The following is a 70423-nucleotide window of genomic DNA, read 5'->3' as shown; positions in this document are numbered from 1 at the left end:
TGGGCAGGCTCTTTGTACTTTTAAAAAATATTTAAACATTTATTTATTTGGCTTTGCCAGGTCTTCACTGCGGTACGCGGGATCTGTATTGCAGCCTGTCAACTCTTAGTTGTGGCTTGTGGGATTTAGTTCTCTGACCAGGGATCAAACCCGGGCCCCTTGCATTGACAACATAGAGTCTTAGCCACTGGACCACCAGGGAAGTTCCTCTTTGTACTTTTAAAATGTTTGTCAAGCTGCCCGTCCCCTGCTACGTTCCTCATCCTCATACTGAGCTCATTCTAGCTCCTGTTTCTGGGTTGTACGCACAGTAAATAGGGTCCTGGAAAAAAACAGTCACGTGTCATTTTATGATCTTTTTTAAAGTGTAGATAATCTAACATGAGCAAGGGGAAGAATGAGCCAAATATGTAAAATTGAACATTAAAATGGAGACATAGCCAGTGATACAGACAAGACAAAATAGAATTCTGTAAGGAAACTGTGCTCAACCACACGCAAATTTAGTTGAAAATCAGCTAAAATTGATAGTTTTCTGTGTGCTGGTCTTAGTCGTGTCTGACTCTTTGCAACCATCCCATGGACTGTAGCCCACCAGGCTCCTCTGTCCTTGGGGATTCTCCAGGCAAGAATACTGGAGTGGGTTGCCATGCCCTCCTCCAGGGGAGCTTCCCAACCAAGGGATCGAACCCAGGTTACTCTCATTGTATGTGGATTCTTTACCTTCTGAGCCACCAGATAAGCCCAAAAATGCTAGAGTGGGTAGCCTATTCTTTCTCCAAGGGATCTTCCCAACCCAGGGATTGAACCCAGGTCTCCCACACTGCAAGTGGACTCTATGCCATCTAAGCCACCGGGGAAGCTCAGATAGTTTTCTGAGAAAATGCAAATCATCAGCTTGACCCCAGAAGAACTAGAAAAACCTCAACAGACCAATAATCATGAAAGAAACTGAATTTTCATAAACTCCACTCCAAAACACCCAGGTTTAAACAGCTCTTAATTTCTATCAAACCTTTAAGGAAGAGAGTATTCCAGTGTGCCTGATCATAGAGAGGAAACACTCCATAGTAGTCTATGAAGCCAGCACAACACAGACAGAAACAGCCCACACAGGAAAAGAGAAAAAATACCAGAAAAAAATCTCATCTATGAATATTGGTGTAAAATTCACATATTAATAGAAACAAATAGAATCACACAACATTATGCTTAGAAAATGAATATACCATGAGCAAGTGGGGCTATCTTCCAGAGATATAGATCCAATATTAGGAAAACTATTAACATCATTGGACAAAGTAATAGTTCAAAAGAGATGAGAAAATAATATAAACAGCTACATAAATGTTAAAATACCTAAAAGGCATTTGATAAAATTCAAGATATGTCCCTGATTTTAACTTGCATTTAATAGGAATAGATGGATATTGCTTAACATTTTATGTGTTTGTGTATGTATGTGTATATGTGCGTACAGAGACATACGTACAAGGAAAAAGTGACCACCATTACCTTCATTCTTTAACACTTCTCCAGAAGTGCAAGCCAATACAAAATTTGAAAATATGGGTTATGAATGGAGAACAGTTTATCAGTTTAAATTGTAGTTGATAAGATTGGCCATCTGGAGAAAAAAAAGAACAAGACAGTCCACTGAAAAACTATTAGAAATAATCAAGGAATATACTAAGATGGGACTTCCCAGGTGGCACAGTGGTAAAGAATCCGACTGACAATGCAGGAGACGCAAGAGATGAAGGTTCAATCCCTGGGTCAGGACGATCCCCTATAGTAGGAAAGGGCAACCCGCTCTAGTATTCCTGCCTGGAAAATTCCATAGACGGAAAAGCCTGGCAGGCTACAGTCCATGGGGTGTCGGACATGGCTGAGCGACTGAGTGTACACACTCACACACACACACTAAGATGACTGCTAATCAGTGTTCAGAACAAAAACGCATAGCTTTCCTGTATATAATTTTAGCCCGTTTTGCAATATAGTGAAAGAAAATATAATATCAGTAAACGTGCTAAAAATCACTAGAAGTGAGCCTAACCAGAGGGGAGAAGAACAGCTCTTATTACTGCTGCTCACTCTTGGTTCTCAGCACTTAGAACAGGGCCTCACACATAATTACAGATACTTGTTGAGTGATGCAACTGGCTCATAGATCGAGGAAACAGAAAATACCTGTTAAGACCCAGATGCATTTACTATGTGGTGATGATAATAGCAGTCACCAACGTATAGAGTTCCCATGTGCCAGGCACTGTTCCGTGGCCCTCGCCACAACCTAAACACAGTCTATCGTGGAGAATGTTCTGTGTGCACTTGTGAAGAACACGTATCCTGCTTCTCTTAGGAGGAGTGTTCTGCATATGTCCACTGGGTTTAGTTGGTCTGTAGTGTTGGATATATCCAGGTCCTCTGTTTCCTTATTGATCTTCTGTCTGGTTGTTCTACTCACTATCGAAAGAGGTTCATTGAAATCTCCTCCTGTTATTGCATTGCTGTTTCTTTTTTCCATTCTGTTCATGTTTGCTTCATATATTTGGGTGCTCTGGAGAAGGCAATGGCACCCCACTCCAGCACTCTTGCCTGGAAAATCCCATGGACGGAGGGGCCTGGTGGGCTGCAGTCCATGGGGTCGCTAAGTCGGACATGACTGAGCAACTTCACTTCCACTTTTCACTTTCATGTATTGGAGAAGGAAATGGCAACCCATTCCAGTGTTCTTGCCTGGAGAATCCCAGGGACGGGGGAGCCTGGTGGGTTGCTGTCTATGGGGTCGCACAGAGTTGGACCCGACTGAAGCGACTTAGCAGCAGCAGCAGCAGCAGCAGTAGCTGTTAAGTGCATATATATTTATAACTGTTATTTCTTCCTGGGGAACTGACTTTTATCATTGTGTAATATCCTTCTTTGTCTCTTGTGACAGATTTTTACCTAAAGTCTATTTTATCCAATGTAAATGTGGCCACCCCGGTCTCTTTTGTTTACCATTTGCGTGGAATATCTTTTCTATCCTTTCACTTGCAAGCCATGTATGTCTTTACAGCAAAAGTTAGTTTCCTGTAGAGAGCATATAGCTTCATCTGTCTACATCCTTTTGCTCAAATGATTCGTTGAACCCTCACAGTAACCCTATGCAGATGTTGCTACTGTTGCCCCTAATGTTTCCCAAGGTTAGAAACGTTTATTTATTTGGAATTACAATGAAATCATATCAAATAATGTGTCAGAAAGCTGATAAGTATCATACATATCCAAAAATCTACTTTTCTTATTAAATGGAGTTACTAATTGAGAAGTCGGAGAAGGCAATGGCAACCCACTCCAGAACTCTTGCCTGGAAAATCCCACGGACGGAGGAGCCTGGTAGGCTGCAGTCCATGGGGTTGCTAAGAGTCGGACACGACTGAGCGACTTCACTTTAGTGAACTGCCTGAAAAACTCCACATTTCCCTACACTTTCCCCTGTGTAATTCAGTTAACCTCACTTTTAGAGGAAACTGAGGCTCATAAAGTTTTAGGTAACTTCCCCTAGATCCAGTGAAGGTGGAATTTGAATCAACATTTGATTCTTTGCTGTCCATCCTAATATAGTTAAACTGATATTTTGAATCTGGAAGAGGGAGGATGGGTAGGGGGAGAAAATGAATTATTCAAACATGACTTTGAGATAACCAGCCCCTTGGGGAAAGAAATAAAGCTGGGCCCACCACACTCTTAACACCAAAATAAAATCTAGAAAGAAAATTTAAAAGAAGGAAAGAGTAAAAGAATGATTAAAAAGAAAAAGAACCCTAATAATACCAGTGGAAAACATGAGTATATATTTTTAGGATCCTCTAGTAGAAAATATTTTGGGCTATAGAAATATCTGAAATTTCTGTAAGCAGTGTTGCCAAAAATAGAGTAAAAAAAAAAAGACAAGTGACAATTTGTAATGCACATAACGAAAAGTTAATTGTCTTAATTTAGAAAAATCTCTTAAAAATCAGTGAGTTAATTTAGAAGAACATAGTGCACAGAAAAATAAATGCAAAGGCCACCAAGCAACCTGGAAGCAATGCCTGCCTTTTCTGATATTTAAAGAACTACACTCTGAAACAAGATGTCATTTTCAACTCACATATTGGCAAAGTTTAAAATTTTGATGGCTGGCCAGTGCAGACTGGTTCATCTTCTTTGAAGGACAATCTGGCAAGACCTGAATTTTAAATCCACCTAACCTTTAACTCCTTACCCCCGGGGATTTATCCTACAGCTAACCTCACATGTATGCACTAACATATATCATCAAAGATGTTCGCTACAGCTTTGTCTGTGCAGCAAAAACATAGAAGCAACCTAAACATCCGCCAACAAGGATAGATTCGTATAAATCACAGTGCGTCCTTCAGTGGGAGGTTACGACAGCTACAGGAGTGAAAGATCTGTCTCCTGGTATGCAGAGATGTGTGATGCGTAATAACTAAGAAAGAAACATAAGTACTGGGAATATGGTCCCAGTTGGGTTTAAAATAAAGATGTAGGCATAGATATATATTTGTCAGTATTTATGGGAAAATTCTTGAAGAAAATGTTTATTTTGGGGAGTGGAACAGAGGTCTGGGACAGCAGGGAGACTTTTCATTCTGTGTTATTTTGAATGGTTTGATTTCTTTCCCCTTACATAAGTATGTTATTTTCAGAATTCAAAAAGTGAATTTAAGGAAAAAAACCAATGATACAAGGAGAATACTATTTAAAATGCTTCTGTGAACTTCCTTTTAAAATTCATTTCTCAGTGGGTTCACCTTTTTTTTTTTTTAACACTGATAATTTTACACCTGGAAGGGCCCAAGAGATCATCTCTAACCTGCATTTTTGTCCACAAGGAAAAGAGACCCAGAGAGGGTTTCAGCAAGTTGCCCAGGGCCCCTGGCTGGTTGGCTGCAGGGACTGGGCTCCTATGATCTTGCTTTTAGGAAAGGGACCAACGACCCCCTCACGCATATGATCAAAGATTCATCCTAGGACTTGTCAACCCTTTCCCAGCACACATAGTCCAGTGAGTCCTTGTTCTTTGGCATCCATGTGGCGAACCTGCTAAAATGCACGTTTCCAGGCACCTTCCTGGAGATTCTGATTCAACAGGCTAGGATAGGGCCCTTAAACCTGCAGCTGAGCAGGACCCCACCCCAGGCGATTCTGATCGTATTCAGAGTCACCTGGTGGTTACAGCCCCCTCCGGTCTCCCCAGCTCAGCCCTGCAGACAGTGTGTCTGTCTGTGTGTCTACACTGAAGCCTGCACCCCACTGAGGGAAAGTGGGGTGCTCTACCTCACCAGGGGCAAGTAGCAGCCACAGATGCCAGGACTTGCGGTACAGTGTCCTTCTCGGGCCCCCAGCTTCCTCCCGGCTTCTGTTGATCTTGGATGAAGGATGGCTCCCTGGCTTACCTACCCCAGGGCTGGGGATCTGGATGCAGAGTAGAGGGGCAGACTGGGGCTTATGGCTGCATATATGGGGCGCCCCTCACCTCGTCAGAGTTCCCATGAGGCAGACCTGGCGGGGAGGCGCTGACAAGCTTGGTGGACCTGGGAGGGCCTGGCCTGCTTGGGCTGAGGGAGGAGCCTCAGGGAGGCTCAGGGAGGATGGGGATCCATGCCCACCTGCACTGAGAGCACTTCTTTGTCCCAGTGCCACAGAGCCTTGGAGGAGCCCCCTTTGTGGTCGGGAATTAAGCAGAGACGCAGCCGGGACGCTTGGAAGCACCTGAGGATCGATTAAGAGGAGGACGAGCCGGTGACAGTTCATCTCGGAAGCCCCCTGACCTCACCTGCTGCTGCAGGTAAGCGCTTTTGCTCTCATCCCACCCAGCAGGGCTCAGTCCCCACTGCCAGCTCCTTCCTCAAGCTTGTGGCCCGCGGCTCTCTGCTTATCGCTTGAGCAAAGGCCCTCTCCAGCCCTCCCACACCCACAACCTAACAGGAGAGGCCAGGGGGACAGTGTCCCAGGTTGACCCCGGCTCCTGAGACCCAGGAAGGGGTTCAGAGCCTGTGTGGCTCTGGCTAGGATGTCCCCTGGCTGAACTGCCAGCTGGGTCCCAAGTGGCTCTTGCCCAGCTGACCCCAGTGTGGGGACAGGGTACACAACTCTTCTGAGCACTCACTGCCTCTTGATAATTTTTCCTTGGGAGAAGATTAAGACAGATTGTATCTTCACAGACTGTTGGAGCTGTAAGGACTCTTGATATATTCCCACCTCAATTTCTTTTAACTTCTCAAGCCTTGCTTGTATCAACAGTGTCATTTAAAATGTAGCCGATCATCTCAGAGGCATCAAGGGTAAATCACGTCAAAACAGCACAGGAAGCCCTGGGTCTCAGGCAGCCCTTCCTGGGTGCAGCTGCCTGCCCCCTGCCTGGCCAGAGCCACCCCGTGCCCTACATCCTTCCCTCTCCTTCCATCTACCTGGTGACTCCCAGAAATTCATCCTCTTTTGTGAAAGGAGCACTGGTGGTGATCACACATCCAAAGCTAGAAGGCATTAACACTAGGTCAGCACCAAAGTGAGGCTTTTTTCCTCCATTTAAGTAAATAAAAGTGTTAGTCCCTGAGTCATGTCCAACTCTTTGCAACCCCATGGACTGTAACCCACCAGGCTCCTCTGTCCATGGAATGCTCCAGGCAAGAATCCTGGAACAGGTTGCCATTTCCTTCCCCAGAGGATCTTCCTGACCCAGGGATCAAATCCAGTTTGCCTGCATGGCAGACAGATTTTTTACTGTCTGTGCCACCATTTAAGTAAATAAGGTAATAAATAAAACCAGGAAAGGATTGGATAGACAAGGGAGGTTATAACTGTGATATTATTTCTCTGTGGGAGTCTCTAAAATCTCTTTTCCATGAAAGAAGTTATCCTGTCTGGGCTGTTGTCCAAGAACATTGTGATTGTCGCTGTTATCAATAACAGTGATCTTTGCTACAGTTTTTTTCCATGCAGATCAAAGTGCTTGATGTTCACATCTCCCTTATGATTTCCTGGTCTGGCCATGTGAGAGCTCTCCAAGGCAAGGAGTCTTAACCGCAGGCAGTGTTTCACTTCCCTCCCTCCAGCCCTGCCCACTGCCCAGCCCAGATCACTGCAAGAGGCAGCAACGAATACTAGTAAAGAAGGCAGGCTTGGGAGCTAGGTGGGTTCAGTGCCTAACTCCACCACCTACAAGGCTGATAAGATCACTATACATCAGTCTTCCCGTCTGTAGAATGGGAATAACAATGTACCCTAGGGTTACTAAGAAGATTAAAGTTAGTATTTGTAAAGCTTGAAACAACCTCAAGTTCTCAGTAAGTGCTCAACACGTTAGCTGGAATCATTACAAAGGCCGGTTCTCCCCCAGCCACACTTTGCTGCTGCCAGATTCACCTCCTAATCCACCGTGTAGGTGTCTCACTCACCTGCTCTAGAATCATCCATGGTTCCCCATGGTCTATTTAGTGACTATGCTCTACTCTGTCCTTTAGAGCCTCAAAGGCAGAAAGCCTCTCTTTTCCTTGTACATAAGGACTCAATGATGTTTACTGAGAGGGAGGGTTTCTCCCCTCAAGGTGGGTTAACTGTGTTCCTGGGGTGGAAATGCACAGCTAGGAGGTTGAGCCAAGCTCTTCCACCTCCCCAGTGATGGCCCAGCTGTGAGCAGCCCTGGATGTTGGACGTTGGGTCTGCACACAAGGGTAGGTTTGGTGTCCCTGGTGTCTGCTGGGCCGCCAAGGCAGGGAGCCCTGTCCTCGACTCCAGCTCCTGTGGTGCACGCAGAAGTGAGGAGCGGGCACCTGGCCACAGGCTAGAGCAGGCAGTGCCTGCAATTATAACTCTCACTCCCTGATGAGCTCAGGCCGGGTGGCAGATGTGACATCATTGTCCTCCTTCATTGTTGGGAAGTGGCCAAAACCTCAGCTCCTGATAGCTCAGGTGGGAAGCCCGAGGCCAGCAGAGACCTCTGTGGTCTGACGACGCCTTGGACAGAGAACTCAGCAAGCCCCCCTCGCTGCATCTCAGCTGCTTCTCTCGCAGAAGAGAGCCTGTGTGCCATAGAGGAGCAAGCACTGGCTTGGAGGAGGACAGACCTGTGTTCAAACCGGGGCTCCCTCAGCTGGTGGGAAGAACTTGGGCTTAACAGTTAGCCTCTCTGAGCCTCTATTTTCCCATCTGTAGAATGGGAAGATAATACCCATTCCATAGCGTTAATGGGAGGCCCAAATGGAACAAAATGCATAGAGCTCCTCTACAGTGCATGCTGGGGTGGGCACTCGTTAGTAACTGCAAAATAATTTGCAGTTATTCCAATGAGCCCATCAGAGTTCTTCCAGGCAGCTGGGTGGGGCTGCTTCAGGCCTGCAAGCCTCTTCCTTCCCTTGACTGAAATTTTCCTTTTCTGGTCCCTACTCCAAGACGAAGGGAAGTGTTTTGGCAGAGGAAGGGAGAAGGAACAGTCCAAATCTTCCCAGATTTCTGGCAAGGGTGAGAGCCACAGCAGGGAAGAAGCAGAATTCTGTCTGATTTTCTCAGAGATTTTTCCGCTTGAGTGCTGCCAAGCTCAGGAAGCCAGGAGCAAAGTGACAGGGAGGAGACAAAGCAGACCACGCTGGTTCATGCAGGGTGGAATTTTTCTCTTGATTCATTCCACACACAGGTGGATTTGTTGGGATTCCGGGCACTATGCCAGGCACTGGAATATTGAGCAGTAAGTAAAACAGACATTGACCTTTTCCTCATGGGGCCTTCATTCCAACGAGGGTGGAGCAGATGATAAACAGCATAAACCACGGATGAAGGATGTTAGAAGGCAATGAATGTGACGGAAACACAGAGAAGGAAAAGGGGGAGTGCCAGAGTTGGTAAATAAGATCATCAGGACAGCTGAGTTCAGTTCAGTTGCTCAGTCGTGTCCGACTCTTTGCCACCCCATGGACTGCAGCACGCCAGGCCTCCCTGTCCATCTCCAACTCCCAGAGTTTACTCAAACTCATGTTCATCGAGTCACTGATGCCATCCAACCATTTCATCCTCTGTCACCCCCTTCTCCCTCCTTCAATCTTTCCCAGCATCGGGGTCTTTTCAAAGAAGTTGGTTCTTTGCATCACATGGCCACAGTACTGGAGTTTCAGCTTCAGCATCAGTCCTTCCAGTGAATATTCAGGACTGATTTCCTTTAGGATGGACTGCTTGGATCATCAGGACAGGCCTCACCAAAACAGTGACATTTGAGACACCAGTTGTCTGCTCCCCTTGGGAACCCCCTGAGAAGTCAGTGGACTCAGAATCAGGGCCGGGTGCCTTTCAGGAGCTACTAGCATAGAAGCACAATCTAGACTCCCTTCTAGTCTCAGCCCAGATAGTGCCATGCTCTTCCTCTGGAACCTTCAATAGCTCCCTGCTGCCTACAATATTATGTGCGAATCATTCAGCCTGAAATTCAGGACCTCATGGTCCCCCACCTGCCCGTTATACCAGATCCTTCTCACCCAGCCTCTGCAGTCAAGTCAATCTAACCTGCCATTTCTGGAATATTCCACTCTATGCTTCCTTTCTCTACTCATTTGCCCCCTTTGCCCAAACAGTAGACTGCCCCCACTGTCTTCTGCCAGCCGAGAAATCCCACCTGTCCCTGTCTGAAGCCTTCCCTGACCCCCTGGGGCCCTGGTCTCTCAGCCCGATCCCCTTGGCTTGTGCCTTTCCCACTGCGTGGCCCTTGCTCTGCCTTGAATGTGGGCCTTGGTTGAACTGTCTGATCTCTCCTGTGCCAAGCACAGTCTGTGGTTCTTTCACCTCCAGCAGGTGGAGGGCTCCGTGAACACTGGCTGGGTGGAGGGTGCCCAAACTCAAAGGCCCCCAGCAACACTGAGACAAGCCCAGGGAAGCCTTTGCCCGCTCAGAGAAAGAAGACAGAAATGGGAGGCCAGCAGGAAAGGAGAAAAGGAACTAACCGCGTGGATGAGATTTGCTGGAGAAGTCGTGGAAGAGGAGAGAGAGAAATCCCCACCGTGTGTCTTCCAGACAGACAGACTGTCACAAAGACACAAGGTCAGGTCTCTTCCCCAGAAGAAAATCTCTCTTCTCCATTGAGTGTCCCAAGCCAGTGCTCTTCTTGCGTCTGATTAGAACACCTCTTGCTCCAGCTGAACTTCATACCCTCTGGTTCCATCCTCTGCATTCAGGTCCCTATTTGAGCACTCTTTCAGCCTGGCTCAGAGTGGCCTTCCTTACCCTCCCCGCCAAGAGGTGAGAGCAAGGTTGTAATGAGGCTGGCTGGCGACCCCTATAACCACACAGAGGCTGCCTGGGGGCCAGGGGCTGAGGGGCCACCCTGTCATGGAGGTTGTGCCGGCCAGTCACCCCTCAGCCTCTCTTCGGGGCTAAGCTTCATCACAAGCAGATCTGTAAATAGAGCGCCCCAGCCCTGTAGCCCTGTGGTTCTCGGGCCCCTGTGTCCCCACTCTGGCCCCAGGCCAGGGGAAACCATGTGAGCCAGACCCACAGCCTCTGCCATCTGGCTCCCAGCTTCGCTGGAGCAGCTGTGCTCACAGAGCACCTTCCCTCTGCCTCTCTCCAGCTCCCCACTGTCCCTCCCTGATGCTGCCCGAGGGAATGGTTTCCAGCTGGGGGGAAGCCTCTGCGCCCGCCTCCCTCTCCGCGTGGGTGCACACGCAGTCCCCTCCTGGAATGCCCCACCCTGGCCTCCACATCACAACTCGTCTTCAGGATCCATCCCCACGTAGGCTCAAGGTTGGGAACATGGCTACTGGAAGCAGACTGAGCTCAAATCTCCCTTCAGCAACAATAGTTCCCTCTTATTGTGAGTCTTGAAAGAGTGCGTGTTTGCAAAGTCTCAGCACAGTGCCTGGCAGTGAGCCTTCAATTAATGTGACTACGGTCGGTCGTTCCTCTCTTAAGAGCTAACTTTGGCTGACACCTCCCCCAGGCAGCCTTCCCGGGTTGCTCCAGGCTCAGCCAAAGGCTCCTCCTTAGTGCTCCCAGCATCCCTTCACTGGGCCTCTGGAGTTCACTTAGGCAGAGCTGTCCTGGTTTCTCTGGTGGATCTGTGTACCCACTGGAATCTTGTGGCTAGACTGTCAGTGTCTTGAGTGCAGGGAACAGGGCCCATTATTTTACTGAATAAATGATTTCATGAGTAATAGGTGGGTGACTGTGAGAGACAGACCATGAGAATAGAATTGAGCCTGCCAGCCCTGACTCTTCCAGGGGCCTGTCCTAAAAGATGTGGATGCCCGCTGCAAGGCTTGGGGGAAATGGAGGAGAAACCCCATCCCCTACTGTACGGGCTAACGCGGTGATTCTCAAAGCAAGATCCCAGGCCAGCAGTGTTGGCATCACCCAAGATCTTATTCGAGATGCAGACCCTCAGGCCCCACCCACACCTGCTGCATCAGACCCTCTGCCGGGGGCCCAGCCATCTGCCGTGTAACAAGCCCTCCCGGTGATGCTGGTTTACCAAAGTTTGAGAACCACTGCTCTCCTGTTTCAGAGTAACTCAGATTCATGGGAGGGGGTCTCTCTCTCTCTCTCAAGGGTCTCTGCTCTTTTGAAGGACTCCAAGAAGGCTGTCAGGCTGGGCCCCCAGGATATGGCTCCTGCAAGACCCACACTCCTAACTAACCTTGAGACCCTTTTACCAATAGAACAGGTGCAATGGAGGGCACCCTCCCAGCAGACCAGCCCCTTTCCCAGGTGGCCCTAGACCAGAGGACGGGCTGTGCCAGCCCAGCCTTGTTGTTGGTCCCTCTCCTCTATCCCTGGCCCGCATTTCCCTCAAGGCCAACCTCTGCAGCTGCAGGAGCCCCAGGGCAGGCTTCTGGAAAGTTAGGGCCAAGAGAGACTTTAGAGATCGTTGACTGTATACACATCAGCTCTCAGACACACCAAAGCACATGCATACACACACACACACACATAAATGTACACACAAAACTGCACATAAATGAACACACAAGCATGCATGTACCCCCAAAATACACACAACACCTAAAATTCAAATTGCAGTCATAAATACTTTCCCAGGCACACACAGACACACACAGATTCCAAACCCATTGATACATACACCTCAGAATACACAGACACAAATGCATAGGCGCATTGTCTTCGTTTCCTGGGGCGGTTGTACCATGTTAACATGAACCGGGTGGCAGACGTTTGCTCTCTCACAGCCCTGGAGGCTGTAAGTCCAAAAGCAAGCTGCTGGCAGGGCCGTGCTCCCCCGCAGGCTCACGGGAAGCACCTTCTTTGCTTCTCCCAGCTTCTGGTGGGTGTGATGACCCTGCGTGCTCCTTTGCTGGTCTCTGCTCTGTCTTCACATGGCTTTCTTCTCTGCGTGTCTCTCCACATGGCCTTATTGGAAGAACGCAGTCACTGAATTCCGGGCCCACCCTAATGCAGTATGGCTTCATTTTAACTAACATCTCTGCTTGGTGATAAGTCACTTCAGTCGTGTCCGACTCTTTGCAATGCTGTGGACTGTAGCCCACCAGGCTCCTCTGCCCATGGAGATTCTCCAGGCAAGAATACTGGAGTGGGTTGCCATGCCCTCCTCCAGGGGATCTTCCCGACTCAGGGATCAAACCCGCACCTGCATTGGCAGGCGGGTTCTGCATTGGCAGGCGGGTTCTTTACCACTAGCGCCACCTGGGAAGCCCCAGTATCTCTGCAGATTCCCTATTTTTAAATAAGGTTGTAATTTTTTTCGGTTGTATTGTTTTACTTGAAGAATAATTGATAACGTTATATTAGTTTCAGTTACACAACATGATCTGATATTTGTATATATTGCAAAACGACCACCACAATAAGTCCAGTTACCTGCCATCAGCATACATATTATTCAAATAAAAGCTATAAGCTGTGGGAGGTAGACATGCACTTTGGAGAGGTAACCTTCAACCCAGTAGGTCCACACATCCCAGGGTACAGAGACTGACCCCACACACACACTCCTTGCAGATGGAACTCTGAGTCTCTTGACGTCAGGGCTGCCGCTTCCCCCTCCCCAGGCCCAGCGTGGAGTTGCTGCCCCTATGGTAGTACCTGTCACGTGGTGCTTGTCATCTTTGTTTGGCTTTTTTGTTTGTTTGTTTGGTTGGTTTGGTTAGTTATCATCTTAGTACAAAATCCAAACAGTAGAAAGGAGGATATCATGGAAAGTCATCCTTCCTCTCCCTGCCTCAACCTCCATCTCATTCCCTTCCCAGGAGGCAGTCCCGTCAAGAGTTCCTTGAGTTCCTTCCTGAGAAAAGTCCAGACGCGGGCAGGGCACCGGCAGTGGCGTGGGCATCTCTCTTCACAGGGGCATTGGTTCCTCTTTGCTCTGATTGCTCTCGCCTGACCGGGTGCCCACCGAGGGCAGAGCGCCCTGCCGTCCTCCCCACATCCTAGACCAGTGCGGGGCGCAGAGCAAGGCGTTCAGTGAAGGCTGGCTCCGTCTGCACAGCCCTGAATCATCAACATCTGGTTGGCCTGCGTGGGCCAGGGCTCAGCCTCCTGGCTGCAAGATTCTTGGGTCTTTCCGTCTCCCGCCGGCCTTCGACACCGCCCACCACCGGAGCCCCTCTGACGGCAGGCGGAGCTGGGCTGGGACGGTGCCCCGTAGCGTCCCGCCTGTTCGCTCCTGCTGTTGGGCTCCTTCCCCGCCCCCACCCGGCGATGCAGATGGACTGGGGTCTTCCTCCGCCGTGGCTCCATCCCAGCTGCACCCCCTCTCAGTCCACTGCAGAGGAGCCCATCAGACAAGAGGCTGAGGAGGGAGCATCTTAGCCGGCATCTTAGCCTGGGGGACGGGGGTCCTGCCGCTGCTGAGCTCGGTTGGACTTGTCACCATGGAGACGGAAACTACGGCAATAACTCCGGTTGAATCGAAGCCTGCAGCTTCACCAGGTTGCGGAGGGCGTGGATGTTTCCCCCAGCAATCAGATACCAGATGACGTGTCACCACCATTTCCCCCCACCCCCCAAATCCTGGTGGCTCATACAGTAAAGCGTCTGCTTACAATGCTGGAGACCCGGGTTCAATCCCTGGGTTGGGAAGATCCCCTGGAAAAGGAAATGGCAATCCACTCCAGTACTCTTGCCTGGAAAATCTCATAAACGGAGGAACCTGGCAGGCTACAGTCCACGGGGTCGCAAAGAGTCGGACATGACTGAGTGACTTCGCTTTCTTTTTCTGACATAAATGGATACCTCGGTCCAAGATTTCATCATGGCCCCAATCCTCTGAATGAGGAGAGCCTGGTGGGGGCCCGGGGCAGGGGGCGGGAGGGCGGGAGTGGACGGAGTGGAGCCATAGCCCTTCCCGTGAGACTGCAAGCTGCGGAAATGCAAGCCAGCAGCAGCCTGCTCACATCTGAGGAAGGAGGGGCTTGGGTTAGAGGGGCTGTAAGAGCCTCTCCAGCCAAGATGCTGAGTCTGAGATCACAGGGCCAGGCGAGACCCGCCCTAGTTCCGCTGCTGATCATCCCTTTCTTCAACAAATATTTGTAAAGCGCTGTGCTCTACCCAGCACAGCAGAGAAAATAATGAGCAAATACAGCCCCTGGGCTCTGTCATCAAAGAGCTTTCCATCCACCAAGGGAGGCAGCCATTTGCTGTGTCATTCCATGAATAAACATCAGAGAGACTAGGTACCCGGGGCTTCCCAGGTGGCACAGCAGTAAAGAATCTGCCCGCAGTGCAGGAGACACAGGAGATGTGGGTTCCATCCCAGGGTCGGGAAGATCCCCTGGAGGAGTAAATGGCAACCCACCCCAGTATTCTTGCCTGGAGAATTCCATGAACAGAGGAGCCTGGCGGCTTGTAGTCCATGGGGTCCCAAAGAGTCAGACCTGACTGGGCAACTGAGCACGCATGCACCAGTTACTCACAAGGAAATAATACTTCACTGTACTGAGCTGTGGGTATGTGCTAGGGGCTGCTCTGAGTGTTTCACGTGCATTGGTTCATGTAATCCTCACATTCACCCGGTCAGGAAGATGCTATTAACATCCTCACTTTACAGATAAGGAAACAGGCCCAGGGAGGTTAAGACATTTGCCTAAAGACATGGAACTAGTAAGTAGCAGAGGTAGGGTTTGGGTCCCAGGAGTCCAGTCTTGCTAGGGGCCCACACCTAAGTGCCAAGCTCTGTCTGTCTCCCAGGATGCCCTGAAGCATGAGATGTGGGGGCTTGACCTGGACTGGAGCTGTTCGCTAAGGAGGAAGAAATAGAGCTGAGATTAACTAGTGGGAGAGTGAGTTAACTCAGGGGCGGGTGGAACATTCCAGGTAGGAGGGCTAGCATATGCAAAGGCAGGAGGGAAGGTGGCATGCTTCAGGCACTGAGGGGCAGACAGAGGGGCCAGGGGGTGGAAATGAGGGGAGAGGTGGGTGAGACGGATCTGGAGCCATGGCCAGGGCTTGTTGGCTAAGTCAAGAAGAGCTACAGAGAGCCCTTCCAGAAGATTCCATCATGACCTGCAGGACCACTAAGGCTCACCTGGTCCTAGAAGGGTCCCTGGACACCACCAATTGGGCTCCGCACCCCTCCCAGTGAGTCCTGTCCCCAGAGCAGCCCTTCTTACAGTCTGTATGTTATACTTGCCTCTTAGCCAAGGCCTTTGACACATCCCTTCTAGAATGCGGCTGGTGAAAGGAGAGGTACATCTCATCCTCCTTAGTGCCGCCAGCCTTAGAGAATGCAGGAGAGGGTAAATGAAGGGAGGACGAGCTTGCTGAGACCCAGGGGCCTGCAGAAAGCGAAGCTGAGCTGGACTGACAGTGGAGCATCCTTCTGTGGGAAGGTTCACGAGGCCTTTACACAAAGGACAGGGGTGGGGCGAGCAGAGAAACCCGAAGACTTTGAGGGACAGGGGCTGCCCAGCCACTGGAGCTGAGGCTCTTTCTTTTGGTAGACAGGGGAGACGAGACTGGAGGAGTCCTGGGGCCAAGGGGGCCTCCACCTGGAGCAGGCCAGGAGCCAAAAGCTCAAATGTCAGAAGGAGCTATGGAAAATCTCAGGCCTTGGCTTTAGACCCCTGCCTCCATCTGCCTCGCCACTGCGGGCTGTGTGACCCTGGCTAGGCTCCTCACCCTCTCTGGGCCTCAGCATCCTCTTGGATCAGATGGAGACAGTCATTACCCCTGCTGCCACCAGGCTGTTGGGGGTCAGGTGGTATGATGACTGTAAACACACTTCGTGACCTGAAAGAATGTGTGCCCCTGTCAGGTACCACGAAGACAGTCCAGAGGCCAGGCCCAGCCCAGGAGGCTCCTGTCTCTCCTTTATTCCCTTCCCCATGGGGATCCAGGTTTAGACTGCCTCCAGGTATGCTGCTGGGGCCTTAGTGGTCCTGATCTTCCACTGATTGATCGGTATGGGGTCTTTGGGAAGGGAGGCTGGCCCCCACTTGCTCAGGTGAGAGCTGCCCTGGGGCACCACGGAGCCCCCCTCCCTGGTTACTCCCCCTGGGTCTTCACCATGCAGCCAGCACCACAGCTGCCGAAGGACTCTTGACCTGGGGAGGGAGGGGGGGCTAATGGCCACCTTGGCCCACATGGTGCCGCTGGCCCAGCCAGGCCCTGTGGATGGAGCAGGGAGGAAGTGGCCTCAGATTCAGGCCTTCACTCTTCTTTCTGAGCAGGCAGCCGGCACAGGAACCCCTGGGCCACCCCAAGGGCCTGGCCCCTGCACCCTCTCTACCCTCTCTGCCCCACTGAGAAGTTTGAGTGGGAGCAGGTCACGATGAGGCCACTCAAGGCGGGGAAGGAAAAGGATTTGATGCCAAAGGATGAGGAGAAGCTGACTGTATGTTCAGTTCAGTTGCTCAGTCATGTCTGACTCTGAGACCCCATGGACTGCAGCACTCCAGGCCTCCCTGTCCATCACCAACTCCCGGAGTCCACCCAAACCATGTCCATTGAGTCGCTGATGCCATCCAACCATCTCATCCTCTGTTGTCCCCCTCTCCTCCTGCCTCCAGTCTTTCCCAGCATCAGGGTCTTCTCAAAAGAGTCAGCTCTTCACATCAGGTGGCCAAAGTATTGGAGTTTCAGCTTCAGCATCAGTCCTTCCAATGAATATTCAGGACTGATTTCCTTTAGGATGGACTAGTTGCATCTCCTTGCAGTCCAAGGGACTCTCAAGAGTCTTCTCCAACACCACAGTTCAAAAGCATCAATTCTTCGGCGCTCAGCTTTCTTTATAGTCCAACTCTCACATCCTAGAAATAGCAAGCCTGCCTTTTTGAATAGGATTTTTTTCTAATTACAAATAATAGCATATGCTTATGTTTAATGGTTTTTCAAATTCAGGAAATACTTTTCAAATGCTAGTGAAAGAAAATAGTCCCACCACCTAGAGACAGCTGGTCTTTTTTTCTACAGGTATAATTTTGGTTTTTTATACCCCCGCCCCTGCCTCTCTCTTTGAACTGAAATCATCTAGTTTGCCATCATTATAGCCTGCTGCTTTCACTCCCTACTTTGTGTTTCAGCACAAGCAGGGCATTGTCCCTCCTTCTCCCGGTGTGTGCCTGCCACTGCCCAGCTCCCAGGGGTGGGGGCTTGATGTCCCGCTGCTGCCTCTCCCCTGCCTCCAGCCCTGCTTGGACACAGCTCTGGCGGCTCACTGACTTCCAGGCCATAGGCAAAAAGGCATGGGCTCTGGGTGCGGGTGCAGAGTCTGGAGGGCAAGGGAAGGAACCTTCCCAGCAAGCAGAGGGACTCATGCAGGGTGGGGGAGCACGCAGAGGGAAGGCGGTGAAGGGGGAGCCGGCACACTCGGCTTGCACCCTGTGTCCAAGAGGCTACAGTCTCCCCTGTCTGCCCTCCAACCCCCTCTACCCCAGCAGCCTTTCCTCCCGGTTAGAGGAGAGCCCCTGGGATGTAGTAGAGATCCTGGGTGGGGGAGTGGGGTGCTGTCTTCCTGAAGCCCAGAAATACAACTTTCCCCAAATGGGCAAGGCAGCTCTCTGCTCACATGGTGCCTTCAGAGACCATGTGATGCAGTGGAACCCGACCCTTTAGATGTCAATTCTGCCTCTGTCTCTCCTCCCTCAGCTGTGTGGCTTTAGGCCCATTGCTTGACCTCTGTGAGCCTCAGTTTCTCTACCTGGAGAATGGGGCTACTGATACCCACCTTTTAGGCTGCCGCCTCTGACCTGGCTTTGAGGCGTGCTTGGTGCTCAGGGGCACCGGGCCCTGTCTGGCCCTCCACAAACATCTGTGTCCTCTCCTTCCCCTCCTTCTTCTGAGGATTTGTGATGGGCTGTGTCCACTTGGGCCTGGGGTTCATCCCTGGGATTCTCTGTCAGCTTTTTCTCTTCTCCATTTAGCTTCTGTCTTTAGCCTCCTAAGAGCTTTGTTCCTATTTCCTGGGATGTTTGCTGGTGTTCACTGCCTTGGGGGTGGCACATGGCAAAATGGTTGGGAAGGGGGCTGGGGAGTCAGCTGTCCCAGGCTCAGGTCCGACTGCTCGCTGGCTGCCTGAACTCGGCCATCACTTAACTCCTCTATGCCCAAGATGGGGAAATAATAGTACCTCCTCATTATTAGCACAGAAAGCAAAAACCACTCTAAGAACCTTAAGCAAACAGAATTTAAACAGAAAATTACATACTCGTAAAATAACCAGAAGGGTTAGTACCTGGGTCTTCAAAACAGAGCAGAGATGATGTGACTGCTTCTGAGCCACAGCCAAGATGGGCCTACCAGAGCCATGAATTCTGTGTTCTCTTTCTTGCAAGCCAGGACCTAGGAGCCTCAGCAACCTACCCCACAGTGTCTTCTCGCCCCTCCTCCCTGGGAGCCAAAGACTGGGCATTGATCTGCTGCAGAGAACTCCTTCCCCTCCTCAACATTGTTTGTCAGCAGAACGCAGTGAGGGCAGCGGGCTTTATAAATCTATCTCCAGTGCATCTAAATCGATGGAACTCGATCTCTATTTAAAACCCCAGCCGCAAGGGAGTGATGTAAATGTAGTTTTCAGCTTTCTAGCTTCTGCAATATAGGAAGGTATACTGGAAAGAGGAGGGAATGGGTGCCGAAGGCCATTGACCATACCCAACAGGCAATCTGATAGGTTTGTTGTTAACCCAGTTGACGCATTAAGAGACTTGGCACAGTGCCTGGCACACAGAACTCATTTAGTAGCTGTTATCTGGCATTATTATTGGGCCAAGGGTATCATTGAGCAGTGCTCACAGGACCCTGGCTGAGAGAAGCAGCCCCAGAAAGGAGCGGCCTGGTGTGGTGCTGTCCGTGGTGCTGAGTGCGTTTCTGACCTTAGCGGGAGAGACGGCAAAATGAAACCCCAACCCACACAGCCCACGCTGGGGCTGCTGGCTACAGGGGTGATGGAGGGGACCATTTAGGAGCTTCTGAATGGAGGCTGACCTTAATCCTAGAAAGAGGATAGCAAAGGCAGCAACCCACATTTGGGGTACTTATAGTTTATAAAAATGTCTCCATGTACTGTCTCCTTTAAGCAATCTTCATAACGACTCTGATATAGGCAGGATAGATGTAATTATGTTCGTTGGTGGCTCAGACAGTAAAGAGTCTTCTTGCAGTGTGGGAGACCTGGGTTCAATCCCTGTGTCGGGAAGATCCCCCGGAGAAGGGAATGGCAACCCACACCAGTATTCTTGCCTGGAGAATTCCATGGACTGTATAATCCATGGGGTCGCAGAGTCAGACATGACCGAGTGACTGCCCTTTCACTTTCACTTTGTATGAACAGCAAGAAGTTAAGTAGCAGTTAGCAGATAATAGAGCCAGGTCTACGCCAGACCTCCTGACCCCAAATCGCATGCTGTCTCTACTCTATGGTGTGACATGGGGAGCAGGACTTAGTAACCAACAATATGCCATGGGGAAGCAAAAATGAATGACTTGGATACCCTCTGCACACTATGCAAAATGTGTGCAAATCACCTACATTTTTTTTCTCACCCCAAATGTGGCCCTGAATAAAGGGCCATGTATCTTTCACCGAGGCCTGTACATGTTGGTCATTGTGGGGGAACCACAATGATGTAGCCGCTGCCATCAAGGAGCCCACAGATTTGTCAGGGGAATTGAAAACTCTTGTGCATGGAAAACCAGAAGAAACGTGCCAGGCAGTGCTGGCAAAAGCCGGCTGTGTAAAGACTGGGGACAAGGTCCAGCCCAGGCCACTCATTGGAGGAAGGCCTTGAGCTGGATGGAGGGGCTGTACTGCAGAAGAGACCAAGGCTCCAGCCAAGGCCAGGAAGAAGTGGCTCAAGCTCGATCAGGGCAGGAGGAGCAGCCCTGAGACTCATGGGGACAGGACAGCAGGCAGGCATGCTGGCCCAGGAAGAAGTGGCCAGGCCACTGGCCTCTGACCCAGGGAGAAATGCAAGAGTTTTGGGATTCAAGGGAAGAGGTGGTGTGGGTCTCTTTAGATTTCTGGTGAACGTTCCACTGACTCAGAGCAAGCTGGGAGGTGAGGGGGAGGGAGGTCTCCTGAGAGATGAATATAAGGGCCAGTCTCATGAGCCGCCCCACAGCGACACAGCTTTAGGGATATTAGCTGCAGCCCTTTATCCCCAAACCTCCTCATCCTCACCGCTTATTTAGGGGGAGTCAGAAAACCATTTAGATCTTCAAGAACCCCTTCTCTAGCTCAAATAACCCTAGAAATCTTAAGCTGCTGTTTCTCTTTCTTGGCTGCACATAAAAATTGACTGGAGGTTTCTCATATCTGAAGTCTGGAGATTTCTCATATCTGAAGTCTGGAATGGGGCGTGAGTCTTCTGGATCTAATTTACACCTACCGGGTAATTCCAGTGTCCACAACCCCCAGGCTGAGCATCACTGGTCCATGCCCAAGAGTGCTGAATGGGGAGCCAGAAAAGTCAAGTTCTGATCCCGAATCTACCAGCTTCCCCGTGCGTGCATGCTAAGTGGCTTCAGTCATGTCTGACTCTTTGTGGCCCATCGCCCGCCAGGCTTGTCTGTCCATGGGATTCTCCAGGCAAGAATACTGGAGTGGGTTGCTAGTCCCTTCTCCAGGGGATCTTCCCGACCCATGGATCGAACCCGCATCTCTTCCTGCATTGTCAGGCAGGTTCTATACCACTAGCGCCATCTGGGAAGCCCAACTTCCCCACCCTTAGGCAAATCTCTTAGCTTGCTGCTGACCCATTTTCTTTGTGTGTAATGTTGGGCAAACCATCCTTAGTGAAATCACTCAGTCGTGTCCGACTCTTGAGACCCCAGGGACTATAGCCCACCAGGCTCCTCCATCCATGGGATTTTCCAAGCAAGAGTACTGGAGTGGGTCACCATTTCCTTCTCCAGGGGAATCTTCCTGACCCAGGGATCGAACCTGGGTCTCCCGCATTGCAGGCAGATGCTTTTACTGTCTGAGCCACCAGGGAAGTCCAACCTTAGCTGTGAAGATATGAGGAGACTCAAGGGCAGTTCAGAACAAGGAAGGACTTATTGACACTTAGGGGAAGAGTCATAGCCAGCTGGCATGGCGGGGAGGGGATCGTGAATCCAAACCTTCACTGTAACAGCCACTTCCCCTCCTCCCTGTCCCCCAGAGTAACCTCCCAGCAGTGAGAGTGAACCTGAGCTTTTGTCCTGGAAGGGTGGGGGTGGGGACAGAATCTGAGGGTGGAGGGCAGGGACGGGATATAAAGAAAGACCCAGAGAGGAGGGGAAATGGGACCAGTGCCCAAGGCCAGGAATGCTGTGTGTGGTTTTTTTTTTTAAGTCCAGAACCATGGGAAATAATCTTTCTTGTTGTGAACAAAGGTGAATTGCTGAAGAGGCTGAGAAGGCCAGATGGCAGGAGGGTGCAGGGCGTGCTCTGTGGCTTTGTGTGCTCTGGCGGGGAAAGGCCTGGGGGAGAGGATCGGGCGGCTCCCTATCCACAGCTCCTTCCCCTGGGACACTGCCAGTGGCTGCAGTGAATCTCGTCTACAAGTCAATGGCCAAGCCCTGTGGACCAGTTCCTGAGAACTCATGGGATCGCAGAGCAGAGTCAGCTCCGGCTGCCGGCTGTGTGGGTGCTGGCTGCACCTCTGGGACGCCTGGGATCCTGGCTCCAGCCTGGTCCTCAGAGACCTCCCAGCCAAACCCCTCATCTTACAGACAGGAAGCCAGAACAGGGAAGACACCTGCCCACAGGTGGCCTAGAGCCCAGCTCTCCTGGGATCTCTCAGTCCACAGTACCTTCCTCTGCCCCACCCTGAGAGACTGGGAAAGGCTCCATCTCTAGACGAGGGCTTAAGCAAGGTCATTTCCTCTCCCTGACTCTTGCCCAGCTATGCAGCCCAGCAGAGGCCCAGAGGGCCTGGGGGTATCAGAGCAGAGCGTTATGAACTGCCTGGGTTCAAGGGCCCGGTCTGCTACTTACCAGCATTGTGACATTGGGTGAGTTATTTAACCTTTCTGAGCCTTAACTTTCTCTTTCATCTAGGGCTGATTCTATTACCCTTGGGTACTTCTGAGGATTACATGAGCTGGTATTATTCTCCTATAATAAGTGCTCAATAAATGTTAGCTGTTAATAAGACTGGCCCCTTCTAGGGCTTCCTGAACCAGCTAAACTCTGGGATTTGAGCTCAACCACAGAAGACTTGGGGCTTCCCAGGGAGCGCTAGTGGTAAAGAACCCATCTGCCAATGCAGGAGACGTAAGAGATGTGACTTCGATCCCTGGGTCAGGAAGATCCCCTGGAGAAGGGAATGGCGATCCACTCCAGTTTTCTCACCTGGGAAATCCCATGGACAGAGGAGCCTGGCGGGCTACAGTCCATGGGGTCCCAAACAGCTGGACACACTGAGTGACTGAGTGCACAGAAGACTTGGCCTTGAGATGGCCAGCTCTCCTGGAAGAAACCATGGTGGGAGGTGCTGGCCTGGCTAGTTGGGACAGCAGGAGCTGAAAGCAGGCCAGGTCTGGAAGCCTAGAATGGGCAAGAGGAGTAATAAAGACAAAACCAGTTCAACTCTGCTGAGGCCTGGGACTGCTGAGCCTCCAGCTGGTGCCACCAGAGACTCAGTTCAGTTCAGTTGCTCAGTCGTGTCTGACACTTTGCAACCCTGTGGACCCCAGCACACCAGGATTTCCTGTCCATCACCAACTCCTGGAGTTTACTCAAACTCATGTCCTTCGCATCAGTGATGCCATCCAACCATCTCATCCTCTGTCAACCCCTTCTCTTCCCGGCTTCAATCTTTCCCAGCATCAGGGTCTTTTCAAATGAGTCAGCTCTTCGCCTCAGGTGACCAGAATATCGGAGTTTCAGCTTCAGCATCATTCCCTCCAAAGAAATCCCAGGGCTGATCTCCTTCAGAATGGACTGGTTGGATATCCTGGCAGTCCAAGGGACTCTCAAGAGTCTTCTCCAACACGACAGTTCAAAAAGCATCACTTCTTCAGCGCTCAGCTTTCTTTATAGTCCAGCTCTCACATCCATACATGACTATGTAAAAACCATAGCTTTGACTAGATGGGCCTTTGTAGGCAAAGTAATGTCTCTGCTTTTTAATATGCTGTCCAGGTTGGTCATAGCTTTTCTTCCAAGGAGCAAGCATCTTTTAATTTCATGGCTGCAGTCACCATCTGCAGTAATTTTCAAAATAAGTCTCTCACAGTTTCCATTGTTTCCCCATCTATTTGCCATGAAGTGATGGGACTGGATGCCACGATCTTAGTTTTCTGAATGTTGAATTTTAAAAGTCAACTTTTTCACTCTCCTCTTTCACCTTCATTAAGAGGCTCTTTAGTTCCTCTTTACTTTCTGCCATAAAGGTGGTGTCATCTGCATATCTGAGGTTATTGATATTTCTCCCAGCAATCTTGATCCCAGCTTGTGCTTCATCCAGCTTGGCATTTTGCATGATGTACTCTGCATATAAGTTAAATAAGCAGGGTCACAACATACAGTCTTGAAGTACTCCTTTCCCAATTTGGAACCAGTCCATTGTTCCATGTCTGGTTCTAACTGTTGCTTCTTGACCTGCATACAGATTTCTCAGGAGGCAGGTAAAGTGGTCCGGTGTTTCCATCTCTTGAAGAATTTTCCACAGTTTGTTGTGATCTACACAGTCAAAGGTTTTGGCGTAATCAATAAAGCTGCTGCTGCTGCTGCTAAGTCGCTTCAGTCGTGTCCAACTCTGTGCGACCCCATAGATGGCAGTCCACCAGGCTCTTCCGTCCCTGGGATTCTCCAGGCAAGAACACTGGAGTGGGTTGCCATTTCCTTCTCCAATGCATGAAAGTGAAAAGTGAAAGTGAAGTCGCTCAGTTATGTCCAACTCTTCACGACTCCAGGGACTGCAGCCTACCAGGCTCCTCCGTCCATGGGATTTTCCAGGCAAGAGTACTGGAGTGGGGTGCCATTACCTTCTCCGAAACAATAAAGCTAGGAGTAGCTATTTTAGGGTGGGGCAGAAATGGGAGGCGAGGAAGGCCTCACACTTCCCTATCAGATAAGATGTGCAACTGAAGAGACCTGAGACTCCTGACTCACCAGCCAACCTTAACATCCTCTCTCGCTGCCCCTCCTTGGTCCAAAAAGCAAGGCTGATATTTACTTTTCATGTCCAGGAAGAGCAGAAGCAGCACCACCCACAGGCTGCAGTTTGAGGATCCGGTAAAGTCCTTCCCTCACTCTCCACCTCTCCTTTTGCCTGTTGCAGGGCAGAGTAGGGGGAAGGAGACTAGGAATGATCTGGTCTGGGCCGCTCATGTCACAAATAAGCTAATGACAGTGATCTTGGTGCTGGCTCATTTTGAGCACATAGATTCCCAAGCACCATGTGAAGGGCTTTGTGCAAATTATCTTATTTCATCTTCATAGTAACCCTGAGAGGTGGTTCTGTTATTATCCCCACTTTCCAGATTTGGACACTGAGGCTCAGAGTGGTGAAGTCACTGTCCAGGGTCACACAGCTAACAAGCGTGGTTCTGGGACTTAAGCCGAGGCAATCTGGCTCCAGAAAGATGCCCTGAATAGCCAGCATCCCTGTGCTCTGCTGTGAAATTCATGCTCAAAGAGAAGAGCTCCTTGATGCCTGCTGCACCAGGCAAATTGATGCCCTGCTCTGCGCTCCTTTGACACCCTCGGATGTCAAGTTTTATTATCTTGGGGGCTGATGCTCTGATTGCCAGAAAACATTCTGTCCTCTTTTTCACACACAAGAGCTAGCTCTACTTCCAGAATGCTGGCCTTCTGGAAAGAAAGGAGGAGGAAGGTCCGGGCATGGTGTAGGGGTGAGGAGAAAAGGTTGGGCACTACTCTGTGTTTCCATGGCAACGCAACAGCCTCCCTCATTGCTGCGTCTGCTTGCTGCTGAGAAAGCTAAGGACGGTAGTGAGGTGGGGGTGAGGCTGTCTTCTCTCGTTTCCTTCCTCACCTCCCCTTAAGGCTGGGCTGCAGATAAGCTGAAAGCCCGCACCTGACCCAACCTTGCTGGCTAGATTCCACCCCACTCTACATTTAGAAGCTGGAACCTTGTAGCTGGGTCCTCCCAGGCAGGATAGTGGTCTGGGCCAGGCCTCTCAACAGCATTCCTCTCCCCGGATCCCAAAGGCTGTGAACTCCCTAAAGAGGAGGAACGCATGTTTGTATTTCCAGAGTCTGCACAGGGCCTGGCGAGAGTAGATGCTCAATGTATTCTTGTTGAATGAACAAACAAAAGAACAGACCAGCGACCCATCTGATGCTAGAGCGGCGAGTATTCATTTTCACTTTCCCAAACCTCCGTGCTCTGTCTCCGCTCCGCGTCTTTGCCAGTTCGGCTTCCTCTGCCCATGCTTCCCCACCGCACTGTGCTGTCCTGGCACAGAGGTCACTTTCCCACAGAAGGTTGTGTAGACTACTTGACAGTGAGTCCTCCCCATGGCTCTGGGCTATGAGAGTGCTGGAGTTCAGAAGCATATGCTTTGTGGGCTTGTGTGTCTCCCCAGTGAGTCTGGGCGCCTCATGCAGGTGGGAACCATGTCTGCCAGGCCCCTAGAGCCTGGCATGATGCCTGGCTTATAGTAAGTATGCAGTCCTTCTTTCTGGAAGGTTGAAACGGAGGGAGAGAGGGGGCGGTTCTTTCGGAATAAGAGAGACTATCGTAGTGGGAGTTGATGAGTAAAAAGAACAGCATCCAGAACTCAAAACCTTCTTAGATCCAGATGGGAACCAGAGCTCTTCACAGCCCAGGGATCCCTTCCCGGGCTCATCACACACAGTATCAACCAAATAATAACAGTTTCGAGTCCTTGTGGTTGGACAGCAGCTCACCAAGCTCTTTCACATCCTTGGCCTGGTTCCAGTGCCCAGACAGCCCAAAGAAGGGCTTATAAATTATTCCCCTCCTTTTAAAGATGCTGGGCAACTGGACAGCCACATACTCCCCCAAATGAGCTTAGAACCTTACTTCACACCATATGCAAAAATTAACTCAAAATGGATCACAGATTTTGACGTAAGAGCAGAAACTCTAAGACAGAGAAGCATCAGGGAAAATCTTTAAGATTTGGGGTTAGGCAGAGATTTCTTAGACACAGTACCAAAAAAGCATGACCCATAAAAGAAAATTTGATACACTGGATTGTCAAAATTTGTGACTTTGGTGCTTCAAAAGATACTGCGACAAAAATGAAAAAAAGGAAGACGGCGAAAAATTATTTGTGAAACACACATGTGATAAAGAAAGAGTATCTGGAGCTTAAAGAGGAGGAGAAGGGGTCTGGGGGAGGATGCCACCAGCAAAGAGAGCCTGGGTTCCTAAGTCGGGGCCTCGCCACTGCGTCTGTTCTTTGCAGCACCCTCGTTCTTTGCAGCACCCCCGAAGCTGAGTTGGGCCGCCAGGCCTGATTGGGAGGCTCCCTGAAGAACTGATTCAAGTAGGTAAAGTCTCTCCCCTAGGCCTTCAGGCTTGATGGACGTGCCTGCCTCCTTTTTCCACCTGCTTCCTCAACAAGGGCTCCCCCTAGTGGCTACTGGCAGAACTGTCATTTCATGCCGCAGCCGACCCAGACCCCGCGAAGGCTTAGATGCCGCCCCATCCGCAGGAATGCCATAGCTTCTACTCTGACTCTCCAGCAGATGGCTTCCTGTTTAAAATATATTGTGCTCAGTATAACCTATTAATAATTGTACATTTGGCTAAACACGTTAGTGTGAATGTGTTAACCAGTGACCTGGGGTAATAAAATGGTGGGCAACCTAGGCAGAGAGGCGAGCAGAAAGTAGGAAAACCCAAGATCTGTCTCCATACTAACCACTCTCATGTCGTGTCTCCAATCGCTGCTCTGCACTGCAGACACACAGCCCACCACCTGCCCAGCGTATCCACGACCCAACTCCCAGTCCCCCCGCCCTGCACTTCCCACCCAGCACGTCCTGTCTTTCCCATCCAATAACAGCACCTCCAGTTTTCCAGTTGCTTAGTCCATCAGCCTTAGTCATCCTGGACTCCTCTGTTTCATGCTCCTTATGCAGCCTATCAGCAAATCTGGTTGGCTCCACCTTCAAAATATTTCCAAAGTCTGGCCGTCACAGCTCCCATCCCAGTCCAGGCTTCCACTATCTCTTGCCTCGATTCAATTCAGTTCACTCAGTCGTGTCCGACTCTTTGTGACCTCATGGACTGCAGCACTCCAGGCCTCCCTGTCCATCAGCAGCCCCTGGAGTTTACTCAAACTCATGTCCATCACGTTGGTGATGCCATCCAACCATCTCGTCCTCTGTCGTCCCCTTTTCTTCCTGCCTTCAATCTTTCCCAGCAAGATCTCTTGCCTGGCTTGCCACAGATTCCTCCCAACTGACCCCCTCTACTTGCCCTTCTCCTCTACCCCTTTAAACTATGAGTCACTTCATGTCCCTCCTTTGCTCAGGCACTCTCCCCTGTCCAGCCACACTGGCCCCTTAACTCTTCCTCGCTCCAGGCAAGCTTCCACCACCACACGACACCGCCCCACCCCACCCCTGCCACTCCATCCACCAACCCCAGGCTTTTGCTCTGCCTGCAGTGCCGTTCCCGCACAGCTGGTTGTTTCGCTCCCTCTTCAAGTCTTTATTCAGACGGCATCCTCTTTGTGCTGCTGCTGCTGCTAAGTCACTTCAGTTGTGTCCAACTCTGTGTGACCCCATAGACTTTGTGAGGCCTTCCCTAATCACCCTCTTTACAGTCCTAACCTCACTCCCACCCCTGAACTGTCATTCCCCACGAGAATTCCATAAGGGAGGGTTTTGTGGGGTTTTTTTTTTTTTTGTCTTACTATTAGTCTAGCACAAAGCAGTTGTCACCAAATATTTGTTGAATGAACCAGCCTGCTTTTCTTGACTGGAAGTGAAGAATCTCTAGGGTGTGATGTAGTAGTCTGGAGCCAAAACAAGTGATCATTTCAAATTGGAGCCACTTTGCAGATAAGTCCAAGCAGCTGCTGGTTCCCTCCAGTTTTCACTCACACTTTCCGCTCTTACCTAGGCCTGAAGAATGCAGATGCCCCTGACTGTGAACCCCGCATCTGAGTCTCAGGCTCATTGTATTGGCTCACAACCCTGAAGGGGTGTTGATCTCTCTGGTCAAGTTCAAGGTGAAATAGCAAGTCCCTGTGGTGTGCCAGGAACTCTACATTCTTACATTACTTAGTCTTAGAAGTGATTTGCCTTCCCTGGAAATTGGACCAGAATCGTAAGATGATAAAGACGATCGTTAATGGCCCTGCCTGTACGGGTGTCCCGTGATGTGGTGGTTCTATCCTCTAAACTGAATATTTTCTCCTTGAGACCTTTGTGAGGTTTGTTCAAGAAAAACATCACAGAGGTGGAAGTAGGAAGGCCCACTGGATGTGTGTTTACCAATGTATCTGGGCTATTCTGCCATCTCGGCCCTGGGTTTGAGGAAGTTGGTCTCCTACAGGACAGGCCTGCGTGCCGTCTGAGGGCTGAGCTTGCCTTGACCAGTTATAAGCTCAGTGTAGCCCTCCCAGCTCCCCGATAGGCTTCGGTATCTTGCACAGTGTGGGGGGAGGGGGGCCTCGTGTCTGACCTGGGGACCCCTCTCCAGCAGGGAGCCTCCCAGGATGACTGTCTTGCCGAACAACCTGAACATGTTGGGGAAGCCCCGGAACTTCACGGTGGATGACTGCTTCAACTCTCAGAACACCGTCCTAAAGGGGCAGCCCTTTGGGGGCATCCCTACTGTATTGTTCCTCAATATCATCTTGTGGGTGGTGAGTGCTGGGCACTGCGGAGGGCAAACCAGATGGGTCTCACCGGGGCACATGGTCCAGCTTTCCCAAGGGATACAAAGGGCCCCAGCTGTCTGTAGCTGTGTCCCACCAGCCCCAGCAGCGAGAACCATCTGAAGGGCAGCCTGCTCAGGGCGGCCCGGGGCGGGGGCACCTTGGAGAAGAGGGGGCTTTGGGTACAGCCAGATCCCTGATTCTCTTTCTTGCACCCTTGTCCGAAGGTCCCCCCTTGGCCAGTGCCCTTGAGCCTCCCATCTGGCCCCTTGATGGTTTCTTTAAGGAGGCCTCTCGTCCATTGTTCTAAATATGCCACCTTTATTCAACCAACTCTGAGCAACCACTCTGTGCCAGAATGCTGCTGGGCACTGGGCCTTGAAAAAGGCATGACCCCTACCCTGACAGAGCTGGCCACCCAGAGGGGAGCCCCTGGGGCCCTCAGGGACTGTCTTCCTCTTGGGAATGCAGGGGTGAGTCGAGGGGAAGGCGTCTGTGAACTCTCTTACCCCTTTCCTGGCCCACAGGTCATTGTCTTGGTTTACTCTTTCCTCCGGAAAGCCGCGTGGGACTACGGGCGCCTGGCTCTGCTGATACACAATGACAGGTGAGGAGGGGCCGGGGTGGGGGTCCAGCTTCCTCGGGGCATGTGCTGCCGTGACCAGGACATGGCTCTGACCAGCGCCCAAGCTGCACAGGTGTCAGCAGGTGGCATCTCGTTACCACCCCCGCCCTGCTCGTCCCTCCCAGCACAGAGGTGACTTCCGGAGGGCAGCCCCCTCTGGACCCAAGGCCACTCTTTCCTCAGGTCTCAGACAGTCTGGATTACAACTCCCCAAGATGCCCAGAGCTAGTGTGTCTGCTCCTGGGCGGGAGGGGCCCCAGTCCTCCACCCCGGTCGTGGGCAAGACAGCGAGGCAGGCGCCTAAGAGCCTCCTCTCCTTGTCCACCTCCTCTTTCCTGGCTGGCAGCCTGACCTCACTGGTCTATGGGGAGCAGAGCGAGAAGACGTCCCCCTCGGACATCTCCCTGGAGATGGAGCACAGGGACAAGGTGGGTCCTGGGGGGCTGGTGCAGGGAGGGCGGGGGTGGGCGCGCTGGCACGGGGGGAATGGTGCAGGGGCGGGCGCGCTGGCCCTGGACAGGCGGCCTGGGCTCGCGCAGGACGCGCCGGCTCGCCGGCAGGGGCCACAGCACGCGCTCGGGCAGCCTGACCTCGGACAAACGCCTCAACCTTGCCAAGCCTGTTTCCCCCGCGGAAACACAGAGACTTGACCCCAGCTGCCTCCTAGGGCGCAAGAGAATGGTGGTGGTTAGGGCCCAGAGCATAACGGCAGCAAGGGGGCCCGCCACGCGACGGGGCGGAGCTAACGTGCTCTGCGTGGCGCTCAGGGCTGGGTGCTCTTGAGCGGAACTCGGAAGAGAGGTCTGGCTTGCCACCTCCACTGCTCACCTCCCTCCCACCCGTGGCTCCCACCCAGACAGCCCCAGGGTCACCCACAGCCCCACGTCACGAAACCCAGTGGCCGCTCCTCGGTTCTCATCTCATCTCTCAGAGCCGCCTTCCCTTCTTGAACAGAGGAAAGCACTTCCGGCTGCCTCCGCGGCATCCTGCTCTCTGGGATTTCCCTCTGTCGGTGCCGCCTCCAGGCCGGGAGACTTCCCCAGCCCCAGGCCTGTCATCCATACTCACTCACGACTTCAGTTCTACACGAAAGTGAAAGTTGCTCAATCGGTCCGACTCTTTGCAACCCCGTGGACTATACAGTCCATGGAATTCTCCAGGCCAGAATACTGGAGTGGGTAGCCTATCCCTTCTCCAGCAGATCTTCCCGACCCAGGAATCGAACTGGGGTCTCCTGCATTGTACGTGGAGTCTTTCCCAACTGGGCTATTAGGGAAGCCCCCAGTTCTACATGGATCCCTCCTAAATTCCTGTCTCCAGCTAAACTTCCTCTGAGCTCTGGCCCCATTTGTCCAGTGGCCTTCAAAATATTGTAAGGGCGTTTCGGATCCAGTATGCTGTGATTTTCACCCCCCACAACCACCTGCCCCTGGACCCCTGGTCTCAGACTCTTCCCATCACCCACTCAGGTACGTGTCGCTGCTCTCACCCAGGCCCCTGGCACGGCCGGCTTGTTACCTAATCGTGTTGCTCTCGCCTTCCCAGGTTCGTTTCTCTCCACCTCTCCCGCCATCCTGCAGTCCAGCCTCCCTCAGGCTTTGGCTTGGGCGAGCACGGTAGCCGCTAACCGATCTCTTCTGGCCACACGTGCCCCTTACTCCATCCAGAGTGAACTCCATGAACAGGGACACAGGGCCCCCTGTGTAAGCTTTCAATGGCTTCCTCACGCTCTTGGAATCAACTGCCATGGGCTTGTGGTTGGGCCTCTTGCCCACCTGTCCCGTCTCTCTTTTCCCTCCCGACCGCCCCACCCTCCACCACACTGGCCGTCTTTCTGGCCCTCCTCACCCCACGCCTGTCACCTGCTCTCCCCCTCCCCACTGCCCACCGGCCCCTCTCTGGCTAACACACCCACCCTCTGTTCAGATTTCAGCTCAAGCACCACTTTCCCGGGATCCTTGTCCGCTCCCCTGGATCCCAATCTCTTGTTATAGCCTCATAGAAAATGCACTCCTTGTCTTCAGTGCTCTTAGCCCAGACTGTGAGGATTCCCCGTCCTACAATCAGTCAAGTGTGCCCACTTCCCTCCTCGAGACCGGTGTCGTTCTGGTCTCACTTACCATTGTCCCAGCACCCGGTCCACCCTGTCATGTCATTAGCATCTGATACACATTTGCTGGAGGCAGGGAGTAGGTAGAACCCTATTCCTTCCATTTTCATCCCTCCAAGAGACCCAGTTCCTTTCCTTGCCAAGACCTGCCCCAGGCCAGGCCAGGAGCCTCAGACAGTTCGTGTCTTGGAGGTTTCCTCTGTCGAATGAGGTCACACCTACCTTGCAAGGTGATTCTCAGATTTACCTTTGGAAACATCACTTTGCCTTTGTAGTTTTTTTTTTTTCTGCACAGTGACATTTTATTTTAAAAATATCTAGAAGATAAATCATTATGGCAGCAGTGGGGCAGTCAAACAGATGAGGGTAGAAATTACACACAGAGGGAGAGTGTGGTGAGGGGTCCCAGGCAGGCGGCGAGCCCCTAGCCTGGCTGAGCAGCATGAGTGAAGCCAGCCGGTCTCCCAATAGTGCCGTGAGCAAGTTGAGACAGGCGTGGCAGGGTCGGGGAGGATGGGGCCACCGAGGTGGGTGGACTGACCACCGTCACTCAGTCTTGCCAGCTGAGCTGGCTCCTGGGAGCCTGTGACCATTTCCTCAGGGTGGGGAGAAGAGAGAAGATACGTCTGCTTCTCAGGCCTGCTGTTCAGCTGTGAAGTTTTAAGAATAGTTTATGCCTTTCAGAGCTGTGGTGTGTATGCAGGGAAGTGTGTGTGTATGAGAGAGAGAGAGAGAAAGAGAGAACGGATCCACACATGGTCACTTACACATCTGTGTCCATGCACTCTGCACGAGTGTATAGACCACACTTCTACTCACGACCTCTGCCCTTTCACTGGTGGTCCTCCGCTCCACGTAACCACTAGGGCCTGTCAGCAAACCTGCCTGCTGTCTTAGTGAACCGCGAGTTGGCCCAGCGGTGGGTGGTGGGGAAAGGCTCTCCATGCGGGGAGGGGTGGCCAGTCTTGAGAGTCAAGCCCAGTCTTGTCTAGCAATTCACCCCCTGCCTGGGACTTGCCCAGTCGCCACTGCCTTCTCCGTACCCTGTCCCTTCATTGCTCTGCCTCATAGCCAGGCTTTTATCCCTGTTTTAGTTCCCTAGGTCATAGCTAGCGGAATGATTCCCCCGACAGGCATTCCCGCTGTCAACCCACCCAGCACAGTGAGGAGGCCTGAAAGGTGGGCCTTACACCGAAGGTAGCGAGGAACTTCCTTTTATTTCGTGTTTACCAGCCTCTCCTTGCTTCCTTTTGTTGTTAGTCGCTCAGTCGTGTCCGACTCTTTGTGACCCCATGGACTGCAGCACGCCAGGCTTCCCCGTACATCACCAACTCCCGGAGCTTGCTCAAACTCACGTCCATCCAGTTGGTGATGCCATCCAACCATCTCATCCTCTGTCGCCCCCTTCTCCTCCCACCTTCAGTCTTTCCCAGCATCAGGGACCTTTCTAAAGAGTCAGCTCTTCGCATCAGGGGGCCAAAGTATTGGAGCTTCAGCTTCAGCAACAGTCCTTTCAATGAATATTCAGGGTTGATTTCCTTTCAGATTGACTGGTTTGATCTCCTTGCAGTCCAAGGGACTCTCAAGAGTCTTCTCCAGCACCTCATTTCAAATACCTGTTCCCTAATGCACGTGGTTCAGCTGAGAGGGGGGCTGCCCAGTTTACTGATGTGTGCTCGTGACCCAAATGGGGTCCGTCAGGAACTGCAGCCTTTTCTGAGGTTTTGCCAAGCCCTCCAGAATCTCAGAAGCAAGCACGCATCAGAGCAACTTAACCAGCTGCCACAACTGGCGGCTTTTAGAGCCATGGCCCTCTACCCACCTTAGCACACAGCTCCTAAGCTGACGCCCTCTCCAGGCTTCCCCCTGTCTCTGGCCAAGGCCACCTTTTCCAGTCACCCAGGAACTCCAGACAGCAAGACTGGAGAGAAAGGCATAATTGGCAGGACTCTCAGGTGCAGAAGAAGAAACCAGCTCTAGCTTACTACTGTAACAAAAGGGTGATGTGTGGCTTGAGTGTGGAGAAATTAGGACAAGTGTCTGTTTCAGGCCCAGTTGGACCCAGGAAGTCCAGCATTGCCACCAGGATCCCTCTCTGGTCCTTCTTCGTCTGACTGGGCTTTTTCCTCAGGCAGACTGCTGCGTGTGGCATCAGAGACTCACCAAGCTCCTCCAGGCTGCCTGGTGTTGACTGAGAGGCAAGAACCCAGAGGAAGCCATGCCATATCAATTCCCTTAAGAGCATTCTGTTTGGCCCCACTTGGGTCAGGCTCCTGTTGGTCAACTGGCAGAAGCCTTCTTGAGGGACAGCCCACTGAGCCACGTGCCTGGTGGAGGGGCATTTCCCAGAGGGACGCAATGAGGGACAAATAGAAAGCAACTGATGTCCACCCCAGAGTGCCTTCTCTCCCTCCAGTCCAAGGCCCCCCCAGGTCCCCACTTCCTGTCGCAGGATGCCCGACTTCCGAAAAGACATCCCCCTCACCACCGATTCCGGTCCGGGCCTTGCCTGGGGAGGAAGCCCCAGATACTGCCTCTCTGCCTTGGACGTCCCAGCGCTGGGTTTCTCACACTTTCTCTCCTTTTCCCCCAGGGCTTCTATTCCTGGTTTTTCAACACCATCACCATGAAGTAAGTGCCTGAATTTTCTGAGCCGCGGGGCCTCATCTGCTGGAGGGTGGGGGGTGGGTCTCCTTCCCCACAGGACCAGACCTGGGGCCTGAACTGTGTGCCCCAGCCTCCACTCCCCACTCCCGGCCGCCCACTGAAGCCCAGCCCAGGAAAAAGGATGCTTTCCAGTTGGTGAAATGGGAACTGGAGGGTGCCCGCAGCCCATTTTCCCTCTGCCACAGTTCTCAGGAAAGGACTCCTTTCACAGGCTTGTAAAAATGCTTTTATGAAGGCCACACGAGGAAAAAGAAGCCCTTCCCATGTGCTGTTTGCTTTTCTCCTGTGAACGTCATTCCTCATATTTGCCGAGATGGAAAAAACCAAAACCACCGGAGAGAAGGGCAGGCCTTGTCTCCCAGCCTCTGTGCCCACTCTGGAGGGGTAACCCCTCACCCACCGCATCTCTGGATCTCTTGAGTGTCAGAAACCCTCGGCAAGGAGAGAGACCCCCAGGCCTGTCATCTCCTGATTGCCTCATCCCCACCAGTCCCTGACTCTTCTCAGAGCTCTCTGTCTCTACTGCATGAACACATATATGTGTACACACTTACTTGTGCGCACACAGCTCTGTCTCCATCTCAGAGCCCTCTATGTTCCTGGGTGCTCCCTAAATAGCTCCCATCCAGCTTGCCCTTCTCGTCCTTTGACCCCCTCCTCCAGGGTCCAGCCTTGCCTGGGATGCCTCCTTAGGGGGCTGCCTAACTGCTCCTCAGAGGCCACTGCACAGGGGTCCGCCTGGACCTGCTCATTTGGTTCTTTGCCAAGGCTCTCAGAGCGTCTTCCATCGTGTGTCTCCACGTCCACCGTTCAAGAGCCTTGCTGGGAGCATTCAGATATTGCCCCCAGACCCCGTCCCAACCCACACAAGCCACACCGGGGCACCTCTCTTTCCCCAGACCTTGGACCCCCACAGGGGTGCAGGGCATCCTGACTGGCCCTTGGGAATCCAGAGCTGGCCTTGGGACTGGCAGTCTCTGGTGTTTGAGCCCCAGCCCTGACGGAGGACTCCCCATGGCCTTGGCCTTTCGTCTTCCTTCATCTTTCACTGAAGTCCCCAGGAAGTGATACAACTAGTTTGTGTGGGGGGTTGGGACTCGTAGCCCCATGCTGGGGGAGTGGAGGGAAGACTTTTATTTCCTGGCACTTTCTCTAGTTTTGCTTTATTTTGAAAAGCACGTGCAAGCTTGCATAAATACAGTTTCATTGAGAGAAATGTAGATTCACCTGCAATCTCTCGTCCATTTCATGACCTTCCCTTCCTGCAGAAGCCAAAGTCCCAGGGCACAAAGGCCACTCAGTCTAATCAAAAACACAAAGGTTAACCAGACCCACGACACAGAACTTCTCATGGGAAGCGCATAACTGCTGTGCAAAAGGCATTTGGGAGAGTGAGAACTTAATTCCAATGTGGGGGTTTGGAAGAAGCATGGTTTTGAGCGAGGCCTTGAAGAATGGGAAGAATTTTGGTCATTGTGATATGGAGGGCCCAACCAGAAATTAAGGACTGTGGGGGCAAAGATTTGGGGTGGAGATGGCAGAGTGTCCAGAGATGGTAAATCTTGTGGTGTGCTAGAAGCAGGAGTACATAGAAAGAGATGAGATAAAAGATTGGGCCGGAAGGATCAGTGGGAATCTTGACTGCCATCCCGAGAATCTTGGCTTTTGATTTAGAGGCAGCAGAAAGACAGTGCCTGTTTTTGAGCAGGAAACTCAGGATGATGTCTGTTTGTAGGCAGGAGTTTGAGGGGTGAATGGCAGTTGGAAGAGGCCAAAGGCAATGCAAGCAGCTAAGAAGGCTTTCCCAGTGTCCAGGTGAGAGGTGGTGATGATCAGGGAATTGACGTGGAGGAGACATGGGAAGGGAGGCTCTGGGTGACCATCAGTGGGTCATGGTTTCCACCTGGCTTCCACCTGGTTAGGAAAGAGGGAGAAGTCGACATCTCATTTCTGGGAAGGGCAGTGATACCATTAGGTGGAAGGTGAGGAGATATAATGAGTTGGGAAATTGATAACACAGAACCAGGGTGAGTATGGGAATTGATGGTCAAGCTATTGAAAAACAGAAATAAAGCTTAGGAGAAAGGTTGAAGCTAGAAATTTAGACTTGGGATATGGAGTGAAGAGGTTGTGGTTGAAGTTGTGGGAGCAGATGGTTCACCCAAGGGAGCAAGATCAGAAAGGATCCAAGGGAGAGAATAGCTGGGGCAGGAGGAAAAAGCATCCTGTAGGGCAGCAGCTTGCTGTAACCAGGCAGGCACAAGGCTCCAGACATGGTGTGCTCTGCAGCTCCAACCCTGCGAGCCGGACTAGAATGAGTGCCCAGGAAAGGACGACGGCTTTGAAGACTTGGGTCTCCCCTGGGAGGGCAGGTCCGGGATGAGGAGACGTCTGAGGAGTAGAGGCTGAGAAAGGAAGTCACCTTTTTTCAAGAAGTGGGTGGGACAGGGACGTAAGGATATTGGATGGAACTCAAAGTGAAGCTGGTGAAGGAGTAGATGCTTGAGGAGCTTCTCGGGTTTTTCTAAGACTGAAACATGGGCATTTGAACCTGGCTGTCATTGAAAGGGAAGAAGTCGGGGTGGCTGAAGAGAGAGGAGGCGTTAAAGGTGAAAGAGAAGGATGCCAGGTACAGTGAGTCTCCAGTAGGAGGTAGAGGAGAGGAAGCGATTCAAGCAGAGACAAGAATTAATCATGAGTAGGAGCCGCATTTTAAAGAGTGGTGGGAACAGGACAGAGTTTAATAGAGAAGTATAGATAGCTCAAAAACTCAGGCTTCCCTTGAAAGTGTAACATAGGCTGCTGAGTATAGCCTGGGTTTTCCGGTGCAGATGGAGCAATGAGCCCAGTAGGAGCAGAGGGAATTGCTAGCCCAGAAACGAAATTCTTGTGTTCTCAGTCCCATCCGGCCCTCTGCTCTCGCTTTCTGATTGGAGGCTCTCACCCTGCCTCAGGCACACTATTTATATCATATGAGCAGATCTGGGCACCCCAAGCCTGCAGGGGGACATTCCCCCCATTCTCCCTTCTCACCACTCCTCATCCGCCCCATTCTTGGGATTAATTCTCAAATGCAGGGCTGCTGCTGCTACTGCTGCTAAGTTGCTTCAGTCGTGTCCAACTCTGTGCGACCCCATAGACGGCAGCCCACCAGGTTCCCCTGTCCCTGGGATTCTCCAGGCAAGAACACTGGAGTGGGTTGCCATTTCCTTCTCCAATGCATGAAAGTGAAAAGTGAAAGTGAAAGTGAAGTCGTGTCTGACTCTTAGCGACCCCATGAACTGCAGCCCACCAGGCTCCTCTGTCCATGGGATTTTCCAGGCAAGAGAACTGGAGTGGGGTGCCATTGCTTTCTCCAAATGCAGGGCAGGAAGTGTTTTAACAGCTTGAAGTTTAAAAAAAAGGTTGAGAGCTCTAAGTAATTACTGAAATGGTGATATTGAAAGCCTTGAAGATATGCTGTACATTGTAGTATTGTTGAAAAATAAATCTGAATATTGGACTGGGTGCTATAAGTTGCATACCACCTTCAAGTCTGATCCGAGGGCAAGGGTGAGTAAACTATGGTATGTCCACCAGTCGGGGGGGGCAGATGTGCATCTTGGGGCTAAGTGTGAACTAATAATCCACAAACAGACCATTGTCACCATTATTACTGTGCAGTCATAAAAATATTTAGACAAAATGTTAAACTGTCAGAAAACACTTAAGATTAAATGTGAAATGAAAGAAAGTGGGGAAAAAGTGAAAGAATTAGTCGCTCAGTTTTGTCTGATTCTTTGTGACCCCATGGACTGTAGCCCACCAGGCTCCTCTGTCCTTTAAATTCTCCACGCAAGAATACTGGAGTGGGCAGCCATTCCCTTCTCCAGAGTATCTTCCTGACCCAGGGATCGAACCCAGTTCTCCCACATTGCAGGCAAATTCTTTATCATCTGAGCCACCAAATGCTGTTTATACTACAGTCACTAAGGTAAACCAGTAATATAATAAGAAACTAAAGGAAATTGATAAAAATGATTAATACCCATTGTCTTAGGTTTGATGAGATTGTAGGTGAATGATTTTCTTCCTTCGTATTTTCCAAAATTTCTCTTATAAGCATGTGTTGCTTTTAAAATTTTTAATTGGAGTTAACAAACATGCAGAGACATGCCCAAAAAATAAATGTCCAGCTCAATTATCACAGCCTCCCTCCTAATAAAAATTAGAGCATTGCCAAGACCTCAGAAGCTCTCCTCCTGCACCCTCCCAGTCGCCTAGCACCTCCCTGCTCTTCAGAGGGAACCAGCATCCTGACTTCTAACTCTTCAGTTCAGTATTGCCTATTTTTGAACTTTGTATGTGAAATGATATGGCATGTGTTGTTTGTGTGTGTCCTCTTTCACTCAACATTCCATGTGTGGAGTTCAGCTGTGGTCTTCCATTTTAATCTCTGTATAGTGTTTCACTACATATATGCATAATGTATGCAGCTCACTGCGTGTGTACTTCATTCTTGTGTCCATCTCAACTTTGACAGACATTTAGGTTGTTTCCAGTTCGGGGCCATTACAAATAATGCATCTCTGAGATTCTCATCCTTGTCTCTTCATGCCCATGTGCATGTATTTCGGTTGGTTATAAACCTAGGGGTGGGGATTGTTAGGCCGTAGGGTGTACATATAGTCAATTTCTATAGATAATGGCGACTGTTACCCAAAGTGGCCGTGCCAGAGTCAGTACCCATGAGTGTGAGAGAGCTCCCAGCATCCCACACCCTCACCACCGCCTCCTCCCAGAACTTTCCTCACCAGCTTTCCAATGCTGACCAGTCTGGCAGTATGGAGTGACAGCTCATTGTGGTTTGAAGTTTTTAGCTCATTGTGGTTTTTAATTTAAGGAGAAGCTTTGTGAAAACTAGGATGAATCTTGCTATCACTAACGGTTTGTTCAGTACCTGTACCATGGCAGGAACTAGGCACGTTTGAAGAAGCAATAAAAGAGGAAATCAATGCCTGATTTAAGAGTGCTTCTGGATTCCCAAGTGCGTTATCTGCAGCCTCTTTCTTTGATACGCCTGTGAAATTCAGTGAAACCCACTTTGGGCCTAACAAGTTTTGAGAAGAGGGGTGTTTCTGAAGATGAAGACGCGGGCGTGGGGCGGTCATCTCCTCTCCGTTTGCTCCCTCCACCCCTGCCTCGAGTTGCAGCCACACTGGCTCCTGAGCAGTGTCCCCGTTTCTGTGTCTCTTCCAGGAATGAAGATCTGATTAGCAGGTGTGGAGATGATGCCCGGATCTACATCATGTTCCAGTACCACCTCATCATCTTTATCCTCATCCTCTGCATCCCCTCCTTGGGCATCATCTTGCCCATCAACTACACTGGAGATGTTCTGGGTAGGTGGAGCTCCGTGGACCCCGAGCCCGGCCCACTAGACCTAAGAGGCAGCCCAGCTGGTGGGACAGAGCTTGGGGCCTGGGCATCTCGAACTCTAACTTCTAGTTGTACTTCTCAGGATTAGTTATGGGACCTTAGGCAACCCGTGCTTCCAGTTCCCTCACGTGGAAACCACAGGTGGTACCTCTCTGGGTACCAATTTGGCCCAGGGTCTGGCGCAGAGAAGGCAGATAGTAGTAATTCAGTCTAAAACTGAATGTTTATCCATGATCCATGACCCACACTGTACCTGGCCAGGTGTTCGTGGAGGCCTTGTTATGGCATGTGACCCACTGCCGAGATCCCTGGACCGGATCTCTCGCTGTACCCACTCTGGTGGACGCAGCATCGTAGGGGCAGAATTTCTCATCTGGAGTCCATCAGCATTTCTCCTAGCAGGGCAGATTTTGACACAGTAGTGTGGTGGGTGAGGGCTTGGCCTTCAGAGACTGAAAACATGGTTCCCCACCGTTTACCCACGTCTGCTTCCCAGAAGATTATTTCATTTTCTGCAGTGTCCCCAGGCCTCGGTTTCCTCAACAGTCATAGGGATCGAGAGACAACGCATGTCGCGTGCTTTGCACACTACCTGTAGTGGGTGCTCAGTGAATAGCAGCCAGTATGTCACTAGTGAGTACAGAGCCGAATGAGGGCCATACGACTAGGTGGTGTGTAAACGTCCGGACAGCGCCAGGTGTGCCCTGACCACTCAGGTTCCCACCTGTTTCTCCTCGGCCACTGGTGCTCGTGCCCAGTCGCTCAGTCATGTCCGATTCTTCGTGAGCCCAGGGACTGCAGCCCGCCAGGCTCCTCTGTCCACGGGGACTCTCCAGGCAAGAATACTGGAGCGGGTGGCCATTTCTTACTCCAGGGGATCTTCCCGACCCAGGGATGGAACTCATGTCTCTCGCATCTCCTGCAACAAGCTCTGGGGAACTAAAAGGAAGCGCAGGATGTAGGCAAGCATTTCTAGGTGCCAGGCATTCGCTCGGGAACCCTAGGGTCTGGTGCCCAACCAGTCAAGGAGCCAGGCTTGAGGTTGGCAACTTTCTTCTCTTTCAGACCGGGATAGTCACTTTGGCCGGACCACCATTGTCAATGTCTCCACAGAGTAGGTACCTGATCCTCTCACCTCCCATTCTACTAGCTGGGGCAGGGGAGGTGGTGTGGATGTTGGTGGGGAGAGGTGGTCCAAACATGGGCTCCTCTTTGCTGATGAGAAAGGCCTGGTTTCTTTGGGAACCCAGGTCCCAAGTGGGACGCCAGGCACTGCCTTCTCTTCGTGAGGAAATGTGCTTGGTGCCCCTCCGTGTCCCCATCTCTGTAATGGATGAACCTAGCTAAACCAGTCACTCCTGAAGTCTCAGCAAGGTGGTCCTCTTTGCTTGGTATGTCTAGCTCCCAATAGGCAAAAGCACTGTAGTAAGTGGAGGCTTAAGGTACTGCTTCCTCTGCCCACAAAAGAGTTCAGCTCAGGCCTCAAGGAACTGAGTGAAGCACAGACCTGATGCCCGCGGCTGCAAGACTGAGGACCCAGAGGGGCTGGGTCCCTGCCCTGGCTCTGCTGTTAGCCGGCCCTGGGTCTGGGGCAGGGCGCCCTCCTGTGAGCCTCATCCCTCGTCCGTGGTGGGGGAAAGGCTGTCGGACACGAGCTCTAAGGCCCCTCCAGCCCTCATGGTTCAGGAGCCTGTGGACGTTAACGTCAGCCAACCCCTCTGGTGGCCAGAGCAATCTGTAAGACCCAGACGCGGCCCTGCTGGTCTCGGCCGAGACAACAGGCCCCCCAGGGCTCATGGCCAGCTTCCTGACAGAGCGGAAGCAGCCTTTCCAGCAGATGTGAGTGGGCCAACGCGCTCCTAACCCCACCTCCCTTTACCCCACCCCATCTTCTGACCCTGCACCCCTGCAAACCCCACCAAACTCCAAAAGCACCAGAAAGGCTGGGCCGCCTTTCACCAGCTCCACCCTGGGTGTTGGCAGCACCAAAGCAGAGCTTAAGCAGCTTATTCCCGGCCAGTCGCTGGTGTAAGTGTGGCGCCTACAACTTCCAACAAGAAGTGAAGTCTAATAGGGCGGCCAAGAGCCCCTTCAACTTTCCTAAATCCAGAGAGCTGGAGCGTCCCTCAGGGACCATGTCACCTTGCCCTCTCTGAGAAAACTGAGGAGAGAGGCATTTAGCCAGATGGGGAAAGTTAAGTGAAATGCCAGGCGGAGGAGGTGGGGGGGCGGGGGACAGTGATGAGATATTTTGAAGCCAGGCAGCCTCTCTGTCCTCAAACTGCACCAAATAAGGCGGGCCCTGTTTCAGAGCAGCCTTCCTGGCCTGGTGCCTTGGGACAGCTTCATGTGAGTGCAGAGCCCCAGGACCCAAACACTTCCTGCCCCAGGGAGGTGAGGCGAATCTGCAGGCCCTCCTTTCTGCAGGCCTGCTCTGCTTGGCCTCATGGTCAGCTGTGCAGTGGCAGGGGGGTGTGGAGGGGTGGGCAGGGGGCAATACGACATGGTATAAAGAGTGTAAGTGCTTCTACAGTTCTGGACACCCCTCCTGGGACCGCCACGGCCAAGAGTAGCCTTGGGCAAACACTCTGGCCCTCGTTTCCCTATGAGTAAAACGAAGACATTCACAGCACCATGCTCACACAGTCCAAGATTCTAGCGAGAAAATGTACACAGAGCATCTGCTCCCACCCTGGGTCTGGCATATAGTGAACACTCGATCAACGCTAGCCTTCATTCGTTGGAGTGGACAGCCCCTTCTCCATCCCCTTCCAAGGTGCCTGAGTGTCTGGAGGCACTGGAGGGTGGCCCTGGGGAGATGGGAGGGTGTGGGGTGGGGGTCTCACGCCTCCCGTGTCTCATTCTTGGCAGGAGTAAGTTCCTGTGGCTACACAGCGTCTTCGCTTTCTTATACTTCGTCACCAACCTCCTGTTCATGACTCATCACTGCTTAGGATTTGTGCCCAGGAAAAGCTACGCGGTGAGTAAGTGAAGAGAACTGCTAGGACCCTCTCGCCTAGAGCCCCTCCTCCTGCCCCCGCCATCCGAACCATCCGACTCCCAGCCTTCAGAAGCATCCCAGCTTGTCGTGGTCTGCACACCTCTGGGGGGCAGTCTCGCTCGAGCAGGGAAGCCTCCTTTGCTTATCCCTGGGAATTGTCACCTGGCACATCCGTCTGGGCTGTGAAACCACTGCGACCCTTGCAAACCAGCTAGTGAATAGCTGCCCCCAAGTATGTCCTCCCACTACACCCCTGCTGCCCTGGACCCTCTCCAAGGACCCCTGGACCTCCCCACCACTGGAAAACTGAAGGCTTAACTGTGGCAGGGGTGACCTCCATCTTCAGTGGCCAGTGCCCCCAGTGGGTAGATACTTTGACTACTTTGCCCACTCTTGGGTCCAACTCCTGGCCCTTCCACCATCTCCCTGAGGTCAGAAACTCATGGGCCGCCTCTTTGTGTCCTCAGTCTCTTGGTTTGTATTTCTCCCATCCCACCTCCCAAGCAGAACCTGAGACAAGGGTTTGAGTAGCATTCACTTATTTGGGAGGTGATCCCAGGAAGGACCGCTAGGCAGGTAGGGTCTTCTAGCGGGAGGGAAGAGGGCAGATAAAAGACAGATGGGCTCCTTCAAGCCTTTCATCCTAAAGGACAGATTCCCTTTACCCCACCCCAGAACACAACTGCACACACCCCAGAAGGCAATTGCACACACCCCTGAAAGGTAACCCCGAGTGTTTCAGCCTGCCAGGAGGCTTGGGCACTCCTGGCCCATCTGGACTCAGCCACATCAGCTTTCTGTCTTGTCACCAGAAGCTTCCGCCCAGACTCCCCTCTCTAGCAGCACAGTTTACAGACACTTGCCACAAGGCGATGGCTCAGGAAGACATGTCCCAGTCACAGAGTAACATGTGAACTTTGAGGGACTTCCCCGTTCCCTCCCCACAGTCCAACTCACCTTCCAGCTCCCCTTCCCCAGTCTGATGATAGGGATGTCCCCTTGAGGTGGGCATCACGTGAAACAGTGAAGACCGGAGGTCAGCAAGACAGCATGAGCTGCCCTTGTAGGTCATGGAGCGCTGGTCCCCCCTGAGCGCTCCACTTCTCCCTGCAGCCTCTGACTCTTCCTCCTCTGACTACAGCCATCCATGGCAAGGGGTCTCCTGGTGCAGGCGCAGGGGGTGCGTGGCGTGGGGCACAGGGATTCACAGAGGTGTAGCTTGCCTGCCTGCTGACCTCAGGGACGTGGGCTGGGTGGGGAAGCTGGCACCTGGCTTACCCAGCAAGGAGGCAGCCTGACATGAGTAGACGACCTGCTCCAAGTGGTTGAGGGCCACCGGAAGACCTAGAATTCCTGTGCAAGCAGTCTTCTTTCTCCACTGACCTTCCCCACCTAGGTCACCAGGACGCTAATGATCACCTATGTCCCCACGGATATCCAAGACCCAGAGATCATCATTAAGCATTTTCAGTAAGTGGGGAGGGGGGTGGGGGTGGGCTGAGGCGTGGATGGCCTCCTCCCGGTCACCCTCCAGCTGTGCGCCCAGTCTAGAACAGGTCATCTTATCTTGTGGCCCCTTCTGTGACCTGAGTTCCAAACCCTAGAAGCTAATTATCTGTCCGTGAGCAGCAATATCCAGCTCTGCTCCCTGGCCCTGTTCTGTGTCACCTGGGAAGGATGTGGCAAGTCTCTCATTAACAGGGATCAACCCTGATGTCCAGGCTTAGGAGCCAGGGAGTGGATTCCACCACCCCAGCACCGGGAATCCCTGGGAGCTGTGCCCCTTAGCCCTGTGGGCTGTAGCTCTAGGGAGAGGGGAAGTCCCCAGCCCCGCAGGCTGGCTCATCATCTTTGTTCCTGGCTTCAGCGAGGCCTACCCAGGGTGCGTAGTGACCAGAGTCCACTTCTGCTATGACGTCAGGACCCTGATTGACTTGGATGATCAGAGGTGAGGCTGAGGCGGAACCTGTCTGGATCTGGGGTGGGGAGGGAAGGGAAGGCTGTTGCTCTGCGGGCCTCCGACCGCGAGACCCTTCACGGTGTCACCTGTTGGCTGGCAGGCGCCACGCGATGCGGGGCCGGCTCTACTACACTGCCAAGGCCAAGAAGAAGGGGAAGGTGATGATCAAGGTCCACCCCTGCTCCCGGCTGTGCTTCTGCAGGTGCTGGGCTTGCTTCAAAGAGGTAACTGGTGCGAACATCGGGGACGCGGCACAGGGGCTGGGGCACCAGGGCTCCAGGCTCCGTCCACGGCCCCAGGCAGTACCCCGGGCCTGCATCCTTGGGCCGCAGACTCCATTCAGAGCGGCCCCTGGCTCACGTTCTCCTTTCTAGCATGTCCTGTCTCCCTGTTGAGAAGGCAGAGGAGCCTTTCTCGGGGCCTCCCCCTCCCAGAGTGATCCAGGATGGGGCTGGTTCTTGCTCCCTTTGGGGCTTGGTGGGGAGGACCAGCAAGGACACAGCAGGCTGCCAGGCCTTGGGCGTTCACAGAGCTGGGACGGGAACATTTGAAAGCCGTGGGCTCCATTTTATCACCCCACCCATGTGGCTAGAAGGAGGCCTTGGCAGGACTGAACTCATCTAGCCAGTTCTGAAAAAAAGCATGATTCCCTCACCTGAAAAGGCTGCAGGCACATTCTGTTGCTCCTCCGGAGTCCACCCCAAGGCCAAAGGCACCCCTTCACCTCTGGGGAAGCCTCCCTTTCCCCAGATCTAAGAGCAAGGAGCTTGTTTCAGAGTGACAGCCTCTTCCTCCTGGAGAGCTGGGACCTGGAGCCCACCCGGGGTCCTGAGCTTTTTTGCCAGGCATCCTAGGGAGCTGGGGATGGAACCAAGACACCCCCTTCCCCCAACCCGTCCCCGCCCCGCACCGGCCTGCGCCCTGTTGGGGGAGGGAGGTGGCCTTCCTGGAGCCCTGGCCCCTCCAGCTCTGAGGCTCACGTCTCGCCCCCTAGGTGGACGCAGAACAGTACTACAGCGAGCTGGAGGAGCAGCTGACTGATGAGTTCAACGCTGAGCTCAACCGCGCGCGGCTGAAGCGTCTGGACCTGATCTTCGTCACCTTCCAGGACTCCAGGATGACGAAGCAGTGAGTGCCGGGTTGGGGGGAGAGGGTGGAGGGGACAGCTGCTTGCTGCACCCAGCCCGGCCCCAGGAGCGGGCCTCTGGTTCTCCGAAACCATCCTTTCCCACCCCCATTCCAGGCGAGGGGAGGAGGGGAGAGCACCTCCCTCCAGCGTGCCGTGCTCTGCCCTCCTCCCCTCGGCCCTGCCCTGCTCCTCACGGGCATCGCCGCTGCCATCTTGCTTTCCAGAGCATGGCTGCATGCGTCTTCCTCCAGCTGCCGGGCTCAGCTTGTCTCCAGAGACGCCTAGGCCCTGGGCTCCCCACCCCCATACGTGCTTGCTTCAGCCCAGAAGTGGTCAGCGTAGCCGTCGACCTCTTGGTTCCTCTTCCAGGCCTTGACAAGAATGATACCCATTTTCCGCCCCTACGTCACCCTTCCCCTCACCGCGAGTGACAGAGTGAGCACAAAGACGCAACTGCCATCCTGCTCCTCTCCTCTCCTCTGCAAGCCTTCTCTGTTTCATAGCTTTGCAGGCCCCTCCCCTCCTCTGCCCCAGCACTGGCAGCCCATCTTCATAAGGAATGGATGAGGTCTGCTCTGGAACGTTTTGGAAGGAGTCTTAGGCCTGGGTCAAATACATAGGAGCCTCAGAATCAGCCTTTTGAGGATGATGGAGCCATCCTCTCCCCAAGGGAGGCTGATCGTCCACAAGGCTTTGTTTTCACCCGCCCCGACCCTGCAAAGGAACAGTAGCGCAGGCTAGAATTCAGGGCAACGGGTCACGTGCAATTTTGCAAGTTAGTTGTTACACCCTCACGTTTCTTATTCATCAAATTTGGTTGCTTATATCTTCCTTGTCCACCTCCTGAAAGGGTAAGAAGGAATATGTGTTCTATTTAGTGTGTGTGAGACATCTACATATCTTTCTGAGAACCATCGCTCAGTAGAGAAGGGGTCTTAGGTTTAATTACAGCAGATGTGAGTTAGGAAACCCAAGATGGGGCCCCAGTGCCAGCACCTGCCCCTCTTTGGTTGTGTCTTCAATAATCTATGCGGCTAAGATGATGTGACTCACCAGTTAGCACAGTGTCAGGCACTGGGTGGAACAGTCGGCAGCTATTGATATTAAGAGGAGGCTAAACGAGTACCTCCCCTGTCAACCTCACAGAAGGAGCGTGACTTTGTGCCGCCACTACCATTAGGGGTACAAGACATGAACTGAGAACTACGTGGTCCCCTCTTTTCCTGGTCCATCCCTCTAACACCCTTTCCTCCAGTGACCAGGCCTGAGGAACTGCCCACCTATAAGGCCAGGAGAGACATATCCAAGTGTCCAGGAATTCCTCACCCCCAGACCTCTGTCTCCTCCCCCGTCTCCGCAGCATTCTGCAGGATTACAAGTTCATTCACTGTGGGATGTCCCCCAAAGAGTCCTCAGTGAGCACCATCGTCAAGTCCTACCACTGGAGGATAGTCCGTGCCCCACACCCCAGAGACATTATTTGGTAAGCCCCCTCTGTCTGTCTCCTCTCCCTTGAGCTCTTTGGGATGGAAGAAGGCTGTAGGATGGGGAAAAGAATCAGGGCCTGGCCTCCTCCTTCACATACGGCCCCTGCTGGGCTGTGTCTCTCCTGGGCATCGCAGCCTCTGCCTGCCCCCAAGCCCACCCCACCACAAGCACAGAAGGCACCCAGCCTTTGGGGAAAAGGTTTTTCCTGCAGAAAGAATTCAGATCATTCTTCTGGCTCACCTGTGGGATGTATTCAGAGCCTTACAAGTGGTGTGATAGGAAAAGGCCAAGGGCTGTCGCATGCAGGCATGGGCCCACAGGGAAGCCTGGTCCACAGCTGGCACGCAGAAAGCAGCGTGGCTGTGTCTGAGGGCTGAGACCCAAGGTCCTAAGTGCGTCTCCCTCCTCCATCCCACCCAGGAAACACCTGTCCGTCCGCCGCTTCCATTGGTGGGCCCGCTTTATCGCAATCAACACTTTCCTCTTCTTCCTCTTCTTCTTCCTCACTACGCCTGCCATCATCATCAACACCATCGACTTGTACAACGTCACCCGCCCCATCGAGAATTTGCAGGTGCCTCCTCCACCCAGGCCAGGCATGGGGGCCCCCCGGGAGACAAAGGAAGAGCTCCAGTGAGGATGGGATGGGGGGCCCACTGAGACGTGACTCCAGAGTGCACAGTTGTGGCCCTGGCAGTGGGTGTACGTGGTGGCCCAGGGTCTCCCTTGCTCTAAAGAGGATGCATGTGGGCCACTGCCCGTCTTAGGGACTAGGGCTAAAGGGTGGGGGAGCCTTAGGCAAGTTCTGGGCTGAATTTGAGATGGGCTTGGAGGACTTCTTTAGATTGGGTCAAGCTAGAGGTGCAAAAGAGCAGCAGAGGGTGGGGCGAGCGTGACAGCTCCGTTCACCCCACGTTCTCTAGAGCTGAGTCCTTGGAGTGAAGATAAGGCGGGGGTGGGGAAGACGGAGGTTAGTTCTAGGGTAGCCCTTCAAGAGGAGCAGGCCCTCTGGCTCTGGTTCTACTCGCCTCACTTCTGGACACACAGAACCCGGGTTGGTCCACAAGAGGCATCTCTGCCATATGCATAGCGGAGTTCTGAGGAGCTGGAAAGGCCCACATCCAAGTTCTGTGGCCTCAAGGCTCTTGCAGTGATCCTAGAAGGCCTCTTCTTTCATGTTATCCCCACGCCTGTTCCAGCAAAACACACACAGGCGTGCACACACACGTGCACACACAGCACACATGCACATACATGCACACACACATGTGCACACTTGCAATGATCCTAGAAGGCCTCTTCTTTCATGTTATCCCCACGCCTGTTCCAGCAAAATACATGCAGGCACACACACACACACGTGCACACACAGCACACATACGCACACACACACGTGCACACTTGCAGTGATCCTAGAAGGCCCCTTCTTTCATGTTATCCCCACGCCTATTCCAGCAAAACACACGCAGACATGCACACATACGTGCACACGCAGCACACATGCACATACATGCACACACACACATGTGCACACTTGCAATGATCCTAGAAGGCCCTTTCTTTCATGTTATCCCCATCTGTTCCAGCAAAACACACGCAGGCACACACAGATGTGCACACAGACACACCTGCACACTTGCAGTGATCTTAGAAGGCCCCTTCTTTCATGTTTTCCCCATGCCTGTTCTAGCAAAACACACACAGACACACACACGTGCACACACAGCACACATGCACACACATGCACACACACGTGCACACTTGCAATGATCCTAGAAGGCCCTTTCTTTCATGTTATCCCCATCTATTCCAGCAAAATACACGCAGGCACACACACATGTGCACACAGACACACATGCACACTTGCAGTGATCCTAGAAGGCCCGTTCTTTCATGTTATCCCCATGCCTGTTCCAGCAAAACACACACAGATGCACACACGCAAGTGCACACGCAGCGCACATATGCATGCACACACATGCACACACGTGCACACAGTCAAGCCAAGTCCTTGTGCTGCTGCTTCCCATTGCCCCCCTCCTCTGTCAGCTTCACAACAGGCCCCAGGCCGGGGCACCACAGCTCTGCCCGGGGATTCTCACACCACACCCTCCCCTTCTCCACCATGTCTCACACAACATCGCAGTAAAAGCAGTGTCTCCTCCCTAAAGTCTGAGTGTCTCCTCCCCGAGTGACAGCAGGTGGCTATGGCCTTGGGGCCAAGTCGGTGGGGTCAGCCTAGGCCATCCCTCCAGCGACCTCAGCATAGGAGGCCTGCACCCCTTGGGGATGCCCCTTGACCTTGAGGTGTCAGCCTCTGGCTGCCCCAGCCACGCAGATTCTGAGTGAGAAAGGCCCCAGCCCACTGTGCAGCCTAAGGGACACAGAGTCTGCTCTGGAACTGAGCTGGAGAAGTGCCCAGAGGTGTGGGAGAAGGCAGGGGAGGCCTGTGAGGGGGAGAGGACTTCTTGCATTGACGTCTCTCTGCCCCACCTCCATCCACCCATACAGAGCCCCATCGTGACCCAGTTCTTCCCGTCTGTGTTGCTCTGGGCCTTTACGGTGACAATGCCTCTGATTGTCTACCTCTCTGCCTTCCTTGAAGCCCACTGGACCAGGTGAGCGGGGGCCTCCCCCTTATCCTTCCCTTGGCCCCAGCTTCTTCCCCCACTCCCCTGTCCCCACCAGCCCTGTGCTCCGGCTTCCTGTCTCACCTGGGGAATGGAATTGATGCAGGATGGCTTTGATGCCCAAAACCATCCCAAAAAAGTAACAGATACTTCTGTCTTTGGAAAGAGGGGACTGGTTTGTCTCAGGGATGCTGAGATACCTGAAACCAAGCCCTCCTCAGGCTGCTCCCTCATCTTCCAGCCATGCACTGAGGGCCTGGAGCTGTGGGCAGAAGTGGCCAGTGCCAGGAATGCCAGGGAGAGGGCAGAGGATGGGAGCGAGAGAACAGGACTTGGCTGAAAAATGTCAGAAGGGCTGCTACGGTCATCGCAGAGGAGCCCATGCCCTCGATCTGACTGAAGACCCGTGTAACCCGTGCGGTGCCATATTTTAAACAATCAAAGAGCCCCTCCCTGATTATTAGCCCTAATAGTTCTGTGGTAGGAGCTAATTAGTTAGGAAGTATTTACTATATCTTGGGGCAAAATGGACCTGCTCTGGACTGAAGGCTGCATGGGTCTCAAAAGTTATTTCTTGCCCCCAAAGTTTCTATCCTCCTATCAGGCAGTAAGCCAGGAGGTTTCTCTTAATAGAAATCCTTCCTGGGCTTTCCTACGGCCAAGGCTCATGCTGCTTATTGAAACGCTGCAAGGATTCTGAGTATTGTTAGTGATGTCCCTGCAGCAGGGGTGTCAAGTGTATGGTATGTGTGAGCCTCCCCTTCCCTTTCCTCTGCCCATGGCAGACATCTCTAGCTGACCATGCCGTTCCTTCCTGCTGCTCCCAGACACAGCATGGCTCTCAGTGCACTGTGGAGAGGGCGTTGGTACGTGCTATGAAACTGCTTTCTAGCCCAGGTAGCCGTCTCTCTCTCTCTCCGTCCTGGAGTCAGTCATTTGGTTCTCATCATGTCTCTCTCTGTTTCCTTCTAGAACAAGTCAGAATCTGTTCATAGTGCACAAGTGCTACGTCTTTCTGGTGTTCATGGTGGTCATTCTGCCCTCTATGGGGCTGACCAGGTACCTCACCCCCGATTTACCTCTCCTCTCTCAGCCAGGCTCACCCTAGAGTCGGAACCTCCTCCTTCAGACACTGTAGGCCCACCTGTGGCTGCTGCAAATCCATTCCTCAAATGACAGTCCAGTGCCTGTCGTGAGCCTAGCGTGAGCCAGGTTATCATGAACTCTAAGCGGTCAGCCGTGAACTCTGCCCGCAAAGTGCTTACCATCCAGCTGGGGAGACAAGCCGTACCTCCCAGCTGCCTGGCAGCCCAAGGTGGAGGAAATGTACAGTAGAAGTTGAGAAGAGGAGGAGAGCGCTGTGGGAGAAATGGCTGGCAAAGCTTTGCTAGAGGGGAGGCCTTGAGTGGAAAGGTCACAGAGGCAGGGGCAGGGTGGCCAGCATTAAGAAGAGAGGCAGTGTGGATTGGCCAGCGGGAATATTAAGGTGCGAGAGTCTTCGGGGAGCAGGCAAGGACGGTTGGAAGGAGGGAAGCCAGCCCAAGAGAAATTGAACCCCAGGCCTTAGTTCATCGATTCACTAACTGGAGGGTCTGCTTTATTCTTGCTTCTAGTTTGGACGTCTTTTTGCACTGGCTCTTTGACATCTACTATCTGGAGCAGGCATCTATCAGGTTCCAGTGAGTACTAGAGTGCATGTTTCAGGCGTACTCCCAGTGTTCACTGGGGCTTTTGTGGGTTCATACCAGCTGGATATGCCTATCCTTTATCTGCTCATATAGGTAGAGAGGAATGTGTGCCAACACTCTCATTAGGCAGCTTCTTAACGTTTCCTGTGCCACGAACCCCTTTGGGGGTAAAGCCCCAAAATTCCTCCTCTGAATGAAGTTTTTCAAATAATTGTAGATTCAAAAGAAATTGCCAAAAAAAAAGCCCTATATACCCTTCATCCACTTTCCCCCAGTGGACACATCTTGCATAACTAAGGTACAGTATCAGAACCTGGAAAGTGACATTGATACAATTCACAGAGCATGTTCAGATTTTGCCAGTTTTATGTATACTCTGAGTAGATTTCTTATACATTTTTTTTAATTGGAAGATAATTGCTGTACAATGTTGGTTTGATTCTGATTCGATTTCTTTTTAAACAACTATTTATTTTTGGCTGTGCTGGGTCTTCATCGCCGCACCGGCTTTTCTCTAGACTGAGAGCGGGGGCTGCTTTTTGTTGCAGCGTGGGCTTCTCATTGCGGCGGTTTCTCTTGTTGAGGAGCACAGGCTCTAGCATTTGGGTGTCAGTAGTTGTGCACGTGGGCTCAGCAGTTGTGGTCCCCCAGCTCTAGAGTACAGGCTCAATAGTTAAGATGCACGGCTTGGTCGCTCTGGGCCATGTGGGATCTTCCCGGTCCAGGGACTGAACCCATGGCTCTTGAATTGGCAGGCAGATTCTTTACCACTGAGCCACCCAGGAAGCCCAGAGTTCTTTAAATGTACAAAATACCTGGGCTATAACAAAAACTGGTTATGTCAAAATATAGTTACCGAAAGATTTTAGAATTCAAATGTATGATACAGTCTCTGTTAATACATTTAATAATAGGTCAATGCATTCTAAATGGAAGCAAGCAAAAGTTACATTTTACTGTTTTAAAGCCATCTATGTGAAAATTGATGTTACTTAGCTAAAAGAAGAACATTCAACTGGAACAGAGGAGTGGATTTTTGACAAGGCAACATGCAGGTCTTGCTGGACATCAAGCCAGGTTCTCCTTTTGTTTGGTTTTGTTTTGTCTTCAGGATTACAAATGTTCAAAGTCCCAATTTTTCAAAGATGTGCTGTTGCCAATGCCACGCAGGCTTTCATAGTTTGCTTTATAGGGCAAGAGCCAGAATTCTCCAAGCTCACTACAATTAAACTAAGCTTCGTTTTACCCAAAATGAGTGAGTTCATCTTTGGCTAGGTCATTATTTTTATTTATTTTTATTTTTTTATTTTATAGCACAGGGAAGTATATTAGTATCTTATAATAATGTATGATGAAAAAGAATCTGAAAACAATATGTACACATATAGATGTATATATGTATATTAAATGCATATGTGTATATACATTAGGTCATTATTTTTAATACAGTTTGTAAACATATGAGAAGGAGAAGAATTGTGAGTTCATGACTCAACTTTGATGCCCTCAAGAAAGAATAGCTTTTGAAGGAGTTCTGAAATATGTGCAGGGGCTCACAGATTTTTCTTCTTGAGGGAGTTATCAGAACTGTATAGACAACAGAGATGCTTGGGTCACCAGTGTGAGAACAGGCAGTGTGACAATCCATTAAGGTGGCTGAATGGCTCTTAGTTGAAGTTGGCCAGCTAGCTACACGTGTGCAGACAGGAAAATCTCAATCATGTGAATTTAACATGTCTAATTTAGTGGCCTAATAACTAGCATCATTTTGAAGAGATGATGAATACAAATGGCATTGTGAGCGCTCAGCAATAAATACAACATGATATGAAAATACCTCGCTTCAACTGGCGACATACTCACAGCCATGGCTGACATGCCCGTGATTTGTTGCCTCCGCTCTTAATGGAAGGAGGTGCTAAACTGCAGAAAGTGAAGATGCAGTCTTTTCCCTATTCAAGGTCAGTTCAGTTCAGTCGCTGTCATGTCCCACTCTTTGCGACCCCATGAATCGCAGCACGCCAGGCCTCCCTGCCCATCACCAACTCCCGGAGTTCACTCAGACTCACGTCCATCGAGTCAGTGATGCCATCCAGCCATCTCATCAAGGTCACAGACCCCCAAAAGTCTACCTATGAACTCTCCAGGGTCTGTGGATCCAGTCAAACAGCCCTTCTTTATTTTTGTTTTCTTTAACAGCCCTTCTTTAGATCAAGCCAGTACATATGTCTCCTAACCCATCCACACTTGCTGTACACCACCCCTATCCTTGCTCCAAAGGGCCCTTTTTTAAGTTACATTGGGCTGGAAACTCATGTATACAGTCGGCCTTCCATATCCACGGATTCCACATCTTCAGATATGACCTACTGCAGATCAAAATATTCAGGGAAGAAAATTCAAGGAAGTTTCCAGAAGCGAAACTTGAATGTGCTGTGTGCAAGCAACCACTTGCATAGCGTTTAGTTGTATTTACAGCTGATTACATTGTGTTAGGTATTACAGATAATCTAGAGACAGAGTACTCAGGAGGATGGGTATAGCTTATCTGCAGATATTACTGACATTTTCATATCAGGGACTTGAGCATCCCTGGATTTTGATATCCGCAGGGGCTCCTGAGACCAACCACCCGTGGATACCAGGGGATGACTGTATTTGAAAGCTCTTCTCCCCATCTCTATCTCCACCCCCTGCCCATCCCTTCAATTCTCTTCCTCTCTCTCCTCTTTGCTCCCAACGTCTCTGCCCTCCCCCTCTTCTCCGGCTTCCTCGGCCATCTCCTGCCCTCCTCCACACCCAGGTGTGTGTTCCTGCCAGACAATGGCGCCTTCTTTGTCAACTACGTCATCACGGCAGCCTTTATCGGCACAGGCATGGAGCTGATGCGCCTGGGGTCACTCTTCTTGTATACCATCCGCCTCATCTTCTCCAGGTCGGAGCCAGAGAGAGTGAACATCCGAATGGTGAGGGCCAGGCCCTTCCCTGACACAGCCTTTGGAGCTTCCCTTGGGCGGGTGTTGGAGTGGGGGGTGCCTGTTAGAAGTGTGGAGCAATCTGAGGTTGGGAGGCCTGGTGGGCAGAAGGGGCCAGGTGCTTCTCCGACACCAGCCTTGGAGGGGAGGCTGCCTTGCTGGACGAGGAGCTGCAGAAGCAGCCAAGCCAAGCGGACTCTACCTTCTGCCCCAGAACCAGGCCATGGACTTCCAGTATGGGCGCGAGTACGCGTGGATGATGAATGTCTTCAGCGTAGTGATGGCGTACAGCATCACCTGCCCCATCATTGTTCCTTTCGGTGAGTCGTCCCTGAGGGCCCCCCCCCCACGCCGGGGGGAGCTGCACCCGCCATTGCAACTGGGAGCCCCAGAGCATCCAGCTCCCTCCTGGCTCAGGAGGAGACCCAGGGCCAGCGGATCAGAAGGGCAGGGAAGGGGGCCAGGTTAGTCAGGGGGGCCGGGATTGGATGGCTATTTACGGAGGATGCTCGTTAGGGAATGACCACTTACCAAAATGACAGAATAGGTGCTAGGATTCGAGGGCAGCAGCTGGGCATGCGGGATCGGCCCCACAAGGGCTCCCACAGCCTGGCCCTGGCCCCCTTGCCACTGTGGCTGACCTGTGTCTGGCATCTCGGGTCCAGGGGAGGGGAGGGTCTTGGGATGGCCTCTGAGCCTGCCTCCGTCTGCCGGCCCCCAGGGCTGCTCTATCTGTGCATGAAGCACATCACGGACCGCTATAACATGTACTACTCGTACGCGCCCACCAAGCTCAACGAGCAGATCCACGTGGCCGCCATCCACCAAGCCATCTTCGCGCCGCTCCTGGGGCTGGTTTGGATGCTCTTCTTTTCCGTCCTACGCTTAGGTATGTGCCGAGCCCCCCACCCCGCCGGCCTCCCGGCCTCCCCGCCTCTTGTTCCCCCATCGCTCCATCACCCCTCACCGACGACTCTTGCTGAAACAGACCAAGCCCCGGGAGGAGCGAGGTGTTCCTTGTGGAGCACAGCCTCGCTCAGCGCCTTCTGTAGGCCCAGCGGGCTCGTGTTAGAGTCCCGGCTGACCTTGGAAGTTAAAGGTAGCACCCGTGTGGTCCAAACCGTATACTTTTCGGTTTACAATTTTCAGGGAAAAAACAACAACAACAAAAACATCCTACTCCTTCATTCTAACTCAAGGCTGGCAGGAAATAAAATATTATAGTATCTATCATCAGTCAGTTCAGTTCAGTTGCTCAGTCATGTCTGACACTTTGCGACCCCATGGACGGTAGCACGCCAGGCCTCCCTGTCCATCACCAACTCCCTGGAGTTTACTCAGACTTATGTCCATTGAGTCTGTGATGCCATCCAACCACCTCATCATGTCATCCCCTTCTCCACCCGCCTTCAATCTTTCCCAGCATCAGGGTCTTTGCCAATGAGTCGGTTCTTCATATCAGGTGGCCACAGTATTGGAGTTTCAGCTTCAGTTCCCTGCAGGAAATCAGGGTTGACTTCCTTTAGTATTGACAGTGGGTTGCCATTTTTCACTCCAGGATATCTTCTCAGGGATCAAACCCTTGTCTCCCGTATCTCCTGCATTGGCAGGCAGATTCTTTACCCCGAGCCATCTGGGAAGCCCCTGGCAGACTTCATTTTATAATAAGACTTTTCTGCTAGGTATAAAAGACTACAGATTTATTATCAAAAATAGGAAAAAAATGGAAAGATTAGAGTTTGAATGCCTGTCATCTCACCTACAGCCTCCTGTCTGCTGCTCCCAGACCTCACTCTGTGCATGTGCTTTAAAGGACATGGCAGAGTAGGAGGGGGTTTACTGATCGACTTTACAAAACTGTGGCTCCATCTTATTCTAGTCGGACTTATAGCCTGAGTTTCTTCACTGAACATTATGCTCTGAGCAGTTTCTCCCATTATTAAAATACTGTTTGAGCACATGTCTTTTAATGGCTGCATTAATTTGCCAGTTTTAGTCAGCTCTCCGTTGTTGGGATATTGAAGCTGTTTACCATTTTTTGCTTTTATAAAAACACAACGATAAACATCATTTTGGAATAACTTCCGACTGTAAAGACTGATTTTTAATATTCATGTAGTTAGAAAACTGCTGTTATGAAAAAGTTACCAAACATCCCCAAACAAAACATAAGTGACTTTTAAATTCTGAATTGCTTTTCCGTGCTGTTAGCACATGTCATAGAGTATGCTTACTTCGAAAGGGCTTATGAGAGTTAGACAAGTTTCATATGATATTGCTTATATGCGGAAAATGATACAAAGGAACTTATCTGCAAAACAGAACCAGATTCACAGATTTAGAGAAAGAATTTATGTTTACCCAGGGGGAAGAGCAGGGAGGGACACAGTAGGAATTCGGAATGGATATGTACACACTGCTATTTTTTAAAACAGATAACCAACCTCAACCTTCTGTATAGCACAGGGAACTCTGCTCAATATTCTGTAATAACTTATATGGGGGAAAGTATTTGAAAAAGAATAGATACCTGTGTATGAATAACTGAGTCCCTTTGCTGTATACCTGAAACCAACACCACACGGTTAATCAACTGTAGTAGTAGTCGTATTAGTCACTGGGCGACTGATTGTGACCCCACAGACTGTAGCCCGCCAGGCTCCTCTGTCCATGGGATTCTCCAGGCAAGAATACTGGAGTGGGTTGTCATTTCTTTCTCCAGAGGATCTTCCTAACCCAGGGATCGAACCTGGGTCTCCTGCATTGCAGGCAGACTCTTCACCGTTTGAGCTACAGGGAAGTCCACTCCAATATAAAAATTTAAAAGAATTTTTTTTTAAAGTGGCGGGGAAGGGCTTACAAGGAAAGGTGTGGGTCAGTCACTGCATTTGGGGACAGGGATATAAATGAGTGACCTGAAGGAGTGACATAAATGACTCAGATACTTCCCAGGGACCGTGATATGGAAGGTAGCTGACATCTGGGGGGACATTTAATGGGCACCTAAGTGGCTAAGTAAATGAATTTTTTTTCGTGGAATCCGCCAGATGCTGAAGTCTAAACTGGCCAGGTAGCACAGAGGGATGATGTCCCTGGTGGGGCTCATAGATTATGTGGTTAAGAGGAGAGCTAGGCAGAGACATCTCCACCCTGGGCTCCAAACTCCTGAACGGGTGCTGGGCCGGGGCCCCAGGCATATGTCAGCCGGGCCAGCATCTCTGCCAGCGCCCCGCACAGCTCTGGTCCTCAGGCACCAAGCCCATGCCTCTCCTTCTTGCAGGGTCCCAGCATGCCATCACCATCTTCTCCCTCACCACGCTTATTGTTTCCATAATAATGGTCTGCGTTGCCACCTTCCTGGGGAAGATGTCGAAAATGACTAACTACGAGGTGAGTTGCCAGCCTGCCTTTCCTCCCGCAAGTTCTCCCCAGGGCGCACACAGCTTGAGGAACCCCCCTGCCTGGGGCGCCCACAGCATCAGGGCGCTGAGAGGCTCTTGCCTTTCTCTCTGATGGTGGGATGGGCAGACGGTGCTGGGTGTGCCTACTGTGTGTGTCCTTGCACTGGCCCCAGAATCACGCCTCCCAGGGCAGAAGACAGTCGTCCTCTCCTCTTCCCCCCTCTGATGTCTCCTCCAAACCACAGGCTGCTGGCCCATCCCTCCTACGATGTGAGCCTGTCCAGCCTCAGAGCTGCTGGGGCCATTCCAAGGGATGGAGGGTTGAGAAAAAGGACGGAGTGAAGGAGTAAAAGAGAGGGTGGTAAGGATGATACCCTGGGGAAGGGGACCAGTCATCTCACTGTGAAGAATCTTAGGATACTCTGATCTCGTCTGGAGGGGAGGCCTGGCTCTCTGGGCCCCATGACTCCTTTGACTGTTTGCCAGCATTGTTGTTTAGTTGCTAAGTCGCGTCCGACTCTTTGCAACCCCATGGACTGCAATACACCAGACCTTCTGTCCTTCATATCTCCCGGAGTTTGCTCAAACTCCTGTTCATTGACTCAGTGATGCCATCCAACCATCTCACCCTCTGTTGCCCCCTTCTCCCCCTGCCCTCAATCTTTCCCAGCATCAGGGTCTCGGGGCCCAGCCAGTTATTAGAGAAGGGGGCCCATCCATGCCAACAGAACTGTGTGCTCTAGATCAGCACTTCCTAAAGTGGGGTGACTTTAGAAGCGCACTGGAATGATTTCCAGTGGACCGAAACCTCTTCTGTTTTTCCTGGTTACACCTTTATTTTTCTAGTTGACCTTGTTTATGGCAGCCGACACAGGATTTTTGTTTATAATAGCGAATTGTTTCCTTTTCAAATGAATTTAAATAAGAAAGAAAGTTGACTTCAAGTACTAGCATACTACTGAGCGGAGAAGGGAACCTCGGAGAAGAGGATCTCCTTGCTTCCGGTGGTCCCATCTCTGGGGTCCTGGCATAGGCGCTTACTCCCTTTCTCCCCGGACCCTCCTCCATCTCCTGGCCCGAGTCCGTGCTAGCAAGCACCTGGGCAGATAGCATCTGTGGCTCTTCCCAATGCAACAATGTCGTGGGATCTGGTTGTTCAAGTGTCCACTCCAGAGACAGAAGGTGACCTCCATCTCAGATAATAGGAAACTCTGGCAGGGAAGAGGGGATTGCTGACGTCAGGGCTTCTCCTGGAATCAAAGCAGCAGGCTCATCTTTGCACCGCAGCTTCCCACAGCTCCTTCCAGAAGGTTCTCCCAGCATCCCGGTCTTCACTCTGTCCCCCAAGGGTTCAGCCCGGCCAGCTGGGCTGCAAGTCTGGAAAAACAGAAGATGAGTTGAAGGGGAGCGGGGGCCCTCTTAAGCCTGAGGTTAGGGTCTGAGTTTCTCTGGATATGGGGAGGGCGGTGGGGGTGGGGGGCCATTCACTGACCCTCCCTGTCTCTCCCACTGCCGCAGCCCGAGGAGATGGAGACCGTGTTTGACCTGGAGCCAAGCAGCACCTCCTCCACACCAACCTCCCTTGTGAGTCAGTGCCTTCGCCCTGGGACAGGTCGGGGTCGGGGAGTGGGATGCTTACAGGAATAGGCTTCTCCAGCAGCCTTGTGGGTGCACCAGCGGTTAGAGTCCACCCTGGGTATCGGGGAGGAGACGGGGTGCCCGGGACTCCCCCCTCTGACGCAGCAGGACTTGGCCCAGGTCAGATTGTTGCCGTGGCCCTGGATGAAGAGCCTTCAGAATGATAGAAGATCCAGGAATGTCTCCAGGACACACTATAGAAGGAGCTCAGAGAGGAAGAGAAAGGGCAGGGCGGACTCAGCCTCAGCGAGCTCAGTCGTGTAGACGCAGGGGCCTGCTGGGGTCCTTCGGCCTCAGGACCGAAGGCTGCCGCCAAGGGCACGGGTGCCAGGCAGCGTGGCGCGGACAGAGCTGCCGCGAGCTATTGGAGGTCTGCACGGAAGGGTAAGACGAGTGAGCCCGTCAGCTTGAGAGGAGACGAGGCTGGACTCCGAGCGCAGGGGTCCTGCAGGCTGGGTGCTGGCTCCCACCCCCGTGGCTCAGCCTGGAGACAGGCACGAACGCACGCCAAAACACGGCCGCAAGGGTGGATGCCAGGCTGCCATGGCATGCACTGAGCTGGGTACTGGATTGGCCCGTGCCCCGATGCCAGGGTGCCTTGGAGGAGCACTGAAGAAGAGCACCAGCCAGCCCTGGACACTCTGGGAAGGCTTCCAGGAGGAGGGGAGGTCTAACCAGACTCCAGGCACAGGAGAGTTAGGGGTTGCCGGATGGAAGAAGGTGTCGGGGAGAGCACTCGAGGAACAGGACCAGCCTGTGCAAACGCCCAGAAGAGAGAATCCAGGGCATCAGGGAACCAAAGACAGTTTTGGGCCAGGTGCAACTGCCGAGCAGGCAGCACTTGCCGAGTGGGTGGGAGGGGGGCCCCTTAGACGACAGTGGGAGGACGTGCCCACGCCGGGTGCACAGAACTACAGGCCTCATTCTGAAGCGAGCCCCACAGAGAGGGCCCAGTGAGCTCTGGGGGATGGCAGGGGGGATGGAGCTTCAGTACCAGGAGAGACAAAGGTTTCGAAGCAGGAGTCTCTCTCCACGGAGCATTTCTCCTAGGGCCCTTCTAAGATGACCCTTCCAGAATATTGTCAGCAGTTGGTTATTGAAACCTTGCAAACTAGATGCTTCACCATTCTTGCTCTTGATCTTAACGCTTAACCCACACAGTGAGTGGCGGGGGGGGTGGGGGGGGTGTTTATCCTCATATTACAGGTGAGGAGACTGAGGCTCAAAGACCTGACTTAATTTAGACCCTAGGGTACTACTGTGCAAGAAAACGGCAGAACAAAGTTTGAACCAGGTCTGCCAGACTCCAGAGTTTGAGCTTTTCTTTTTTTTTTTTTTTAAGAAATTACTGGAATTGATTTTTTAAATCTTTCATTATTATAACAGAGATTTCTGAGCATTGTAGGTAACTATGGGGGAAAAAACAAGCCAAAATAAAATAAAAGTCCATATTTCTACCACCTACAATGACCACTGTCACCTCAATGTATATTCTTACAGATATATATTTCTTCTAAAATGTCATAACACTGCACACTGTTTCATAACCTGTGTTTTTAGTTAACAGTCTCCGTCTTCCTACATATATACGTTTTTACCTCTTCAAATACCTAGTCCATATTCAACTTGCCCTACGGTTTCAGAAATATATTTTACAGCTTGTCCAAACTAGGATCCAATCCAGGGTCTGTGCTGGATTAATCTGGCCCCTGCCCATGTCCCTTTTATTTCAGCCCCATCTCTATTTTATGACTTGTTGGAGAGACCAAGCCTATAGTCCTCCAGAAGGCCCCGTCTTCTGGCTTTTTCTGGCTGTTTCTTCATGGTATCTTACAGGAGGTTACAGTATCTCCTGTATTTCCTGAAAACTAGAAGTTAGGTTCAAAGGCTGGAATTGAAGATTCAAGTTCAACACTAGGGCCTAGAACATTACAGGCAGTGTCACCCGAGGAGATATATAATATCCCATTTATTGCCATTAATGATGCTAAAGTGACTCCCAGGTTCAGGGATGACTGCTGGCTTTTTCCATTTTTCAGTTACCATTTTTCCTGGAGGACCCAAAAGTTACCTATGGGGTTGACTTGGGCCCTATGAAAATATCTAAATTCTATTGCAGAAAAAAATGTTCCTTCATCATGTAGGGTTCTTTAGTCTCACTCTAATAAACTCCTACAGAAAAGGTTTCATTTTACCCAATAATTACCTGTTTTCAAAATAAGGAGTTGGTTTCAAAGTCCCTTCAAAGGACAACAGACAGCCCCATCCCTGTTACTTCTTGTGTGTTTTTCTATTCGGCTGTTGTCCCAGGCATTCCTGAGCCCAGGCCTGGACTTCACAGGTCTCATGACTAAGACCTCAGATGGCAGCCTTGGTTTCAAATCCTCATTCACGGGCCTGCCAGCAACGCAGCCCAAGGGTGTTGGATGCATCGCTCAAGCTGCGATAGAAAGCGCACTAGCTCAGGAATGGGGGTTCCCCCGCCAGACCCCCGGTGTCAGGGAGCCTGTCATCTCCCCCTGGGTTCAGCCGGACCTGGAACCGAGACTGAACGGCACGTGTGCTGAAGGAGCAATGGGCTGGGAGTTAGGAGACCACTGACTAGTCCAGGGAGCGTGTAGATGCCCTCTCTATGCTCGAGAGCAACCGGGAAGGCAGACTGGGCAGGCTGGCCAGGACGCGGGCTGCCAGGGGAGGAGGAAGGAGCCACAGCTTAGAGGGCGGGGGCCCTGAGAAAGGTCGAGCGTCAGGGCAGGGTGGGCAGGGTCGGGGGGAGGGTGTGCCCAGATGGACATGACCTCGCCTCGCCCCGGGTGTGACCTTGTCCCATCTCCCTTCTTTGTCCTGAGCAGCTGTATGTGGCCACCGTGCTGCAAGAGCCGGAGATGAACCTGACCCCCGCCTCCTCCCCCGCCCAGCCCACCTACGGCACCATGAGCAGACAGCCGGAAGAGGGAGAAGAGGAGAGCGGTGTGAGGGCCTTTTCAAGGGAGCTGGACTCGGCCCGGTTCCAGGAAGGAATGGAACTGGGGGACCAGAGCCAGTATCACTGACCAGGACCCAGGCCTCCGCCTGGCAACTCCAGCCAGGAGTGGCTGCCAGGGGAAGGGCCTGGAGAGAGAGGCAGCAGGGCGCCCTGGTCTGCCCCCCCAACACATCCTGCAGACTTTGGGAAGGCTCCAGCGGAGCCCTGGCTGTATCTCTCGGCCACGTGGAGGCCCCGGCCTGCTGACCAGCCGGAACGGGAGACGCTGGGCAGTCTCGAAGGGCCCCCCCAGGATGGGACGGAGGATATAGGCAAGCCTCGCCTCTTGGCAACAGCCGCTGGAGCCCAGAGCACAGAGACTGGAGACTTGGAGGGCTTTCCTGGGGTCACGAGGGAGGTGTGCCTAAGGGAGGAGGCAGGAAGAAGACTCTCTGGGGTCTTCCCCACCCTTCCACCAGCTGCCCTGCCCGAGGAGCTTCTGCGGCTGCGCCACCCCCCACCCACCCTCCTCCCAGCCCCATCCCTCCCCTGCAGTCTGCGGAGGACCCAAGACACAGAGGACCACCTCCTCCCAGCTTTCCCGCATGGAGAGCCGCAAGGAAAAAGTCCTGCACCCCACCGGCAGGAAGGGATGGGTGAGACCGTAGATGGGAAGGAGGCGACTGACCCCTCTCTGTTCCCCGCTCCTCATCAGGGGTCCCAGGAGCCGCAGGGTAGAGACTTGTTCTCTTGTCTGTCCCTGCAAGGGTAACGGGGCTCATTAAATGGGACCTGTGTGCATTCTGATGAAAGCAACCCAGGCTGGTTACTGTCAGGCGGGAGGGACAGAGGCAGAATTCACGGAGTTGGCTGGGGCGGCGGGGAGGAGGAGGTGTCTTCTCCCAAAATGCCAAGTGATGAGAAACCAGATATGCCTCCCCCAAGCCCCAGGGCCTAATGAGAGGACCCCCAAGGTCAAGGATGTGGCTTCTGAGAGCTGCCCCTGCCTCATACCCATCTGAGTGCCTAAGCCCCCAGCCAAGGTGCGGGGCGGGGCATAGTTTAGGGTAAGAAGCCCACGCTGCAGACCAGGCACTGATTGGCCTTTCCCCAGGCTCTAAGCGGGACCCATATCTCCTCTCTGGGCCGCCCTGCACTCTGGGCTGAAGAGTGCCTCCGGCATGGTCCTGGCTCAGACACTGTGGATTCCTTGTGGGTGGTGGGGTCGGGGGTGCTCAGGCTGCCCTCCCAAAGCGGCCACCACCCGGGACCCGGAGGAGCTGAATCCTGAGTAGGAAGGACTCTGGTGGCACCCTCGCCCCAGGCAGGGAGTTGCAGGCCTCAGCCTCTGGGGACAGGTGGCCCACCAGGACCGCCAGGCAGCCAGGCCGAGGGAGACACAGAGAAGGGCTGCAGGGGCCTCGGTGGGGTGGGATGAGCCACTCCAGGTGGGGTCTATGTGCTCTAGGGCTTTCCTGAGCTCTGTCATCCAAAGGCCTGGGTCCCTGCGGCCAACCTCCTGAAGGCAGGCACTCGGGTCCCCCTCACCTGGGTGTTGGGCACCAGCTCCTGGGCTCACGGGTGCTCCTGAGTTCAGATCACTTGAGCCTCACTTCCACTCCCCTCGCTGCCCATATCCTGGCTCCAGAAGCTCCAAGCTTGACCCCAGAGGAGAAATAGCACTTGAGGGGCAAGAAGCCCTGCTCTGCCCCGACCCCACCACCCCACCACTGAGACCTCGGCCCGGACTTCGGCACGAGGGCTAATTTCCAGAGAGAGCCTGGGTCAGCTGGGGGGAGAAGGGGGTCTTACCCGTCCAGGTCTGAATAAGGAGGAAATTATCCCCATAAACCCAGGCCCCACAGGCCTGCTCCCCAAACATTTCACCAGCCGTCAAGGGGAAGGGTCCCCTCCAGAGCAGAGCGGTCAGGACCCCTGGCCTGGAGCCCTGTCCGCCACGGGGAGGTGGTGACTCCAGCCCCTCCACCCCCCACCAGCCCCCAGATGTCCAGCAGGCATGTCCCACCAGAAGCTGGCCTGAGGGCTCCCTCTCTCCTGGCACCTCTTGCTGGCATCCATCCCCCGTCTCGTGGTCCCCGTTGGACCATTCCTGCGGCAGCTGCTCTCGCCTGGTCCCCCTAAGTCTGTGGAAGCTGCGTATGGGAAGGGTCCCAGCAGATGACACAGCAGCAGGGCTGAGGCTGCCTGCTCTGAACCTGGGTAAAAGGTGGCCTGGTTCTGAGAGAAGATGGGGAGAGTGTTGGGAGTGTTGGAGTCCCCTGGCATCTCTACTCTTCCCAGAGACCCAGGGCAACCAGCCAGGGCCCCGGCCACAGCTGCTCCACTCGCTCGGGGCACGGGTGAGCCTGGGTCCCGCCACAGCACAGCCAGGCCCTCCTCGGGCATTTCCCCTCCAAACTGCACCCTCGGCCCACACGGGTCTCACCCGCTGGCCTCTGCCTACCACCATCCACCCCATCCACAGCCCCCTTCCCCACCTGCCCCCTGCCCCATCTGTCCCCCACGGCCTCCCCTGACCCCTAGAGCATCAGACCTGCTCCTCTCTGGAGGGAGCTGCCTCCCAGACCAGGGATCGCCTAGAGTCTTCGAGAAGCGCCCCTCCCTGGGCCTAGGGCAGCTCCACACCTGCCTGCCTCTTCCTCAGAAGCTTCTGGAAGCAAAGTGCCTATTAGCAGCATTGCATCCTCTGGGGACCCCAGTGGCGCGTGTGGACTTCCCTTGGCCACCACCACTTAAGGAATGTGCCAGAACGCCGAACCTTCTTGTTATTAACGCTATGACCGTGCCTTGAATAAACAAATCCTCCCAACCTTGGCTGGCCTGTGCCTCTGAGTCTGAACCTGCCCAGCAGGGCCTCCAATCCATCTGGAAGGAGCCGGAGCTCCTGGAGGGGGCCAGGCTGAAGCACATGTCTTGCGCTGTGGCTTTGGCACCTGGGACCGGAAGCTGTCCCCCTGGGAAACCCTTGAGCCCTGAGGTCTTCCCTGGCCCCTGGCCTCACAAGGGAAGAAGGCCTGGCAAGCGCTGCCTGGTCTCCTGGAGAGCCCAGAAGTGAACCTGCCTCTTTCTTTCCACTGCGGGTGCTCTGAGAGTCCCCTGACCCGTCTGCTAAAAGTGTGTGCTCAGTTGTATCTGACTCTCTGCAACCCCACGGATGGTAACCTGCCGGGCTCCTCTGTCCGTGGAATTTTCCAGGCAAGAACACTGGAGGGGGTTGTCATTTCCTACTCCAGGGGATCTTCCTGACCCAAGGGTTGAACCCGTGTCTCTTGTGTTTCCTGCATTGGCAGGTGGATTCTTTGCCACTGTACCACCTGGGAAGTAGATGAGAACTTTCTGGTCCCTGAGCTACCTAAGAAGCCATCAGGCAGCCTCCGCTGGGCAGCACAAGCTCCAGCTGAGTGCTGTGCCCTGAGAGCTGGCTCTTGGCCTGATGAGCAGCTGGACTTGACCCATGGAGGACCCCAGCAGAGGCAGCAGGCAAGGCTCAGGTCTGTACCAGTCTCGGCCAGCGACACCGGGGCGGGGAGAGGTTAGGGAGAGGTTGGGCACTTGGGCTGCCTCGTCAGGCCTGAACGGAACAAGAAAACCCTCTAGCAAAGTGTAGTTATGTCAGCTGTCATGCCCATGACAAGGAGGAAAACTTCCCTACCCTGGGGGACAATGACATGTCCTCGCCTAGGAGACCAGGATTCTGGGCCTTTCTCTAGGCAGCGTGGTGTCCCTGCACTGGTCACCTCATCCTGAAAGCAGGAGGACGGGAAGTCAATCGCTCAGTCCATTATTGAATGGAGCAGATTCAGCTGCAGGGATAGAGGGAATGGGGCGTGGAGGGGGGCTTCCTCCGTCACTGCCCCCTGTGAGGGCAGAGGACACTCTCAGGGCTCGATTCCCAAGGGGTGCTCGGGAGCACCCTTGCTGGACCTTCTCCCCAAGCTTTCATGGTCCACTCATGGGGGTGGGCTCAAAGCTGCCCATGATGTGAGCCTGGCCAGGGGCCCAGGCCCCAGGCCCTTGAGCCCTCTCCCCTCAACACTATTAGTTTCTGAGTAGAGTCAGATGAAATCCACAGAGACACTTCAGTGGAGAGGAGAGCAGGAAGACCACCCTGGCCGGACGAAAGGGGCTGGGTTCCATGGCCTGGAAACAGGGATGGGGGGTGTTGGGGAGGGGGAACTGGGCAGATGGTCAGGAGGGAGGCCTGGTGCCAGGGCAGTCCAGGATGCCAACTTCATGGGGCTCTGCCCAAGAGGGTGTTGGAGCACCACCCTGAGTGCCGGGCTGGGGTCTGCAGGGCTTGGGAGGAAGCAGACAGGCCCTGGACTCCTGGAGGCTCTGCCTGTGGAGGCCAGGCTTCTGGCAGCTCCCTGCCACCCTCCCAAAGCCATCAGGGAACTCTGTGCTGGCTGACTCTGCCAGCAAAGCTCGCTCTGTAAAGGCCCTGGGGAAGCGTGGCAGAGTCCAGCTTCTGGGAAGACAGTGCGCAGGTTTTTTTTTTTTTTTCAACAGAGGCTGTTTTCTGAACATCTGAGATACCGTGGCCTTGACAACCAGCAGCCCAGCCTCTCTCAAGCCTCAAGTATTGGGTCTCTATTCCGGCTGCCGGTGGAAGTCTCCTTGGAGATTGTAAACAATCCCAATGTCCAGGCTGCCTCCCTGAACAAGCCAGAATTTATGAGGTGGGGCTCAATCACCTCTGTTTCACACAATCCCCCTAGTGACTCTGGGGTGCAGGAGAGTTGAGTGGGCGAGGCTCTCCTGAAGCCATCAGGAAACCATCCCAGCCTCACGAAACCAGGGAAGCTGGTCCCAGCACCTCACACTGCCTTCACCTCTGGGAAGGGGTAGCCCTGTAGCTGCTGGTTGTCGTTTAGTTGCTCAGCCATGTCCGACTTCTTTTGTGATCCCACGGACTGTAGGCTCCTCTGTCCGTGGGATTCTCGAGGCAAGAGTACTGGAGCGGGTTGCCATTTCCTTCTCCAGGGGATCTTCCCAACCCAGGGATGGAACCCGTGTCTCCTGCATTGACAGGAGGATTCTTGACACTGAGCCACCAGCAGAGCCCCCAGGAGCCGTACCTAGTTACGGATGCACAGGCTGGATAACCTCTCGTCCCTTCACTCTGCCTCCAAAGAGCTGAAATAGCAGGTGCCTTGCAGATAACCAAAGATTAGGCCCAAAGAAGCATTTGCCGTTGGGCTTACAGTGATTAATGCCAGCGGGGGGACGACTTCTGCTGTAATCACCTTCCTTGGCAATAAGTACTACTGTTGGGTCGGAGAGAGACACAGACCAGCCGCGGGGGTCACTTCCACCTAGCTCAGCACCTTCAGCCATGGTTTGAACCCGCCCCCTCCCCTCCCCTCCAAACACAGAGCCCAAAGTGCCTTTCCTGACAGCCTTCCCATGTCGATTGCAATGGAATGTAAGTGCAATTAACACATTTAGTGGGATGTCAGGACAGGCGCTTTGAAGAGAAAAACAAAGCAGGATGGGAAAGTGTCTGGAGATGGGGAGGACTCGGGACAAGCTCCGGGGAACCAGACACATGAGCCAGTGGAGGTGGCGTGAAGGGGACGGGGAAACAAATGGATGAAGGGGCCAAGGACCAGAGAGGAGGCCGCAGTGGCCGGAGCAGAGTGAGCGAGGGGCAGAGGGGTGGGGGTGGGGTCTGAGGGGGCAACGGGGCTCCGTGGGCCAAGCACTGGAGGATTCATAGCAGGGAAGAGACGCCCCCTCACAAGCCACAGGGAGGGGACAAGATGGAAGCAGAAAGCCCCCTTGGAGGGCTCTGATGAGGGCAGCCTGGAGCAACCACATGGTAGCTCAGACAAGGAGAGGGCAAGTGAAAGAGGAGAGAGGAAGTGAGATTTGGTACAGGGCTTGCAGATTCCTGGATAGATTCAGCGTGAGGTTTGAGCAAGGAGGTAAGGATGACTCCCAGTTCTTCAGCCCGAACAACTAAGTAAACTGGTTCACCACGGTGGGGAAAGCTGGGAAGGAGCTTGTCCCAGAGCTCCACCTGGGTTGTGTTACCTTTGAGATGGTGCCCGATGCGAATGTTGGGCGGGTGGCTGGAGACAGAGTCTGGAGTAGAGGTGAATTAGGCTGGAGGGGTGAACTCTGGAGCCCTCAGCATCCAGATGGTGTGGAAAGTGTGGGACTGGCCGCGACCTCCAGGGGTGCAGGCAGAGGTGAGGAGGAGGCCAGAGGGAGATGGGGAGAAGAGTCTGCAAGGGAGACTGAGAAGGAGCCGCAGAGAGGAAGGGGGAAACCAGGAGAGCCTGGCGTCCCGGAAGTCAGGGAGGAAAGCGACTCAGAGGGGAGGGCGTGGGGTCACCTAAAACACACTTGACAGTAAATACGGGGCAGAGACAGGTGAGCTCAGAGACGCCACCAAGAGGCACCAGCCAGGTCAAATGCTGGACGAGCCGTGGAACAAATGACCAGGTTTCACCCACAAATCAACGGCACAGGGCAGAGAGCAAAAAGCTGGAAGAAAACGAGACGTTTAAGGGGCACAGCCAGATATGGTGTGTGGCCCTTGACTGCATCTTGAATTGAATGAACCAGCTGCAGAAAGACATCTCTGAGATACCAGGGAAATTCAAATACGGACTCTGCATTTGGCGATGTTGAGGAGATAACCGTTTATCCTGGTAGGTACATTGATGGCGTGGGTTAAGAGGTTAAAAAAAAAATTAGCTAGAAAACCATATGGAAGACCTTATGGGTGGAAGAACACGAAATCTGGGATTAGCTTTGAAACTGTCCAGCAAAATTAGAAGTCAGGAAGAGGTCTTGAGTTGCTCAATGCGGATGCAGGGGTGAAGGGTACCTGGAGATCCGTCAGGCTCTGATTTCTGTGTATGTTAACACGTCTCCACTATAAAAAGTTTAAAAATAAAAAATTGCTCACCAAAGTGCTCAACTCATCCAAGCGCCGCTGAGCAGAAGAGCAAAATGAAGCCTGGGATGCAACCCCTGAGTTGGGCAGGATGAAGGCTACTGGTGACCTTGATGGTGAGCTGGGGGCTGGGGAACGAAGGCCTGGCTGAAATGGGTTCCCATCCTCTCATGGGAGTGAGGACATGAGAAGGACAAGGAAGGACAACTCTTTTGGAGACATGCACAAGTGCAAGAAAGACCTTCAAGAGAGGCGAAAGCACCCTGCTTAGGATGGCTCCAGACACATCGGAGGAGAGGGTGCAGCCCATCCGGAGCCGGGTCACCCCGTCTCCAGTGTGGGTGTCAAGCCTTCAGGAGCCTGAGGCTAGGCGTGGCCACCTGAGTCTGAGCCACTCTTTGGTCACACAGCAGAGGGGGCCCCCCGCATGGGAGCCTGTGGGGCTCAAGAGAAAAGTCCCTTAGATGCTCCAGTGGAGAAAAGCCTTCCTAACGTGCTCCAGACCCAAGGCCTGGCCCAGAGCTTAACAAAAGTGAGG

General features: G+C 52.7%; 1 protein-coding gene across 1 annotated transcript; it reads left to right on the top strand.

The window, feature by feature from the left end:
• The first annotated feature begins 29100 nt into the window (after positions 1 to 29100).
• On the top strand, positions 29101 to 63045 carry TMEM63C (transmembrane protein 63C). The gene is made up of 23 exons (XM_068966411.1): positions 29101 to 29250; positions 29790 to 29869; positions 30234 to 30315; positions 34591 to 34628; positions 39903 to 40045; positions 41148 to 41196; positions 42954 to 43062; positions 44480 to 44553; positions 44951 to 45031; positions 45144 to 45267; positions 46038 to 46171; positions 47533 to 47655; positions 48081 to 48234; positions 50172 to 50278; positions 51263 to 51349; positions 51904 to 51969; positions 54782 to 54944; positions 55168 to 55273; positions 55675 to 55842; positions 58234 to 58343; positions 59779 to 59784; positions 59873 to 59938; positions 62845 to 63045. Exons 1-23 carry the CDS (start codon positions 29101 to 29103, stop codon positions 63043 to 63045), a joined length of 2421 nt encoding a protein of 806 aa, XP_068822512.1.
• Positions 63046 to 70423: the final 7378 nt, after the last annotated feature.

This window comes from Capricornis sumatraensis, chromosome 2, assembly GCF_032405125.1.
Source record: "Capricornis sumatraensis isolate serow.1 chromosome 2, serow.2, whole genome shotgun sequence".
NCBI classification, from domain to species: domain Eukaryota; kingdom Metazoa; phylum Chordata; class Mammalia; order Artiodactyla; family Bovidae; genus Capricornis; species Capricornis sumatraensis.
This window is presented reverse-complemented; position numbering and strand designations above follow the sequence as displayed.

Bases quoted from the DNA above. Each gene is read 5' to 3' on its own strand.
- TMEM63C (XM_068966411.1), top strand. From the start codon at position 29,101: ATGACTGTCTTGCCGAACAACCTGAACATGTTGGGGAAGCCCCGGAAC. The intron at 34,629-39,902 runs GTAAGTGCCTGA...TGTCTCTTCCAG, and splicing joins TTCAACACCATCACCATGAA to GAATGAAGATCTGATTAGCA. The intron at 55,843-58,233 runs GTATGTGCCGAG...TCCTTCTTGCAG, and splicing joins CTTTTCCGTCCTACGCTTAG to GGTCCCAGCATGCCATCACC.